This window comes from Phoxinus phoxinus (genome assembly GCF_949152265.1).
Source record: "Phoxinus phoxinus genome assembly, chromosome: 9".
NCBI classification, from domain to species: domain Eukaryota; kingdom Metazoa; phylum Chordata; class Actinopteri; order Cypriniformes; family Leuciscidae; genus Phoxinus; species Phoxinus phoxinus.
The window spans coordinates 35,194,411-35,266,499 of record NC_136884.1 but is presented as its reverse complement, the minus strand read 5'-3'; the positions used below and the strand labels follow the sequence as shown (position 1 = coordinate 35,266,499).

Sequence of the window (72,089 nt, the reverse complement as noted above, 5' to 3'; positions counted from 1 at the left end):
ATTACTATAACTGAATATTCTCATGTAAATGTGTTAAACATGAGAATATTCAACCGTGTGAAGTTTGGGGCAGATTAAACATCCAATGCCTGAGTTACAGCAAATTCCTATTTAATTGCATTAATAGCATGATTTAGCTCCTAGCTAATGTTTGCTAGCATGTTTTAGCATGTTTCTAGTATGTTGTTAACATGTTTAACACTTGCTGGCACTTTTTTGTATGTTATTAGGAGTCCAAAACAGTGTTAAAGATGTCACTTCCTGTTGCCAGCAGGTGGCGCTATGACTGTAACTGAATTTGAGCATGGTCATGTGTTCAGGACGGAACGCTTATCAAACGTGTGAAGTTTGGGGCAGATTGGACATTCAATGCCTGAGTTACAGCAAATTCCTATTTAATTGCATTAATAGCATGATTTAGCACTTAGCTAATGTTTGCTAGCATGTTTTAGCATGTTTCTAGTATGTTGTTAACATGTTAAGCACTTGGTGGCAATTTTTTATATGTTATTAGGAGTCCAAAACAGTGTTAAAGATGTCACTTCCTGTTGCCAGCAGGTGGCGCTATGACTGTAACTGAATTTGAGCATGGTCATGTGTTCAGGACAGAACGCTTATCAAACGTGTGAAGTTTGGGGCAGATTGGACATTGTTTGCCTGAGTTACAGCAACTTCCTGTTTCATGGCGAAACATCAAAATTTGTCAGGCCGCCGAGGACACGCCCTTCGACGAAAACTCTAGATCTTCGCAATTTAACGTCGCAAAGGCCTTAAGATTACACTCACCAAATTTGAAGATGATCAGATTAAAACTGTAGGAGGAGTTCGTTAAAGTACGAGGCCTGAAAATGGCAAAAACTGCACAAAAATCAGAGAGGAAGTTCAAAATGGCTGACTTCCTGTTGTGTTTAAGGCTATGCTCCAAGAGTTTTTTTTGTAGGTATTGGGTCATTACATGTATGTACCGAATTTCGTACACATACGTGACACATAGCGGGAGGCGCACTCCGTTGAACCTTTATAGGTGGCGCTATCGAGCCATTTTACCCCGCCCAATTCTGAAACGCATATCAGATGTCAATTTTCGCCAGTTCTGACGCGTGTGCAAATTTTCGTGAGTTTTCGTGCATGTTTAGGCCCTCAAAAATGCGATTAAATGCGGAAAATAATAATAAAAATATCTGACTTCCTGTTGGTCGGAAGCTAATGACTGTAAATCAGAAAGTTGTCCGGATCGATAAGCACAATATACATACCAAGTTTTGTGACTGTAGGTAAAACTAACCCCCCCACTTTTGTCAAAAGTAACACACTTCCTGCTGCCAGTTGGTGGCGCTATAACTTTGACTCACATTAGTTACATCCATGTGATCGCTCTCTTACAACAAACACGCTACTGAAGTTTCATCAAGATCAATTAATGTATGAAGACGTTATAACACATCGTGTTTCTCTTTTCTCGCCATAATTTCGTTTCCTCGCCACGGCCAAACTGTTCGAGATATCAAAAATCCGTCAGCAATTTAGTATCCTCAATGTGTTGACGTCATGCTGACCGAGTTTGGTTGCGATTGGATGAATTTTCTAGAAAGAGTGTTTCAAATTCCAGGGGCATGCGTTTTCATACCACCCACAATAGCCGACTTCCTGTTGGGCTGGCGTAAAACTTAGAGCACGAAAGTTGTTCGGCCCGATGAGATCTAAATGTGTACCGAGTTTCATATTATTACATGCAAGCATGTTTGATATACGGACAAGTGTTTGAATCCCATTCCAGGGGGCGCTGTCGAGCCCCCCTGCCACGCCCGGGTACCAGCTTCAGCCCGGCCGCGGGTTCTAACCTGTGTGCAAAATTTCAAGAGTTTTCGAGCACGTTAAGGGCCCCAAAAGTGCCCGAGATTTTGCACACAGCAGAGAAAGGGTTAAACTAAACTAGCCCCCCTCCTCACACACACACATACATAGATCCCCCTCCCCTCCCCACCCCACACAGACAGACACACACACAGAATAGCAGAGAGACAGAGAGAGACACAATTCACATTCAAACCACAATATCTGACTTTCTGTTGGTCGGAGCTAATGACTGTAAATTAGAAAGTTGTTCGGCTTGATAAGATCAATATACACGCTGAGTTTTGTAACTGTAGGTAAAACTATAACTAAGTTATAACACACTTTATGCATCCTTTTTTAATCATAAATTCGTTTCCTCGCCACGGCCAAACCGTTCGAGATATCAAAAATCCGTCCGCAATTTAGCATCCTCCATGTCTTGACTTCATGCACACCGAGTTTCGTGGTCATCGGATGAATTCTCTGGGAGAAGTGTTTCAAATGCCAGAACATGCGTTTCCATACAGCCCATAATAGCCGACTTCCTGTTGGACTGGCGTAAAACTTAGAGCACGAAAGTTGTTCGGCCCGATGAGATCTATATGTGTACCGAGTATCATATTATTACATTCAAGCGTGTTTGATATATGGACATGTTTTTGAATCCCATTCCAGGGGGCGCTGCCGAGCCCCCCTACCACGCCCGGGTCCCAGCTTCAGTCGGGCCCTAATGGCCGCGGGTTCTGACATTTGTGCAAAGTTTCAAGAGTTTTTGAGCACGTTAAGGCCCCCAAAAGTGCCCAAAAGGTAGTAAAATAATAATAATAAAGAATAATAATAATAAATATATATATATATATATATATATATATATATAAATAAATATAGCTGCAAGCAGCGATTACGGGCCCAAGCCGGTGGCACCGCCACCCTGGTGCCTTTAGTTACACTAAAGGCACCGGGCTGGCGCTGCCACCGGCTTGGGCCCTCCATCGCTGCTTGCAGCTATATTTATTTATATATATATATATATATATATATATATATATATATATATAAAAAGCCGCCACCCCGTTGCCTTTCGGGTTCCTGTGCACGACGGGCAATAACGTAACCCCGCTTTGACTGTCGAGAAGAAGTCTGCTTTAGAGCTTGTATCAGTGTGAGTCTTTCTGCTCCCCTCCAAACACACACAGAAAAGGGGGGGCTGTCTGTGTGTGTGCCCTCCCTCCCTCCCTCCCCACACACACACACACACACACACACACACACACACACACACACACACACACACACACACACACACACAGAGAGAATGGCAGGGGGAACAAATCAGAGAGAGACAAAACCACATTCAAACCAAAATATCTGACTTCCTGTTGGTCGGAGCTAATGACTGTAAATGAGAAAGTTGTCCGGATCGATAAGCACAATATACAGACCGAGTTTTGTGACTGTAGGTAAAAATAACCCCCCCACTTTAGTCAAAAGTATCTTGAAAGTAACACACTTCCTGCTGCCAGTTGGTGGCGCTATAACTTTGACTCACAATAGTCACATCCATGTGATCGCCCTCTTACAACAAACACACTGCTGAAGTTTCATCAAGATCAATTAATGTATGAAGATGTTATAACACATCGTGTTTCTCTTTTCTCGCCATAATTTTGTTTCCTCGCCACGGCCAAACCGTTCGAGCTATCAAAAATCCGTCCGCAATTTAGCGTCCTCAATGTCTTGACTTCATGCTGACCGAGTTTGGTGGCGATAGGATAATTTTTCTTGGACGAGTATATCAAATTCCAGGGGCATGCATTTTCATACAGCCCATAATAGCCGACTTCCTGTTGGACTGGCGTAAAACTTAGAGCACGAAAGTTGTTCGGCCCGATTAAATCTATATGTGTACCGAGTTTCATATTATTACATGCAAACGTGTTTGATATATGGACCAAGTTTTTCGGACCACGTTCAAGGGGGCGCTGTTGAGCTCCCCTGCCACGCCCGGGTACCAGCTTCAGCCCAGCCCTGATGGCCGCAGGTTCTGACCTGTGTGCAAAGTTTCAAGAGTTTTTGAGCACGTTAAGGGCCCCAAAAGTGCCCGAGAAGTCCCACACAGCAGAGAAAGGGTTAAAATAAAGCCCCTAGTGTTGGGTCCGAGTCCACCTTTGTCGAGTCCGAGTCGAGTCCAAGTCCTTAACAACCGAGTACAAGTCCAAGTCCGAGTCCAAAGAGGGTCGAGTCGGACTTGAGTCCGAGTCCTTAACATCCGAGTCCGAGTCGAGTCCGGCCGAGTCCACAAAGATTTAAATTATTTGAAATTGACCTTTCACAAAGACCCGCCCCTCTTGGTTACTGTTGCTACGTCCGACAAGCCATTCCTCTCTCACTCCACATGTTCTCGGTCGGAGCAAAGAGGACACTAACAATGTGCCAACAGACAAGACAGAGCAGGGTACTTTTGGTTTGAAATAAAGTCTCAGCTTTCAATTTTTTTAATTTTTATGAAATTCAAACGATAAATACTGTTTTGTGGTGCTTTAATGTGTAGGCCTCAGTTCAAGCAGCACGTGAACTGATAATCTCTTCTAGTTATAGCACAAATTTCTAAAAAAGAAATCAATACACACTATTTTTCAAGTTCAAGTCCACTGCCTTTAATCTACTAACTGATTTGGTTTGTTTGTCGAACAAAAATGGCGTGTATCTGCATTATAATTGGTCTGATTACCTGTCAATCAAATCCCGGCGAAAGGTCTCAACACTGAGCTCTTAAATTAATATTTTAAACCTTACAAAATGATTGCAATGTATAGTTACAGTCATACGTTTACCTATTGTACATCTTTTAGAATCTGCAAGGTAATGCTTAATAATGCAACACGATGCATTAAGAGCCAGGGGTAAACTTTTGAGCAAGATGATGATGTTTACATTTTTCTTATTGTGTTGTACATGCTAATATCTTATTTAGCCTCTGAAGGGTTGGACTAAATTAATGAATGCATTTTTAACAAATAAGACCAATTTACACCAATGATCCAGTTCAAAAGTTTACACCTCTTGACTCTTAACGGATGCTTCCTTCTTGTGCATCACTAAATGTTTGCAGGGTTTGTAATAGTTGTGTATGAGTCCCTCAGTTGTCACCAGTGTGAAAGTATGGATCTTACAATCATAGTCACTGCTAGTAAGGAGTCAAATATGCAGAAGATGCTGGAAAAGCAAAGAATGTGCAGGAGCTGGATGATTTTTCTTCAACCATTAAAAAAAAAAAAAAGAAAAAAAAGTTATGGATCATTCAGGTAATGACACAATATTAAAATCGAGCCTATGTAATTTGTCTTTATTTTGTGTTTGTATTTTATTTAGGCTATTAAACATCTGTTATGTGAAAAAGCTTTTTCAGGGCAGTACTAAATAGAAACAATGTGTATGATCCGTCTTATTAAAAAACATATAAAAATAACATTTTGGAGATTCTGCAAGGAGTATGTAAACTTATGACTAAAGTATAAATGCAACAAAAATGATAACATTATTAGACGCCAAAATGTTGCTATGGTTATCACGTTCTTATGTTGCTATGTGTCAAATCATCGCAATTTCATGACTCAAAGGACAAAAATTAAGTGGATTCAATCCCACATTTAAATGCAGTTATCACTATTTATAATTTACAGTGTGAATGTAACCACTGGTCCTCTAGAAGTATGAAAAACAAAACTATTTAGATTGTCAACAGCGCTCCCTTTAAGCCATCACTTACCGCGTTCGGCACTCTCCCTAAAACTCTCGTCATAAACACTGACTGAAGTTGTCCGCACTGCACAGTGAATATCTTATTTATATTGTGTCTAGAGAGACTTTGTTGTTTATGAGGGGATTTGCGAAAGGATAAAGCTTGTGCTGATTCTAAACATACATTTTGAGCGAATTATTGGCATGCGGACTCTAAAACGCCTCTGATTTGCCACTGATTTTATGCACTTAACTGTGATTGGCTACAATGCTCAACGCTGAAACAACGTTGTTTCGTTTCGTTTTTAAATAAAAAAAATTCACAAAATTTCGTTTTGTGTCATCCAGTGCCCGGACTCGACTGGACTCGGACATTTTTCCGAGTCTAAAATGTCCCGAGTCCGTGTCAAGTCCGAGTACAAATTCATTCGAGTGCGTGACAAGTCCGAGTCCATTCAAAATTGGACTCGAGACCGGACTCGAGTCCGAGTCCGAGTTCGAGTACCCCAACTCTAAAAGCCCCCCTCCTCTCTCACACACACAGACACTGAGAGAGACTGGCAAAATTCCCATCAAATCACATTCAAACCAAAATATCTGACTTCCTGTTGGTCGGAGCTAATGACTGTAAATTAGAAAGTTGTCCGGCTCGGGGAGATAAATATAGATACCGATTTTTGTTACTGTAGGTAAAACTAATACCCCATTTTTGACTAAAGGTGGCGCTACTGAGCCCCTCCACCGCGCCCGTTTCTGAAACTTCACACATACCTAGTACCTAATAAATCTGATATGCATGTTGAGTTTCATGCAATTTGAAGCATGTTAAGAGCCTCAAATGCACCCAAAAAGAATATAACAGTTTAAAGCGTTGCCATGGCAACAGTATTTAAGATATCAATAATTCTTTCACAGGTCTACATCTGCCGTGTGTTTACATTATACACATAAAGTTTGAAGCAAATCGGGTAAAAATAAGAGGGTGAATTCAAAGCATTTTGAAAGTGACACACTTCCTGCTGCCAGTTGGTGGCGCTATAACTTTGACTCACAATAGTCACATCCATGTGATCGGCCTCTTACAACGAACACACTGCTGAAGTTTCATCAAGATCAATTAATGTATGAGGATGTTATAACACACTTCCTGTTTCCAATATTCGCCATAAATTCGTTTCCTCGCCACGGCCAAACCGTTCGAGATATCAAAAATCCCCTCGCAATTTTTCATCCTCCATGTCTTGACTTCATGCACACCGAGTTTCGTGGTGATTGGTTGAATCGTCTAGGAGGAGTATTTTAAATTCCATTGCATGTGTTTTTTAAACTACGCCAAATAGCCGACTTCCTGTTGGGCTGGGGTAAAAAGTCAGAGCACGAAGGATATATGAACCGATGAGATCTATAAGTGTACCGAGTTTCATATTATTACACGCAAGCGTGTTTGATTTATGGACCAAGTTTTCGGACCGCGTTCCAGGGGGCGCTGTCGAGCCCCCCTGCCACGCCCGGGTCCCAGCTTCAGTCCGGCTCTAATGGCCGCGGGTTCTGACATTTGTGCAAAGTTTCAAGAGTTTTTGAGCACGTTAAGGCCCCCAAAAGTGCCCAAAAGGTAGTAATATAATAATAATAATAAATAATAAATAATAAATAATAAAGAAGAATAATCCGAAGGAAAACAATAGGGCCTTCGCCTTTTCAAGGCTTGGGCCCTAATTAAAGCTGCAAGCAGCGATTGCGGGCCCAAGCCGGTGGCACCGCCACCCTGGTGCCTTTAGTTCCACTAAAGGCACCGGGTGGCGGTGCCACCGGCTTGGGCCCTCCATCGCTGCTTGCAGCTTTAATTATATATATATATATATATATATATATATATATATATATATATATATATATATATATATATATAAAAAAAAAAAAATATATATATATATATATATATATATATATATATTATGTAAATTCTTTTTTCCCCCTATTTTTAACATATATATTATTATATATAATAATAATAATATATATTATTAACATTTTTGGATGCTAAACTATTCTTTTTATAGGCTTTGTACTTTGTACACTTTGTACACTCACGTTCCAATATAGAAAAATTATCCTCTTCAAATGCGCAAAAATGTGCTTGGAAACATCACAGTGGAGCGGTGCTTACTATGAACGGCACAAACTGTACAAATGACTATTTAAACAGAGCAGTGTAATTTTTATATGTAAGGTTGACTATTTTATTATTATATTTTATTAAGGCTATAATGAACATTCTGCGATGTCAAGATTGCAATGCTGGAATGCTGTGTGTGTGTGTGTGTGTGTGTGTGTGTGTGTGTGTGTTTGTGTTTGTGTTTGTGTGTGTGTGTGTGTGTGTGTGAGAGAGGCTCGATCGAACAATGGAGACATAAAAACATACTCCGTCATTTTGTTCATACAGAACACAACATTGTGCTTTTGTTAAACTATAAACTCTTGTCAAACTGTAACCTACAACTGTCACCCAACCAAAATCACACACACACACACACATCCCCCCTCCCCTCCCCTCACCTCCCCTCCCCTCCCCACACAGACAGACACACACACACACAGAGAATGGCAGAGAGACAGAGAGAGAGAAAATACACATTCAAACCACAATATCTGACTTCCTGTTGGTCAGAGCTAATGACTGTAAATTAGAAAGTTGTCCGGATCGAAGAGAAGAATATACGTACCGAGTTTGGTTACTGTAGGTAAAACTATAACTAAGTTATAACACACTTTATGCATCCTTTTTTAATCATAAATTTGTTTCCTCGCCACGGCCAAACCGTTCGAGATATCAAAAATCCCCTGGCAATTTATCATCCTCCATGTCTTGACTTCATGCTGACCGAGTTTCGTGGTCATCGGATGAAATCTCTAGGAGAAGTGTTTCAAATGCGAGAGCAAGCGTTCTCCAATCAACCCGTAATAGCCGACTTCCTGTTGGGCTGGCGTAAAACTTGACCCAGGGAAAGTTGTTCGGCCCGATTAAATCTATATGTGTACCGAGTTTCATATTAATTCATGCAAGCGTGTTTGATATACGGACAAGTGTTCGAATCCCATTCCAGGGGGCGCTGTCGAGCCCCCCTGCCACGCCCGGGTACCAGCTTCAGCCTGGCCCTGATGGGTTCTGACCTGTGTGCAAAATTTCAAGAGTTTTCGAGCATGTTAAGGCCCTCAAAAGTGCCAGAGATTTTGTACACAGCAGAGAAAGGGTTAAACTAAACTAGCCCCCCTCCTCTCTCACACACACACACACAGAGACGCAGAGGGGCAGAGGGAAAATGCTCCAAACAGTACACATTCAAACCAAAATATCTGACTTCCTGTTGGTCGGAGCTAATGACTGTAAATTAGAAAGTTGTCCGGATCGAAGAGAAGAATATACGTACCGAGTTTGGTTACTGTAGGTAAAACTAATACCCCATTTTTGACTAAAGGTGGCGCTACTGAGCCCCTTACCACGCCCGTTTCTGAAACTTCGCACATGTCTATTAGACAATAAATGTCAAATGCATGTTGAGTTTCATGCAATTTGAAGCATGTTAAGAGCCTCAAATGCATCCAAAAAGAATATAAAAGTTTAAAGCGTTGCCATGGCGACAGTATTAAAGATATCAATAATCCTTTCACAGGTCTACATCTGTCGTGTGTTTACATTATACAGATGAAGTTTGAAGCAAATCGGGTAAAAATAAGAGGGTGATTTCAAAGCATTTTGAAAGTGACACACTTCCTTCTGCCAGTTGGTGGCGCTATAACGTTGACTCACAATAGTCACATCCATGTGATCGGCCTCTTACAGCGAACACACTGCTGAAGTTTCATCAAGATCAGTTAATGTATGAGGATGTTATAACACACTTCCTGTTTCCAATATTCGCCATAAATTAGTTTCCTCGCCACGGCCAAACCGTTCGAGATATCAAAAATCCCCTCGCAACTTTTCATCCTCAATGTCTTGACTTCATGCACACTGAGTTTCGTGGTGATTGTTTGAATCGTCTAGGAGGAGTATTTTAAATTCCATTGCATGTGTTTTTTAAACTACGCCAAATAGCCGACTTCCTGTTGGGCTGGGGTAAAAAGTCAGAGCATGAAGGATATATGAACCGATGAGATCTATAAGTGTACCGAGTTTCATATTATTTCATGCAAGCGTGTTTGATTTATGGACCAAGTTTTCGGACCCCGTTCCAGGGGGCGCTGTCGAGCCCCCCTGCCACGCCCGGGTACCAGCTTCAGTCCGGCTCTAATGGCCGCGGGTTCTGACCAGTGTGCAAAGTTTCAAGAGTTTTTGAGCACGTTAAGGCCCCCAAAAGTGGCAAAAACCTTGAAAAAAAATTTATTATAAAGAAGAAGAAGAATAACAAAATATATATATATATATATATATATATATATATATATATATATATATATATATATATATATATAAATAAATATAGCTGCAAGCAGCGATTACGGGCCCAAGCCGGTGGCACCGCCACCCTGGTGCCTTTAGTTACACTAAAGGCACCTGGCTGGCGCTGCCCCCGGCTTGGGCCCTCCATCGCTGCTTGCAGCTATATTTATTTATATATATATATATATATATATATATATATATATATATATATATATATATATAAAGCCGCCACCCCCGTTGCCTTTCGGGTTCCTGTGCACGACGGGCAATAACGTAACCCGCTTTGACTGTCGAGAGGGCAATATAGCCCTATGTATCACTCGATTTTAATTAACCAAATGTTTTTTTAACAAAATATGTTATTTATCTGATTCATCCAACCCTATACTGCACTCTTTTACTAATACTATATTATATTTCATCGTTTTCATGTCTTGCCCTCAAACATATCTGTTTAATCTGCTTATTTTAAAGTTACACATAATACATTGATTGAAAAAGAAACTCAAACTTTTTGTTTATGGTAATATTATTTGATACAGAAATAAATAAGTGAGACTGTGGGAGTGAGGGGAGGGTAATGACAGCCAAAGGGAGACAGAGACAGATAAGTTTTGAAACTAAAAAAATGACATCCTAACTTTGATAATGTTTAAATATACATAAAAATGCAGCATATCATTAATTGAAATTAGTGTACTTTAAAACACTTGTTTAAAATAAAAAACACATTTATACATAGTATAAAACACTAGATGGCACAATTGTTCATAGTCTTTCTGCTCCCCTCCCCACACACACAGACAGGGGGGCTGTCTATGTGTGTGTGTGTGCCCTCCCTCCCCTCCCCACACAGACACACACAGGGGGGGCTGTCTATGTGTGTGTGTGTGCCCTCCCTCCCCTCCCCACACAGACACACACACACATACACACACACACACACACACACACACACACGCACACACACACACACACACACACACACACACAGAATGGCTGGGGGAACTCTGTCAGAGAGAGGCAGAGAGAGACAAAACCACATTCAAACCAAAATATCTGACTTCCTGTTGGTCGGTGCTAATGACTGTAAACCAGAAAGTTGTCCGGCTCGATGTGCACAATATACATACCAAGTTTTGTGACTGTAGGTAAAACTAACCCCCCCACTTTTGTCAAAAGTAACACACTTCCTGCTGCCAGTTGGTGGCGCTATAACTTTGACTCACATTAGTTACATCCATGTGATCGCTCTCTTACAACAAACACGCAACTGAAGTTTCATCAAGATCAATTAATGTATGAAGACAATATAACACATCGTGTTTCTCTTTTCTCGCCATAATTTTGTTTCCTCGCCACGGCCAAACTGTTCGAGATATCAAAAATCCGTCAGCAATTTAGTATCCTCAATGTCTTGACGTCATGCTGACCGAGTTTGGTTGCGATTGGATGAATTTTCTAGAAAGAGTGTTTCAAATTCCAGGGGCATGCGTTTTCATACCACCCACAATAGCCGACTTCCTGTTGGGCTGGCGTAAAACTTAGAGCACGAAAGTTGTTCGGCCCGATGAGATCTAAATGTGTACCGAGTTTCATATTATTACATGCAAGCATGTTTGATATACGGACAAGTGTTTGAATCCCATTCCAGGGGGCGCTGTCGAGCCCCCCTGCCACGCCCGGGTACCAGCTTCAGCCCGGCCCTGATGGGTTCTGACCTGTGTGCAAAATTTCAAGAGTTTTCGAGCACGTTAAGGGCCTAAAAAGTGCCCGAGATTTTGCACACAGCAGAGAAAGGGTTAAACTAAACTAGCCCCCCTCCTCACACACACTCACACACACACACATACACAGATCCCCCCTCCCCTCCCCACCCCACACAGACAGACACACACACACACAGAATAGCAGAGAGACAGAGAGAGACACAATTCACATTCAAACCACAATATCTGACTTTCTGTTGGTCGGAGCTAATGACTGTAAATTAGAAAGTTGTTCGGCTTGATAATATCAATATACACGCTGAGTTTTGTAACTGTAGGTAAAACTATAACTAAGTTATAACACACTTTATGCATCCTTTTTTAATCATAAATTTGTTTCCTCGCCACGGCCAAACCGTTCGAGATATCAAAAATCCGTCCGCAATTTAGCATCCTCCATGTCTTGACTTCATGCACACCGAGTTTCGTGGTCATCGGATGAATTCTCTGGGAGAAGTGTTTCAAATGCCAGAACATGCGTTTCCATACAGCCCATAATAGCCGACTTCCTGTTGGACTGGCGTAAAACTTAGAGCACGAAAGTTGTTCGGCCCGATGAGATCTATAAGTGTACCGAGTTTCATATTATTCCATGCAAGCGTGTTTGATATATGGACATGTTTTTGAATCCCATTCCAGGGGGCGCTGCCGAGCCCCCCTGCCACGCCCGGGTCCCAGCTTCAGCGCGGCTCTAATGGCCGCGGGTTCTGACATTTGTGCAAAGTTTCAAGAGTTTTTGAGCACGTTAAGGCCCCCAAAAGTGCCCAAAAGGTAGTAAAATAATAATAAATATATATATATATAAATAAATATAGCTGCAAGCAGCGATTACGGGCCCAAGCCGGTGGCACCGCCACCCTGGTGCCTTTAGTTACACTAAAGGCACCGGGCTGGCGCTGCCACCGGCTTGGGCCCTCCATCGCTGCTTGCAGCTATATTTATTTATATATATATATATATATATATATATAAAAAGCCGCCACCCCGTTGCCTTTCGGGTTCCTGTGCACGACAAGCAATAACGTAACCCCGCTTGACTGTCGAGAAGAAGTCTGCTTTAGAGCTTGCATCAGTGTGAGTTAGAGGATGGATACCCGACCCGAGCCCGACGGGACCCGCCGGTACCCGACGGGCCGGGCCGGGTTCGGACAGATATTTAGAAATGATGTTCGGGTTCGGGTCGGGCTCGGTCACATCAGCGCGATAAGGCATTGAACATTTTAAATTTAAAACAGCTTATGTAGGTAGCCGATGTGCCTGATGCTTTCACTTGATGCAAACGTTCGTTTTTGTGATTAAAATACATGTAAAATATTACCATAACATCCGTCTTCCTGTGTGCGGACATTTGTTTATGTAGCCGTGACAACGAAACGCGTGCATAATGTGTGCGCGCCAGGTGTTAAGAGCGCTTGTTGCTCCGCGCGCTGATGCGCTTGTCCTGTTGACATTTCCGATTGCCTTCCTACAGTTGCTTAATAAAAGCGGGCTTTCCACACAAAAAAACGTACAATTGTCATTAGTATGAGAAAAAAATGGGATTTTAACTGTCGGGCTCGGGTCGGGCTCGAACATAAATATCTTTATGCCTGTCGGGCTCGGGTCGGGTTCGGTTACTGCTCTGTCGGACGCGGGCCGGGCTCGGACTGAAAAATTTGGCCCGATCCGCACTCTAGTGTGAGTCTTTCTGCTCCCCTCCAAACACACACAGAAAAGGGGGGGGCTGTCTGTGTGTGTGCCCTCCCTCCCTCCCTCCCTCCCTCCCTCCCCACACACACACACACACACAGAGAATGGCAGGGGGAACTCTGTCAGAGAGAGACAAAACCACATTCAAACCAAAATATCTGACTTCCTGTTGGTCGGTGCTAATGACTGTAAACCAGAAAGTTGTCCGGCTCGATGTGCACAATATACATACCAAGTTTTGTGACTGTAGGTAAAACTAACCCCCCCACTTTTGTCAAAAGTAACACACTTCCTGCTGCCAGTTGGTGGCGCTATAACTTTGACTCACATTAGTTACATCCATGTGATCGCTCTCTTACAACAAACACGCTACTGAAGTTTCATCAAGATCAATTAATGTATGAAGATGTTATAACACATCGTGTTTCTCTTTTCTCGCCATAATTTTGTTTCCTCGCCACGGCCAAACTGTTCGAGATTTCAAAAATCCGTCAGCAATTTAGTATCCTCAATGTCTTGACGTCATGCTGACCGAGTTTGGTTGCGATTGGATGAATTTTCTAGAAAGAGTGTTTCAAATTCCAGGGGCATGCGTTTTCATACCACCCACAATAGCCGATTTCCTGTTGGGCTGGCGTAAAACTTAGAGCACGAAAGTTGTTCGGCCCGATGAGATCTAAATGTGTACCGAGTTTCATTTTATTACATGCAAGCGTGTTTGATATACGGACAAGTGTTTGAATCCCATTCCAGGGGGCGCTGTCGAGCCCCCCTGCCACGCCCGGGTACCAGCTTCAGCCGCGGGTTCTGACCTGTGTGCAAAATTTCAAGAGTTTTCGAGCACGTTAAGGGCCCCAAAAGTGCCCGAGATTTTGCACACAGCAGAGAAAGGGTTAAACTAAACTAGCCCCCCTCCTCACACACACACACATACACAGATCCCCCCCTCCCCTCCCCACCCCACACAGACAGACACACACACACAGAATGCCAGAGAGACAGAGAGAGACACAATTCACATTCAAACCACAATATCTGACTTTCTGTTGGTCGGAGCTAATGACTGTAAATTAGAAAGTTGTTCGGCTTGATAAGATCAAAACACACGCTGAGTTTTGTAACTGTAGGTAAAACTATAACTAAGTTATAACACACTTTATGCATCCTTTTTTAATCATAAATTCGTTTCCTCGCCACGGCCAAACCGTTCGAGATATCAAAAATCCGTCCGCAATTTAGCATCCTCCATGTCTTGACTTCATGCACACCGAGTTTCGTGGTCATCGGATGAATTCTCTGGGAGAAGTGTTTCAAATGCCAGAACATGCGTTTCCATACAGCCCATAATAGCCGACTTCCTGTTGGACTGGCGTAAAACTTAGAGCACGAAAGTTGTTCGGCCCGATGAGATCTATATGTGTACCGAGTTTCATATTATTACATGCAAGCGTGTTTGATATATGGACATGTTTTTGAATCCCATTCCAGGGGGCGCTGCCGAGCCCCCCTGCCACGCCCGGGTCCCAGCTTCAGTCCGGCTCTAATGGCCGCGGGTTCTGACATTTGTGCAAAGTTTCAAGAGTTTTTGAGCACGTTAAGGCCCCCAAAAGTGCCCAAAAGGTAGTAAAATAATAATAATAATAAAGAAGAAGAAGAAGAAGAAGAAGAAGAATAAATAATAATCCTAAGAAAAACAATAGGGCCTTCGCCTTTTCAAGGCTTGGGCCCTAATAAAGAAGAAGAAGAAGAAGAAGAAGAAGAAGAATAAAATATAGCTGCAAGCAGCGATTACGGGCCCAAGCCGGTGGCACCGCCACCCCGGTGCCTTTAGTTGCACTAAAGGCACCAGGGTGGAGGTGCCACCGGCTTGGGCCCTCCATCGCTGCTTGCAGCTATATTTATTTATATATATATATATAAAAAAACGCCACCCCGGTGCCTTTAGGGTTCTTGTGCACAACGGGCAATAACGTATCTCCGCTTTAGAGCTTGCATCAGTGTGGGTTCTGCAAAAGTGCGCATCGAGGGCGTGAGCACCGTTCTGAAAACTAAAATGAAAATTAGACACCCTACAGTTTCATGGACTTAACGGACACATGAAATCAGCAGCCATTGTAAGTACACAAGACCAAAAATTCATATGAAGTGTGGTATATATATATATATTAATTTTTTTAAGGGACAAGACAGATCATTTGACTTGCCTGACCTGATTAGAACAGTGAAAAAATAAAAAAATAAAAAATGGGTTGTGCAAAAAGGCGCATTTTTTGCTAGATTTTTAAAAAAGTTTAAATATATCAAAACAGAAAGATTTTTTTACATTTAAAAGCGTGCAATGAAAAACAGGAATAGGGGAGGGGAATGGCCGACAGAGACAGAGAACTTTTGAAACTAAAAAAATAACATCCTAACTTTGACAGAAAGTAGTCTTTGATAATGTTTAAATATACATAAAAATGCAGCATTGAATTAATTGAAATTAGTGTACTTTAAAACACTTGTTTAAAAGAAAAAACACATTTATACATAGTATAAAACACTAGATGGCACAATATACCTATTTTTAATAGTCTTTCTGCCCCCCTCCCCACACAAACAAACACAGGAGGGGCTTAATAAATCGTGAGCTGAATGAGTCGCAGCAAACATCAGCACAAGGAGTCCAATTTCATTAATCATGGGTGAAAAGCTGACTGAAAAGATTAAGAATAATAGGCTATTGAACACGCAATTCAAGCAATCCCACCCCCGAAATGGCGCTATGTTTAAAATTAAACTAAATGCTCACGGCTGCACGGGCAATAACGCGTTCACGGCGAGGAACGAGCAGAACAGAGTGAATGTGTTTTAGTTCATTCCTACTGGACGTCCAGTACTTACTTTGGCTTTTAAGTTAGCGATTTAAAAGCCCCCGCTTTAATTGCACATCGATTAACCGGTAGGAAAATATTCTAACAGTCACTATTTATATAGATACAATATACAATGGGCCTACCCGATTTTGACCACAAGAGGGCAGTATTGCCCTATGTATGACTTATTTTTTGACTTAAAAAGTGCATTCTGGCTGTTTTTTAACTTATACATAATTCTTAAATTGAAATAAAAGAACAAAATGGGTTTAGTTCTGATATTTGTATACTTTTATATAGAAATAAATGGTGTATAATAAATTTTTTAGAAGATATGAGGCTTTTAGTGTTTCCTTTTTTGGACATTACTTTAATCCCTCGCCATAGCAAAACCATTTGAGATATTTAATATCTGTTCACAATTTAGCATCTTTAATGTATTTTCATCATGTTGAAAAAGTTTGGTGTGAATAAAATAAACCACCGCTAAAAACTCGGAGTCTAAAATACCGTGGCGAGGAAACGAATTTATGGCGAATATTGGAAACAGGAAGTGTGTTATAACATCCTCATACATTAATTGATCTGGATGAAACTTCAGCAGTGTGTTCGCTGTAAGAGGCCGATCACATGGATGTGACTATTGTGAGTCAAAGTTATAGCGCCACCAACTGGCAGCAGGAAGTGTGTCACTTTCAAAATGCTTTAAAATCACCCTCTTATTTTTACCCGATTTGCTTCAAACTTTATGTGTATAATGTAAACACACGGCAGATGTAGACCTGTGAAAGGATTATTGATATCTTAAATACTGTTGCCATGGCAACGCATCAAACTTTAATATTCTTTTTTAAAGTTTTTGAGACTCTTAGCATGCTTGAAATTGCATGAAACTCGACAGACACTTTACATTTATTGCCTAGTACACTTGTGCAAAGTTTCAGAAACGGGCGTGGTAAGGGGCTCAGTAGCGCCACCTTTAGTCAAAAATGGGGTATTAGTTTTACCTACAGTAACAAAAATCGGTATTTATATTTATCTCCCCGAGCCGGACAACTTTCTAATTTACAGTCATTAGCTCCGACCAACAGGAAGTCAGATATTTTGGTTTGAATGTGATTTGATGGGAATTTTGCCAGTCTCTCTCAGTGTCTGTGTGTGAGAGAGGAGGGGGGGCTTTATTTTAACCCTTTCTCTGCTGTGTGGGACTTCTCGGGCACTTTTGGGGCCCTTAACGTGCTCGAAAACTCTTGAAACTTTGCACACAGGTCAGAACCTGCGGCCATCAGGGCCGGCCTGAAGCTGGTACCCGGGCGTGGCAGGGGAGTTCAACAGCGCCCCCTTTAACGGGGTCCGAAAACTTGGTCCATATATCAAACTGAATATTGCATGAATTAGTATGAAACTCGGTACACATATAGATCTCATCGGGCCGAACAACTTTCGTGCTCTAAGTTTTACGCCAGCCCAACAGGAAGTCGGCTATTATGGGTTGTATGAAAACGCACGCCCCTGGATTTTTATATACTCCTCCAAGAAATTTAATTTGATCTTCACCAAACTCGGTCAGCATGAAGTCAAGACATTGAGGACGCTAAATTGCGGATGGCTTTTTGATATCTCGAACGGTTTGGCCGTGGCGAGGAAACAAATTTATGGCGAGAAAAGAGAAACACGATGTGTTATAACGTCTTCATACATTAACTGATCTTGATGAAACTTCAGCAGTGTGTTTGTTGTAAGAGGCCGATCACATGGATGTGACTATTGTGAGTCAAAGTTATTGCGCCACCAACTGGCAGCAGGAAGTGTGTCACTTTCAAAATGCTTTGAATTCACCCTCTTATTTTTACCCGATTTGCTTCAAACTTCATCTGTATAATGTAAACACACGACAGATGTAGACCTGCGAAAGGATTATTGATATCTTTAATACTGTCGCCATGGCAACGCTTTAAACTTGTATATTCTTTTTGGATGCATTTGAGGCTCTTAACATGCTTCAAATTGCATGAAACTCAACATGCATATCACATTTATAGCCTAGTACACTTGTGCGAAGTTTCAGAAACGGGCGTGGTAAGGGGCTCAGTAGCGCCACCTTTAGTCAAAAACGGGGTATTAGTTTTACCTACAGTAACCAAACTCGGTACGTATATTCTTCTCTTCAATCCGGACAACTTTCTAATTTACACTCATTAGCTCCGACCAACAGGAAGTCAGATATTTTTGTTTGAATGTGGACTTGTGGAGGATTTTCTCCCCCCCTCCCTCTGTTAGTGTGTTTGGGGTGTGAGGGATTTGTTAAAATGATAGAGCCAATAAGTGGTATTATACTGCCCCCTGCTGTCTCTTCATCATACTACTCCCTAATATTGTTATATAATTCATATTTAGACTTTATAAAATCAGTATTTTAACATTTACAATGACATTTGATCAAAATTCATCTATTGTTGTATTACTATTGACAATTGTGTCACACTGAGAAATGGGAAGCCTGAAAGCGAAAGTATAACGGTGGCCACGCCCCCCAAGTACAAATTCACTCATAACTCGAAAACGGAAAGTCGTTGCGCGCTCAAATTTTGATGGTAAGGTCCTCTCCAGGCTCTTGATCGAAATATATTGTCGCGGAGCTCGGGAACGCCCCCCCCCCCGGCGATCGCAAAATCACGAGACCTCCGACCTTTGATCGGCTGTAACTCCCGAACCAGACCACCCCGATCCTTGTGGAATAGCTTGTTGGAAAGGGCCTGTCCTCACCTAGCTTCGATTCGATTTTGGTGCGATTTGGCCTGGGCATTCCCGAGATAAAAGCCAAAAAATGTTTGCATTTGAACAGGAATAACTCCCGGCCCCAATCGCCCACCAACACTGGGATGGTCTCATTACACAGGGCACCTCGAGCACTATCTAAGCTCCGAGTTTCAGATTTTTTCGCTCTCTCGTTCCCAAAATATATGTGAGAAACCAAATTTCCATTCATTCATTCACTTCAACTGTAAGATGGAGGCTGTAATAACACTGTCGTCCACTAGAGAGAGCAGCAGGATTATATTTGTAATCTTTTATCAGCTTTCAGCATTGGCTAACAAACAAATGCTTAAAGCTATATATTTGTTATTATGATGGACGTGTAATGTGTGTAAGCATGCATAATGGAGTTAACATGCAAAAACTGGTTTGCTTTGGTGCAAAATACTGGTAAACATCAAGACTTGTAAAATGAAAGTGAGTCAATAAGTGGTCTTCTACTGCCCTCTGCTGGACATTCTACTTATTAATAGTCTTTTCACATGTGCTTTTGCATTCATTTATTTAGACACTAAAAAAATCCCTTATATAACAATTACTATTATAACACAATCATATTTTGTCAGTTTATCACTTCATTTGTTCTGATGCTTCACATAATTAGCAACGTGGTAAATCATGGTTATTAGAGCTAGAAACATGGAAAATCATAGTAAATAAGGTAAATCATGCTATAATCCTGGTAAATCATTCTAGAATGTGGTAAATCAAGGTAAATCATGCTAGAATAGGATGCTAAATTGCGGACGGATTTTTGATATCTCGAACGTTTTGGCCGTGGCGAGGAAACGAATTTATGAAATGATGAATTTACACCGGTACTTAAGAAAAGCTGGTACCGTTACCATTTAATTTTTTTAGTACCGAAATGGTACCGAAGTACCGGGTCTTTTGACAACACTAATATATATCTATATATATATATATAAAAAAAATTCTTATATGTGCCCTCGATGCGCACTTTTGCAAAACCCACACTGATGCAAGCTCTAAAGCACACTTCTTCTCGACAGTCAAAGCAGAGTTACGTTATTGCCCGTTGTGCACAGGAAATCTAAGGCACCGGGGTGGCGGTTTTATATATATATAAGGCACCGGGCTGGCGCTGCCACCGGCTTGGGCCCTCCATCGCTGCTTGCAGCTATATTTATTTATATATATATATATATATATATAAAAAGCCGCCACCCCGTTGCCTTTCGGGTTCCTGTGCACGACGGGCAATAACGTAACCCCGCTTTGACTGTCGAGAAGAAGTCTGCTTTAGAGCTTGTATCAGTGTGAGTCTTTCTGCTCCCCTCCAAACACACACAGAAAAGGGGGGGGACTCACATTAGTTACATCCATGTGATCGCTCTCTTACAACAAACACGCTACTGAAGTTTCATCAAGATCAATAAATGTATTAAGACGTTATAACAGATCGTGTTTCTCTTTTCTCGCCATAATTTAGTTTCCTCGCCACGGCCAAACTGTTCGAGATATCAAAAATCCGTCAGCAATTTAGTATCCTCAATGTCTTGTCGTCAGGCTGACCGAGTTTGGTTGCGATTGGATGAATTTTCTAGAAAGAGTGTTTCAAATTCCAGGGGCATGCGTTTTCATACCACCCACAATAGCCGACTTCCTGTTGGGCTGGCGTAAAACTTAGAGCACGAAAGTTGTTCGGCCCGATGAGATCTAAATGTGTACCGAGTTTCATATTATTACATGCAAGCGTGTTTGATATACGGACAAGTGTTTGAATCCCATTCCAGGGGGCGCTGTCGAGCCCCCCTGCCACGCCCGGTTACCAGCTTCAGCCCGGCCCTGATGGCCGCGGGTTCTGGCCTGTGTGCAAAATTTCAAGAGTTTTCGAGCACGTTAAGGGCCCCAAAAGTGCCCGAGATTTTGCACACAGCAGAGAAAGGGTTAAACTAAACTAGCCCCCATCCTCACACACACACACACACACACTCACACACATACACAGATCCCCCCTCGAGATATCAAAAATCCGTCCGCAATTTAGCATCCTCCATGTCTTGACTTCATGCACACCGAGTTTCGTGGTCATCGGATGAATTCTGTGGGAGAAGTGTTTCAAATGCCAGAACATGCGTTTCCATACAGCCCATAATAGCCGACTTCCTGTTGGACTGGCGTAAAACTTAGAGCACGAAAGTTGTTCGGCCCGATGAGATCTATATGTGTACCGAGTTTCATATTATTACATGCAAGCGTGTTTGATATATGGACATGTTTTTGAATCCCATTCCAGGGGGCGCTGCCGAGCCCCCCTGCCACGCCCGGGTACCAGCTTCAGTCGGGCCCTGATGGCCGCGGGTTCTGACATTTGTGCAAAGTTTCAAGAGTTTTTGAGCACGTTAAGGGCCCCAAAAGTGCCCGAGAAGTCCCACACAGCAGAGAAAGGGTTAAAATAAAGCCCCCCTCCTCTCTCACACACACAGACACTGAGAGAGACTGGCAAAATTCCCATTAAATCACATTCAAACCAAAATATCTGACTTCCTGTTGGTCGGAGCTAATGACTGTCAATTAGAAAGTTGTCCGGATCGGGGAGATAAATATAGATACCGATTTTTGTTACTGTAGGTAAAACTAATACCCCATTTTTGACTAAAGGTGGCGCTACTGAGCCCCTTACCACGCCCGTTTCTGAAACTGTGCACAAGTGTACTAGGCAATAAATGTAAAGTGTCTGTCGAGTTTCATGCAATTTGAAGTATGCTAAGAGTCTCAAAAACTTTAAAAAAGAATATTAAAGTTTGATGCGTTGCCATGGCGACAGTATTAAAGATATCAATAATCCTTTCACAGGTCTACATCTGCCGTGTGTTTACATTATACAGATGAAGTTTGAAGCAAATCGGTAAAAATAAGAGGGTGATTTCAAAGCATTTTGAAAGTGACACACTTCCTGCTGCCAGTTGGTGGCGCTATAACTTTGACTCACAATAGTCACATCCATGTGATCGGCCTCTTACAACAAACACACTGCTGAAGTTTCATCAAGATCAATTAATGTATGAGGATGTTATAACACACTTCCTGTTTCCAATATTCGCCATAAATTTGTTTCCTCGCCACGGCCAAACCGTTCGAGATATCAAAAATCCCCTCGCAATTTAGCATCCTCCATGTCTTGACTTCATGCACACCGAGTTTCGTGGTCATCGGATGAATTCTCTGGGAGAAGTGTTTCAAATGCCAGAACATGCGTTTCCATACAGCCCATAATAGCCGACTTCCTGTTGGACTGGCGTAAAACTTAGAGCACGAAAGTTGTTCGGCCCGATGAGATCTATATTTGTACCGAGTTTCATATTATTACATGCAAGCGTGTTTGATATATGGACATGTTTTTGAATCCCATTCCAGGGGGCGCTGCCGAGCCCCCCTGCCACGCCCGGGTCCCAGCTTCAGCGCGGCCCTAATGGCCGCGGGTTCTGACATTTGTGCAAAGTTTCAAGAGTTTTTGAGCACGTTAAGGCCCCCAAAAGTGCCCAAAAGGTAGTAAAATAATAATAATAATAATAATAAAGAAGAAGAAGAAGAAGAATAATAATCCTTAGAAAAACAATAGGGCCTTCGCCTTTTCAAGGCTTGGGCCCTAATAATAATAATAATAAGAAGAAGAAGAAGAAGAAGAATAATAATCCTTAGAAAAACAATAGGGCCTTCGCCTTTTCAAGGCTTGGGCCCTAATAATAATAAATAATAATCCGAAGGAAAACAATAGGGCCTTCGCCTTTTCAAGGCTTGGGCCCTAATAATAAACAGAGCAATTCCAATAGTGTCCTCGCACCATCGGTGCTCGGGCCCTAAATATAGCTGCAAGCAGCGATTACGGGCCCAAGCCGGTGGGACCGCCACCCTGGTGCCTTTAGTTTACACTAAAGGCACCGGGCTGGCGCTGCCACCGGCTTGGGCCCTCCATCGCTGCTTGCAGCTATATTTATTTATATATATATATATATATATAAAAAGCCGCCACCCCGTTGCCTTTCGGGTTCCTGTGCACGACGGGCAATAACGTAACCCCGCTTTGACTGTCGAGAAGAAGTCTGCTTTAGAGCTTGTATCAGTGTGAGTCTTTCTGCTCCCCTCCAAACACACACAGAAAAGGGGGGGGGGGGCTGTCTGTGTGTGTGCCCGCCCTGCTTTATTCAGTCCTGCTGCCAGTTGGTGGCGCTATAACTTTGACTCACATTAGTTACATCCATGTGATCGGCCTCTTACAAAAAACACACTACTGAAGTTTCATCAAGATCAATAAATGTATGAAGACGTTATAACACATTGTGTTTCTCTTTTCTCGCCATAAATTCGTTTCCTCGCCACGGCCAAACCGTTCGAGATATCAAAAATCCGTCCGCAATTTAGCGTCCTCAATGTCTTGACTTCATGCTGACCGAGTTTGGTGGCGATCGAAATAATTTTCTAGGAGGAGTATATAAAATTCCAGGGGGATTCGTTTTTAAACAACCCATAATAGCCGACTTCCTGTTGGACTGGCGTAAATCTTAGAGCACGAAAGTTGTTTCGGCCCGATGAAATCTATATGTGTACCGAGTTTCATATTATTACATGCAAACGTGTTTGATATATGGACCAAGTTTTCGGACCACGTTCAAGGGGGCGCTGTTGAGCTCCCCTGCCACGCCCGGGTACAGCTTCAGGCCGGCCCTGATGGCCGCAGGTTCTGACCTGTGTGCAAAGTTTCAAGAGTTTTCGAGCACGTTAAGGGCCCCAAAAGTGCCCGAGAAGTCCCACACAGCAGAGAAAGGGTTAAAATAAAGCCCCCCTCCTCTCTCACACACACAGACACTGAGAGAGACTGGCAAAATTCCCATCAAATCACATTCAAACCAAAATATCTGACTTCTTGTTGGTCGGAGCTAATGACTGTCAATTAGAAAGTTGTCCGGCTCGGGGAGATAAATATAAATACCGATTTTTGTTACTGTAGGTAAAACTAATACCCCATTTTTGACTAAAGGTGGCGCTACTGAGCCCCTTACCACGCCCGTTTCTGAAACTTTGCACAAGTGTACTAGGCAATAAATGTAAAGTGTCTGTCGAGTTTCATGCAATTTCAAGCATGCTAAGAGTCTCAAAAACTTTAAAAAAGAATATTAAAGTTTGCTGCGTTGCCATGGCAACAGTATTTAAGATATCAATAATCCTTTCACAGGTCTACATCTGCCGTGTGTTTACATTATACACATAAAGTTTGAAGCAAATCGGGTAAAAATAAGAGGGTGATTTTAAAGCATTTTGAAAGTGACACACTTCCTGCTGCCAGTTGGTGGCGCTATAAATTTGACTCACAATAGTCACATCCATGTGATCGGCCTCTTACAGCGAACACACTGCTGAAGTTTCATCCAGATCTATTAATGTATGAGGATGTTATAACACACTTCCTGTTTCCAATATTCGCCATAAATTCGTTTCCTCGCCACGGCCAAACCGTTCGAGATATCAAAAATCCCCTCGCAATTTATCATCCTCCATGTCTTGACTTCATGCACACCGAGTTTCGTGGTCATCCGATGAATTCTCTAGGACAAGTGTTTCAAATGCCAGAACATGCGTTTCCATACAACCCATAATAACCGACTTCCTGTTGGACTGGCGTAAAACTTAGAGCACGAAAGTTGTTCGGCCCGATGAGATCTATACGTGTACCGAGTTTCATATTATTACATGCAAGCGTGTTTGAGATATGGACATGATTTTGAATCCCATTCCAGGGGGCGCGTCCGGATCGATAAGCACAATATACAGACCGAGTTTTGTGACTGTAGGTAAAAATAACCCCCCCACTTTAGTCAAAAGTATCTTGAAAGTAACACACTTCCTGCTGCCAGTTGGTGGCGCTATAACTTTGACTCACAATAGTCACATCCATGTGATCGCCCTCTTACAACAAACACACTGCTGAAGTTTCATCAAGATCAATAAATGTATGAAGACGTTATAACACATTGTGTTTTTCTTTTCTCGCCATAACTTCGTTTCCTCGCCACGGCCAAACCGTTCGAGATATCAAAAATCCGTCCGCAATTTAGCGTCCTCAATGTCTTTACTTCATGTTGACCGAGTTTGGTGGCGATAGGATAATTTTTCTTGGAGAAGTATATAAAATTCCAGGGGGATTCGTTTTTAAACAACCCATAATAGCCGACTTCCTGTTGGACTGGCGTAAAACTTAGAGCACGAAAGTTGTTCGGCCCGATTAAATCTATATGTGTACCGAGTTTCATATTATTACATGCAAACGTGTTTGATATATGGAGCAAGTTTTCGGACCACGTTCAAGGGGGCGCTGTTGAGCTCCCCTGCCATGCCCGGGTACCAGCTTCAGGCCGGCCCTGATGGCCGCAGGTTCTGACCTGTGTGCAAAGTTTCAAGAGTTTTCGAGCACGTTAAGGGCCCCAAAAGGGCCCGAGAAGTCCCACACAGCAGAGAAAGGGTTCAAATAAAGCCCCCCCCTCCTCTCTCACACACACAGACACTGAGAGAGACTGGCAAAATTCCCATCAAATCACATTCAAACCAAAATATCTGACTTCCTGTTGGTCGGAGCTAATGACTGTAAATTAGAAAGTTGTCCGGCTCGTGGAGATAAATATAGATACCGATTTTTGTTACTGTAGGTAAAACTAATAAAAAACTTTCTTCAGTTAAACAAAGACAAAACTGAAGTCATTGCGTTTGGAAACAAAGATGAAGTTCTCAAGGTGAATGCATACCTCCACTCTAGAGGTCAAACAACTAAAAATCAAGTCAGGAATCTTGGTGTGTCTCTAGAGTCAGACCTTAGCTTCAGTAGTCATGTCAAAGCAATAACTAAATCAGCATACTATCATCTAAAAAATATTGCAAGAATTAGATGCTTTGTCTCCAGTCAAGACTTAGAGAAAATTGTGCATGCTTTCATCACCAGCAGGGTGGATTACTGTAATGGACTCCTCACTGGCCTTCCCAAAAAGACCATAAGACAGTTGCAGCTCGTACAGAACGCTGCCGCCAGGATCCTGAGCAGAACCAGAAAATATGAACATATCACACCAGTCCTCAGGTCTTTACACTGGCTTCCAGTCACATTTAGGATTGATTTTAAAGTATTATTACTGGTATATAAATCATTTAATGGCCTAGGACCTCAATACATTGCAGATATGCTCACTGAATATAAACCCAACAGATCACTGAGATCATTAGGATCACATCAACTAGAAATACCAAGGGTTCACTCAAAGCAAGGAGAGTCCGCTTTTAGCTATTATGCCAGCCGCAGCTGGAACCAGCTTCCAGAAGAGATCAGGTGTGCTCCTACAATAGCCACTTTCAAATCCAGACTCAAAACACTTCTGTTTAACATTGCATTTACTGAATGAGCACTGTGCCGCTGTTCGTCCGACTGTTTGCACTGTATTTTATTTTATTTTTTTAGCTTTGCATTTACTGAATGAGCATTGTGCCACTGTTCGATATTAAAGTTTTAGTCTGAGAAAGAGCTAAGAATGTGAATGCTGGGCTAAGGAAAGTGAAAAGAATGTGCAAGTAAATGAAAGAGAAAAGAAAGTTGATACAGGGAAGTCGTAAGAAGATTGAAAGAGAATAGAAAGTTGATAGATGGTAAGTAAGAAGATTGAAAGAGAAAAGGAAGTTGATAAATGGTCATAAGAAGATTGAAAGAAGATTGAAAGAGAATAGAAAGTTGATACAGGGAAGTCGTAAGAAGATTGAAAGAGAAAAGGAAGTTGATAGATGGCAAGTCGTAAGAAGATTGAAAGAGAATAGAAAGTTGATAGATGGTAAGAAGATTGAAAGTCGTAAGAAGATTGAAAGAGAATAGAAAGTTGATAGATGGTAAGAAGATTGAAAGAGAAAAGAAAGTTGATGCAAGTAAGTAAGAAGATCCTTTTAAAAGAAAGATCTATAATAGCTACCGGTCGATATAAAATACGTCCGACTGTTTGCACTGTATTTTTTTATTTTTTTATTTTTTTATTTATTTTTTTCCAAACTGTGATTCAGGAAGATTTTATTCATTTTTAGGGCTGTCTGATTGGAAGAGATTTTGAAGGGGAACGGGAGAGCTTCACTCCGACGAGGCGAGTGAAGATTAGCTATACTATGGAGAGTATAGAGGTTCGCTGTTTGTTTAAAACAGCAAAAGTGAAACGTGCTCTGTGGGGGCCCAGTGGGGCAATACTGGTGTGGTACACCACCCCAGCAGAGGACGTCCCTGGATTAGGTCCAGTGGCACCGCAAACCTGCTCAATCACTTCCATCTCAGATAGGGGTGATTATTAATTATCAGGGCTGTCTGATTGGAAGAGATTTTGAAGGGGAACGGGAGAGCTTCACTCCGACGAGGCGAGTGAAGATTATCTATACTACGGAGAGTATAGAGGTTCGCTGTTAGTTTAAAACAGCAAAAGTGAAACGTGCTCTGTGGGGGCCCAGTGGGGCAATACTGGTGTGGTACACCACCCCAGCAGAGGACGTCCCTGGATTGTAGGTCCAGTGGCACCGCGAACCTGCTCAATCACTTCCATCTCAGACACGGTTTTAATTATTCTTATTTCTTTTGATTATTTTAATTTCTTCTATGTAAAGCACTTTGAATTACCACTGCTTAGCCTTGCATTTACTGAATGAGCACTGTGCCACTGTTCGTCCGACTGTTTGCACCGTATTTTATTTTCTAAACTGTTTTAATTATTCTTATTTCCTTTATTATCTATGTAATTATTTTTATTTTTATTTCTTCTATGTAAAGCACTTTGAATTACCACTGTGTATGAAATGTGCTATATAAATAAACTTGCCTTGCCTTGCCTTGCCTTGCCTAATACCCCATTTTTGACTAAAGGTGGCGCTACTGAGCCCCTTACCACGCCCGTTTCTGAAACTTTGCACAAGTGTACTAGGCAATAAATGTAAAGTGTCTGTCGAGTTTCATGCAATTTCAAGTATGCTAAGAGTCTCAAAAACTTTAAAAAAGAATATTAAAGTTTGATGCGTTGCCATGGCAACAGTATTTAAGATATTAATAATCCTTTCACAGGTCTACATCTGCCGTGTGTTTACATTATACAGATAAAGTTTGAAGGAAATCGGGTAAAAATAAGAGGGTGATTTTAAAGCATTTTGAAAGTGACACACTTCCTGCTGCCAGTTGGTGGCGCTATAACTTTGACTCACAATAGTCACATCCATGTGATCGGCCTCTTACAGCGAACACACTGCTGAAGTTTCATCAAGATCAGTTAATTTATGAGGATGTTATAACACACTTCCTGTTTCCAATATTCGCCATAAATTTGTTTCCTCACCACGGCCAAACTGTTCGAGATATCAAAAATCCCCTCGCAATTTATCATCCTCCATGTCTTGACTTCATGCACACCGAGTTTCGAGGTCATCCGATGAATTCTCTAGGACAAGTGTTTCAAATGCCAGAACATGCGTTTCCATACAACCCATAATAACCGACTTCCTGTTGGACTGGCGTAAAACTTAGAGCACGAAAGTTGTTCAGCCCGATGAGATCTATACGTGTACCGAGTTTCATATTATTACATGCAAACGTGTTTGAGATATGGACATGTTTTTGAATCTCATTCCAGGGGGCGCTGGCGAGCCCCCCTGCCACGCCCGGGTACCAGCTTCAGTCGGGCCCTGATGGCCGCGGGTTCTGACATTTGTGCAAAGTTTCAAGAGTTTTTGAGCACGTTAAGGCCCCCAAAAGTGCCCAAAAGGTAGTAAAATAATAATAATAATAATAAATATAGCTGCAAGCAGCGATTACGGGCCCAAGCCGGTGGCACCGCCACCCTGGTGCCTTTAGTTACACTAAAGGCACCGGGCTGGCGCTGCCACCGGCTTGGGCCCTCCATCGCTGCTTGCAGCTATATTTATTTATATATATATATATATACCCGAAAGGCAACGGGGTGGCGGCTTTTTATATATATATATATATATATATATATATATATATATATATATAAAAAGCCGCCACCCCGTTGCCTTTCGGGTTCCTGTGCACGACGGGCAATAACGTAACCCCGCTTTGACTGTCGAGAAGAAGTCTGCTTTAGAGCTTGCATCAGTGTGAGTCTTTCTGCTCCCCTCCAAACACACACAGAAAAGGGGGGGGGCTGTCTGTGTGTGTGCCCTCCCTCCCTCCCCACACACACACACACACACACACACACACACACACACACACACACACACACACACACACACACACACAGAGAATGGCAGGGGGAACTCTGTCAGAGAGAGACAAAACCACATTCAAACCAAAATATCTGACTTCCTGTTGGTCGGAGCTAATGACTGTAAATGAGAAAGTTGTCCGGATCGATAAGCACAATTTACATACCGAGTTTTGTGACTGTAGGTAAAAATAACCCACCCACTTTAGTCAAAAGTATCTTGAAAGTAACACACTTCCTGCTGCCAGTTGGTGGCGCTATAACTTTGACTCACAATAGTCACATCCATGTGATCGCCCTCTTACAACAAACACACTGCTGAAGTTTCATCAAGATCAATAAATGTATGAAGACGTTATAACACATTGTGTTTTTCTTTTCTCGCCATAACTTCGTTTCCTCGCCACGGCCAAACCGTTCGAGATATCAAAAATCCGTCCGCAATTTACCGTCCTCAATGTCTTGACTTCATGCTGACCGAGTTTGGTGGCGATAGGATAATTTTACTTGGACGAGTATATCAAATTCCAGGGGCATGCATTTTCATACAGCCCATAATAGCCGACTTCCTGTTGGACTGGCGTAAAACTTAGAGCACGAAAGTTGTTCGGCCCGATTAAATCTATATGTGTACCGAGTTTCATATTATTACATGCAAACGTGTTTGATATATGGACCAAGTTTTTCGGACCACGTTCAAGGGGGCGCTGTTGAGCTCCCCTGCCACGCCCGGGTACCAGCTTCAGCCCAGCCCTGATGGCCGCAGGTTCTGACCTGTGTGCAAAGTTTCAAGAGTTTTCGAGCACGTTAAGGGCCCCAAAAGTGCCCGAGAAGTCCCACACAGAAGAGAAAGGGTTAAAATAAAGCCCCCCTCCTCTCTTACACACACAGACACTGAGAGAGACTGGCAAAATTCCCATCAAATCACATTCAAACCAAAATATCTGACTTCCTGTTGGTCGGAGCTAATGAGTGTAAATTAGAAAGTTGTCCGGCTCGGGGAGATAAATATAGATACCGATTTTTGTTACTGTAGGTAAAACTAATACCCCATTTTTGACTAAAGGTGGCGCTACTGAGCCCCTCCACCGCGCCCGTTTCTGAAACTTCACACATACCTAGTACCTAATAAATCTGATATGCATGTTGAGTTTCATGCAATTTGAAGCATGTTAAGAGCCTCAAATGCACCCAAAAAGAATATAACAGTTTAAAGCGTTGCCATGGCAACAGTATTTAAGATATCAATAATTCTTTCACAGGTCTACATCTGCCGTGTGTTTACATTATACACATAAAGTTTGAAGCAAATCGGGTAAAAATAAGAGGGTGAATTCAAAGCATTTTGAAAGTGACACACTTCCTGCTGCCAGTTGGTGGCGCTATAACTTTGACTCACAATAGTCACATCCATGTGATCGGCCTCTTACAACGAACACACTGCTGAAGTTTCATCAAGATCAATTAATGTATGAGGATGTTATAACACACTTCCTGTTTCCAATATTCGCCATAAATTCGTTTCCTCGCCACGGCCAAACCGTTCGAGATATCAAAAATCCCCTCGCAATTTTTCATCCTCCATGTCTTGACTTCATGCACACCGAGTTTCGTGGTGATTGGTTGAATCGTCTAGGAGGAGTATTTTAAATTCCATTGCATGTGTTTTTTAAACTACGCCAAATAGCCGACTTCCTGTTGGGCTGGGGTAAAAAGTCAGAGCACGAAGGATATATGAACCGATGAGATCTATAAGTGTACCGAGTTTCATATTATTACACGCAAGCGTGTTTGATTTATGGACCAAGTTTTCGGACCGCGTTCCAGGGGGCGCTGTCGAGCCCCACTGCCACGCCCGGGTCCCAGCTTCAGTCCGGCTCTAATGGCCGCGGGTTCTGACATTTGTGCAAAGTTTCAAGAGTTTTTGAGCACGTTAAGGCCCCCAAAAGTGCCCAAAAGGTAGTAATATAATAATAATAAATAAATATATATATAAATATAGCTGCAAGCAGCGATTACGGGCCCAAGCCGGTGGCACCGCCACCCCTGTGCCTTTAGTTGCACTAAAGGCACCGAGGTGGCGGTGCCACCGGCTTGGGCCCTCCATCGCTGCTTGCAGCTATATTTATATATATATATATATATATATATATATATATATATATATATAAACCGCCACCCCGGTGCCTTTAGGGTTCCTGTGCATGACGGGCAATATCGTAACTCCGCTTTGACTGTCGAGAAGAAGTCTGCTTTAGAGCTTGCATCAGTGTGGGTTCTGCAAAAGTGTGCATCGAGGGCACATATCAACCACAAAGTATGCGTGAGCACCCTTCTGAAACCTAAAATGAAAAATTAGACACCCTACAGTCTCATGGACTTAACGGACACATGAAATCAGCAGCCATTGTAAGTACACAACACCGAAAATTCCTATGAAGTGTGGTATATATATTCATTGAAATTACTGTACTTTAAAACACTTGTTTAAAAGAAAAAAACACATATACATAGTATAAAACACTAGATGGCACAATATACCTATTTTTAATAGAGTCTTTATGCCCCCCTCCCCACACACACAGACAGGGGGAGCTGTCTGTGTGTGTGCCCTGCCTCCCCTCCCCACACAGAGAGAGACACACACACACACACACACACACACAAAGAATGGCAGGAGGAACTCTGGCAGAGAGAGACAAAACCACATTCAAACCAAAATATCTGATTTCCTGTTGGTCGGAGCTAATGACTGTAAATTAGAAAGTTGTCCGGCTCGATGTGCACAATATACATACCAAGTTTTGTTACTGTAGGTAAAACTAACCCCCCCCCACTTTTGTCAAAAGTAACACACTTCCTGCTGCCAGTTGGTGGCGCTATAACTTTGACTCACATTAGTTATATCCATGTGATCGGCCTCTTACAACAAACACACTGCTGAAGTTTCATCAAGATCAGTTAATGTATGAAGACGTTATAACACATCGTGTTTCTCTTTTCTCACCATAATTTCGTTTCCTCGCCACGGCCAAACCGTTCGAGATATCAAAAATCCGTCCACAATTTAGTATCCTCAATGTCTTGACTTCATGCTGACCGAGTTTGGTGGCGATAGGATAATTTTTCTAGGAGGAGTATATACAATTCCAGGGACATGCGTTTTCATACAACCCATAATAGCCGACTTCCTGTTGGACTGGCGTAAAACTTAGAGCACAAAAGTTGTTCGGCCCGATGATATCTAAATGTGTACCGAGTTTCATATTATTACATGCAAGCGTTTTTGATATACGGACAAGTGTTCGAATCCCATTCCAGGGGGCGCTGTCGAGCCCCCCTGCCACGCCCGGGTACCAGCTTCAGCCCGGCCGCGGGTTCTAACCTGTGTGCAAAATTTCAAGAGTTTTCGAGCACGTTAAGGGCCCCAAAAGTGCCCGAGATTTTGCACACAGCAGAGAAAGGGTTAAACTAAACTAGCCCCCCTCCTCACACACACACATACACAGATCCCCCCTCCCCTCCCCACCCCACACAGACAGACACACACACACAGAATAGCAGAGAGACAGAGAGAGACACAATTCACATTCAAACCACAATATCTGACTTTCTGTTGGTCGGAGCTAATGACTGTAAATTAGAAAGTTGTTCGGCTTGATAATATCAATATACACGCTGAGTTTTGTAACTGTAGGTAAAACTATAACTAAGTTATAACACACTTTATGCATCCTTTTTTAATCATAAATTAGTTTCCTCGCCACGGCCAAACCGTTCGAGATATCAAAAATCCCCTCGCAATTTAGCATCCTCCATGTCTTGACTTCATGCACACCGAGTTTCGTGGTCATCGGATGAATTCTCTGGGAGAAGTGTTTCAAATGCCAGAACATGCGTTTCCATACAGCCCATAATAGCTGACTTCCTGTTGGACTGGCGTAAAACTTAGAGCACGAAAGTTGTTCGGCCCGATGAGATCTATATGTGTACCGAGTTTCATATTATTACATGCAAGCGTGTTTGATATATGGACATGTTTTTGAATCCCATTCCAGGGGGCGCTGCCGAGCCCCCCTGCCACGCCCGGGTCCCAGCTTCAGTGCGGCCCTAATGGCCGCGGGTTCTGACATTTGTGCAAAGTTTCAAGAGTTTTTGAGCACGTTAAGGCCCCCAAAAGTGCCCAAAAGGTAGTAAAATAATAATAATAATAATAATAATAATAATAAAGAAGAAGAAGAAGAAGAAGAATAATCCTTAGAAAAACAATAGGGCCTTCGCCTTTTCAAGGCTTGGGCCCTAATAAAGAAGAATAATCCGAAGAAAAACAATAGGGCCTTCGCCTTTTCAAGGCTTGGGCCCTAATAAAGAAGAAGAAGAATAATAATCCTTAGAAAAACAATAGGGCCTTCGCCTTTTCAAGGCTTGGGCCCTAATAATAATAAAGAAGAAGAAGAAGAAGAATAATCCTTAGAAAAACAATAGGGCCTTCGCCTTTTCAAGGCTTGGGCCCTAATAAATATAGCTGCAAGCAGCGATTACGGGCCCAAGCCGGTGGCACCGCCACCCCGGTGCCTTTAGTGTAACTAAAGGCACCAGGGTGGCGGTGCCACCGGCTTGGGCCCTCCATCGCTGCTTGCAGCTATATTTATTTATATATATGATATATAAATGCTTGCAGCTATATTTATTTATATATATGGCTGGGGGAACTCTGTCAGAGAGAGACAAAACCACATTCAAACCAAAATATCTGACTTCCTGTTGGTCGGAAGCTAATGACTGTAAATCAGAAAGTTGTCCGGCTCGATGTGCACAATATACATACCAAGTTTTGTGACTGTAGGTAAAACTAACCCCCCCACTTTTGTCAAAAGTAACACACTTCCTGCTGCCAGTTGGTGGCGCTATAACTTTGACTCACATTAGTTACATCCATGTGATCGCTCTCTTACAACAAACACGCTACTGAAGTTTCATCAAGATCAATTAATGTATGAAGACGTTATAACACATCGTGTTTCTCTTTTCTCGACATAATTTCGTTTCCTCGCCACAGCCAAACTGTTCGAGATATCAAAAATCCGTCAGCAATTTAGTATCCTCAATGTCTTGACGTCATGCTGACCGAGTTTGGTTGCGATTGGATGAATTTTCTAGAAAGAGTGTTTCAAATTCCAGGGGCATGCGTTTTCATACCACCCACAATAGCCGACTTCCTGTTGGGCTGGCGTAAAACTTAGAGCACGAAAGTTGTTCGGCCCGATGAGATCTAAATGTGTACCGGGTTTCATATTATTACATGCAAGCGTGTTTGATATACGGACAAGTGTTTGAATCCCATTCCAGGGGGCGCTGTCGAGCCCCCCTGCCACGCCCGGGTACCAGCTTCAGCCCGGCCGCGGGTTCTGACCTGTGTGCAAAATTTCAAGAGTTTTCGAGCACGTTAAGGGCCCCAAAAGTGCCCGAGATTTTGCACACAGCAGAGAAAGGGTTAAACTAAACTAGCCCCCCCCCTCCTCACACACACACATACACAGATCCCCCCCTCCCCTCCCCACCCCACACAGACAGACACACACACACAGAATAGCAGAGAGACAGAGAGAGACACAATTCACATTCAAACCACAATATCTGACTTTCTGTTGGTCGGAGCTAATGACTGTAAATTAGAAAGTTGTTCGGCTTGATAATATCAATATACACGCTGAGTTTTGTAACTGTAGGTAAAACTATAACTAAGTTATAACACACTTTATGCATCCTTTTTTAATCATAAATTCGTTTCCTCGCCACGGCCAAACCGTTCGAGATATCAAAAATCCGTCCGCAATTTAGCATCCTCCATGTCTTGACTTCATGCACACCGAGTTTCGTGGTCATCGGATGAATTCTCTGGGAGAAGTGTTTCAAATGCCAGAACATGCGTTTCCATACAGCCCATAATAGCCGACTTCCTGTTGGACTGGCGTAAAACTTAGAGCACGAAAGTTGTTCGGCCCGATGAGATCTATATGTGTACCGAGTATCATATTATTACATTCAAGCGTGTTTGATATATGGACATGTTTTTGAATCCCATTCCAGGGGGCGCTGCCGAGCCCCCCTACCACGCCCGGGTCCCAGCTTCAGGTTCTGACATTTGTGCAAAGTTTCAAGAGTTTTTGAGCACGTTAAGGCCCCCAAAAGTGCCCAAAAGGTAGTAAAATAATAATAATAAAGAATAATAATAATAATAATAATAATAATAAATAATAATCCGAAGGAAAACAATAGGGCCTTCGCCTTTTCAAGGCTTGGGCCCTAATAATAATCCTTTCGAAAACAATAGGGCCTTCGCCTTTTCAAGGCTTGGGCCCTAAAAATCCTTTCAGGGCTTGGGCCCTAATGACAGTAGTCCGAGCTGTGCGCACTCGGCGCGCGAGAGAGAGAGATCTGGCCGCGCCCGCGCTGCTCGTAGCAGGAGCAGAGGCGGTGTGACACGGGGCAACTGAACAGGTCTTGTCTACTTGTGTTTGTGTGTCATATGAATAATATATATGTGCCCCATACATGGAATAAGAGTGCCTACTGTATGTAAATGGATAATTTCTACAGCAAAAGGCCAACCGTTACATGCATTCGGTTTGTTTCTACCATTTATTAGTAATGATTTACAGTTTGTTTACTACTTACTATTTACCTGAGCATTCAGTATTGTGCAATATAGCATACAGAAGGTGAGGGAAATTTTGGGGGGAAAGAAGTGTTGCATTTTATTATTTAACCATGTGACTTTTCATGAAAATTCTATAATCCATGATTGCCGCCACCATATGACGTCATAATATGCAAATTAGATGGGAAAATGTAATCCCTACATAAACTTTGGGTCATCCTTAATATTTCTCTAATTTACAGAAAGTCTCTATCTTTTATCACTTTTAAGATATAGACTTTTGAAATTAAGATGTCAAAATCGAACGTTTTAGGAAAAAACCTCTGGCGCCTAAAGGGTTAAACCAGGGAAAGACCCATCAGATCCTTCTAGTTACAGACCCATTGCCTTGACTTCCCATTTATGTAAAATTATGGAACGAATGATCAGAGAGAGAATAACGTATTTCTTAGAAAGTAAAGCTCTTTTATCTCCATATCAGAGTGGGTTTCGTAGAGGTCGTAACACAATGGACTCTGTATTATGTCTAGAGTCAGACATTAGGAAAGCACAGACCAATAAAGAAGTAGTTATAGCCGTCTTTGATGTGGAAAAGGCGTATGATATGCTCTGGAAAGAAGGATTATTGATAAAGTTAAAATCATTAGGAATTGGCGGTAGAACATATAATTAGATTATGGACTTTTTATTTGACAGGAAAATACAAGTTAGGGTAGGTAAAGAATATTCCGAAGTATATTCAGCAGAGAATGGAACTCCACAAGGTAGTGTGTGTAGTCCGATATTATTCAACATTATGATTAATGATATTTTCACTCAGGTTGAACATAATGTAGGAAAATCTTTGTATGCAGATGATGGGGCTTTGTGGGTTAGAGGCCGCAATATATCATATGTGAATAAAAAAATACAAGCTGCAATAATAGAGGTGGAAAAATGGACAAATAAATGGGGATTTAAATTATCTGTAACAAAAACACAAGTCATCTGCTTCTCAAGGCGGCATAAAATCATACCTCTTTCTTTAAAACTTTATGGGCAACCTCTGGAGCAGGTAAAAGCTGTTAGGTTTCTTGGGGTTTGGTTTGATGGAAAACTGACATGGAAAGTTCATCTGGATAAAATTAACGACAAAAGTAAAAAGGTCATCAACATACATATTTTTGTCCCGTAAGGGTTTGATTCTGTGATATTTCTGCATCCCAGGTAAGATGCATCTTATAATTTAACGAAATTAGTGAAGTGGCTCAACTTACAGTGTTTGGGATTTGGCCATTATCAGTAGCAACTTGTACATGAGAGCTAAGCAGCCGTCAAAGTGAACACAATACAACAGACTTTTGTTTCCTCCAGTCAGGAGCTTGTAACATACGACTCATAGAGCGTTTTGGACCTTGTATTAGTCTACATCTGACTAGACTGAGCAGAAGTTTGAGATTTGGCATGTTTCTCAGCTTCCACGCCTACATGTCCTGTCATGACCCAGTCAACGCCCACTTTGTTGTTTTTGTGCTTTAAAAGGCAGCTCTGCACACCAAGTAACTGTTCCCAGCACAACCACAGGAATCTGCTTCAGAAACACTTCTCCAGCCTCTCTCTCCTCGAGTCATCATTCAAAATGAGCAAGATCACCGTTTATAGCAGACCGAGCTTCGAGGGCAGATCAGCTGAATTCATGTTTGATGTCACCGACTTAGCAGAGAAGGGCTTCGACAACTCCATCGCCTCCATAAAAGTCATTGGCGAACCATGGGTGGCGTATTATGACAAGAAATTCGCTGGAAAGCAGCGGGTGTTTGAGCAAGGAGAGTACGCCACCCTTGTAGACAAAGACAAGTTTTCTTCCCTCAAGATGGTCACAGCTGACCTGACCGACCCTGAAATCACGCTGTTTGAGCACGTGAACTATCAAGGAAAAAGAGTGACCCTACGCAAAGAAACCAATCTTAAGGACATCGAGTTCAGTAACATAGCTTCTTCCCACAAAGTGACAAGGGGAGTCTGGGTGCTGTACGAGGGCATCAATCGTCAGGGTTCCCAGCTTATTGCTTACCCTGGCGAACAAGTTCCCAACTATGTGCCGCTCTCCTTCAACGATGAGGCCAGCTGTGTGCGCCCCTTGCTGCCGAGGTCATAGACAGCATCATTCAAAGTCCACTTTCTGCAGCCGAATATGAGCCGGATCCCTTCTGGAAAGAGCGAGGCAGGTGGCGGGGAAAGACTGATCTGGACCAGACGCGATGACTGCGACTCCAAGAAGTCTGAAGAAACTTCACGCAATTAGACTCAACCTCATCATTTGATGATATCTGTGTAAAGACATACTGTACATGTTAATTTGGCAAATGTTAGATAACAAGGATGAATTTTATTAGAAAAAGTTTTAAGCTGCTGGTTGTTTGGCTTTTCACCAGTAGCGATCAGTATCAGTAAACATGCAATGAAATACAGTTTTGGATCTGTTACGGATCTGCTACAGATCCTGTTGTATTTGAATGTATTTCCCCAGTTTGATGAGAGTGAAATATTGAAAGGGAGTTTGGATTTATATTATGCTGAGAAAGAGACAACAAATGCTGTTTTAATCTGTCAACTCAGAAAATAAAAGACTCTTAAATATCACAATGCTCCTTGTTTCAATTCTCTCTTTTTTACGTTTACATTTTTCATTTAGCAGATGCTTTTATCCAAAGCGACTGAGGAATTCAAGTGAATTAAGTCGTCCAAAGAGGCAATAAACAGGAGAAGTGCTATTAATACAGAGTTTCAGCCATCGTTCAAGATAGACTAGGGAGGAATTAAGGAAGAGTGAGAATCCCTGAATTTAAGGGAGAGGTGGGATGTCTGGAATAGACCAGTAAGAACTGACAGTGATGAAACGAGACACATTGATAAACTGCTTGTATATTTTCATATAATATATATATGTACCCCTCTACGTCGTTGTGCTCCCCCAAATGTCTCTGCGTTGTGTTAATGTGACGGATGAATGAGGAGGACACCAAGATCATGGTTGTGTCACAGCAGAGAAGCTTTCGCTTTTATTAACCTCTTTATCTGCAAACAGCAACATCTCCACAAACAGCACAAAACTGCAACAGCTTTCCACAAGGAAACAGAACTGTGTTAGGTACCAGTCAACATCACAATAACAATGCATACAAAATTATAAAACTAATAATATAGTTGTGGCTGCAGTTAAATGAACCTTAAATCAGAGGGATCTCAAACTTACTAAAACACTGGAAAAATAACTTGCAGGACAAATAAAGTTAAATGTCAGATGCATCCAAAATACAAACAATAAAACCCCAAAATACCCATATAAACCTCAAACACAATACAATATACAGGAAAATACACCCCACCACTTTTTTACAAAATACCAAATAATATTACAAATCAAAAATAATCACACATATACATTAGTAAACATCAGAGCCATAGAGAGAAAGAGTTGCGACACTCCCATAGACCTCCGTTGTAAAAAATGGCGGCGCTTTTAACCGCCTACTTCCGGGATGTGGAGATCGGATTAGTGCCAAACACTGTCATTTGGGCGCTGAACCCCATTCACTTACATTGCAGCGTGTCGAGTTGTTCCAGAGGTAACTTGCTGAAATATCGACCTCTTTTGAGTTGTCAACTGTCTGTATTGTTTCAGAGGCCCTTTGCGATGCTTATACTGGTCTTCATTTGTATATGCACAGCGTAATAATTTATATTTTATCTGGGTTATTTCAACCAATTTTGCATTGCCAGCGTGACTTCGCCAGCTGTGAAGGTAGCATCTGATTAGTTCGGTAATTCATCGCTACCACCTTTATAGCAACTTTTATATAATAGAATTTTTGGGATATACTAACTTTTCATTTATTGTCTTGAGTGAAGCGGCGTGTGAGAACAATGCTGGACCTCTAGGATTGTTATGGCCATCACCAGTCCTGTCTGTTTCATGGATCACCTGCCCCTGGTTTTTGTTTTTCTTGTTCACACAAGCACACATTTTTGTTGTCTGTCATTGTTTAATAAAAAATATTTTATTTGAAAACCTTCATTTGTATCAGCCATGCGAATTCTGAACGGACCGCCACGGCAGACCGCTTTGCGTGATCACGAAGGTAACGTTAGGCTAATGGCTGAATCGGAATTTATAAGCAAAATCACGGGAATCAATAGCCTAATACAGCCCAGTTGTGCTAAAATAAATATCATGAGACATCCATCATCAGATGAATGATATGGAAAAGTTAAGTTAGAGCCGCTAAAGCCAGTGCTACTACTACCCATGCGAACATGAACACTAAGCTTTTCCCTCCAAAAATATAGCCTAAAACTTATCTAAGTAATATACAGTACCTCGTTGCCCCTCCAAATGCAAAACTGACATGAACAAAATGCAATAACAGCTGAAAAAGTACTTGGGTATGTGTTTTATTTTATATTTACCGTTCAATAATGCAATCGCTGCTGTCTGTCCCATAGAATAACATGACAGCCAGCGTATGTTTTGGAACTATTGGGGCGTACACGAACCACGTGACAGCCATAGCGGCGACATCAAAGAGTGTCGCAACTCTTTCTCTCTATGGCTCTGGTAAACATCTTTAACAGCAATATATTTCTACAAATAACATGAATGGCCAAAATAATCATATAAATAAAATGGATATATCAGAGAACAGTGATAACCCTCCTTACCTTTCCACAAATAAATAATGTGTGTGTGTGTGTGTGTGTGTGTGTGTGTGTGTGTGTGTGTGTGTGTGTGTGTGTGTGTGTGTAACAAACTATATACTACACGTTACTTATTGTTGCATTTTTGATTGTTTTTGAGTTTGTTGCCCTTATGTTTAATTTTATTGACAAACTTAGTTAGCAAAATAATAGTTTTTGATAAAGCTTTTTTTTTTTTATCAAACTCTTTTTTTTTTTCTTACCCAGCAGTGGAATTCAACTTTGAACGACACCTTTATATGTTTTATAATTTGTATGTGGATTTCTATTGACTTCTGAGATTTTAGCGTTTGAACTGGACTTTTATTTTGGTGTGGTGATGTGACGTCATAAGGCTGCGCCGCGCTCCTGCATCTGTTGTGATTCTGCTGAAGAAAGGTTTGTGTTTTAAGCATTTAAAGAGTTTTAAGTTGTTCAATCCGTTTTTTAGTTTTTATAAGCGATGTAAAACATAATAATGATGTATTATTGAATGTAATTTTGTAATACTTTATCATTAATGAACGTTATTTTGTGTGGGTGAAGCGCATCCACACACGAGTAAAAGGAAAGATGCGTCTCATTTCAGTCCCTACTTAGTGAATCAGTTCATTATAAACACGAGTTGATCACTGATAAGTAGTTTTGAGAGAAACTGAGATTTTTGAAACTCCGAGTTAATTAAACCAAATGTTTTGCAAAATGATTAATTTTCAAGGTGCTCGAATCACCTCAAGCACGGACGACTCCTGCTGGTCAAACCGTGTAAATACAACGAGGACAACAAACACAAACAGGTGCAATGACAACTTTTGCTAAGTATAATCCATTAAATGTAATTTAAAAGTTATTAAATACCAACTAAATATGAACTGTCTGTTATAATGCTTTAGTTTAATCAGATAATTTAAGTCCATTAACTCTCTCTGACTGACTTCTCTCACCAGTGAACTGAACTACTGAACTAGATCTGATTGAGACGCACTCAGAGATTTAGTTTTGAGTGTTTTGCTTTGTGTTATTCTTATCTTAAAGATGGCGTTTATTAAAGAGGAGAGTGAAGACGTGAAGATTGAAGAAACATTCAGTGTGAAACATGAAGAAACTGAGGAACAAACAGGTCGGTTTCATTCTCAAAGCTGATCTCAGTCATTTGATCCTCATTGAAATGTCCAGCTCTACAGAAATGAATAGCTGTGTTACCACTGTCGGTTCAGTGTGAGCCAGGGCTTTAAACGGGCCGGTCTGGGCTAAAAGCCTCGGGCTGCAGCACCAAGCCCAAAACCACACTGTGTTTCCACCGTCGGGCCTGAAGCTCCACAGCGCTTCACTAAAACACACCTCTCTGGAACAGCGTCACACAAACCCATCAATTCACCAACAAATTAAGTTTTATCAGAAAATTAATCACAAAGAAATCACTGGAAACTAGCGAGATCGCAAAACGAACATGACAAAAGTGACTGTTTGTTGGCATTTTTGTTGTTTACTTAAAGATTTAAAGCCCAAGCATCGATGCTTTAACACAGTTTTACACTTATACGTGATACATTGACCATAATACATTTATTTATGTCAAGATTGCACTTTGTATTTACCATTATTTAACAAAAGAAAGAGGACACGCGTACTTATTCAGTCGTGTCTGTGTCTGTTTATTTGTAGTCACAGGACAGTATTTCTCTCACATTTAGAAAGAATAATAATTTCCACACATTTTCCACCAAAATACGGCCTGAGGGGTTTTAACACTCTCTCTCCGCATACAGTTATACTTCCAGTCAGAGGAACAGAGGAAGCTCTCGAAAATCCAGAGTAGCTTTATTTTATGATGATCACATGCAGAGCTAAATATGGATATCAGACAGACGACTGACAGATCAAATAAAATCACGATTGTGATCGACTATATGATTGGTCTGATTTCTTCAAGCGGTCGTATTTACCACGTTTACTAACGGTTACATCGCATATAAATAGTAGGGATGCACCGATATTCATTTAGCCTGATATCAATAATTCTTTATATTTGAAAGCTGATAACCGATATATTGGCCGATAAATCTAAATCCAAAAGTGTGTTATACTTTCAGAGCCTGATTACAAAAACAAAAGGCTCACTATTAAAAGCCATGTCCCAAAACTTAAATATAAATCAAACATATCCAGTTACAGCTAGTTTTATTTTATAAATGTTATTTTACACCTAGTTTAAGCCAGTGTAAGAATCCTTGAATTTTACAATTAATTTTACACACCTATGACTGACTTTCTTTTTTAAAAAGAAATTGGTAACACTTTACAATAAGGTTTAATTTGTTAGAATTAATTTGTTAATATGAACTAACAATGAATGAACAATACTTCTACAGGATTTACTAATCTAATGTTAATCTCAACATGACATTTGTTGTATCTGTTAGCATTAGTTAAAGGTACAATATGTAATATTTGTGTATTAAAATATCCCAAAATCACAAGGCCAGTGTTATATATTTTGTTAAGTTGATTACTTACAATATCCCAAATGTTTCCAACTATTTTTAAATCGTGAGAAAATTGTGATTTTTAACCGAGGAAGCGGGGCGTGTGAGCGCGGGTGAGCTGGAGTCGCCAGTCAATGGCGTCATATCCCCGTTAGCCTCGGTTTCCGCTCGCACTGCGCGGAGTCCTGGGGCCTGTTCCAGAAAGGAGGTTAAGTGAAAACTCTGAGTATGTTAACCCTGAAATGAGGGAAACTCTGGGTTTTCCGTTTCAGAATGGGAGGTATATCAAACCCGAGAAAGCAGAGTAAGTCAAGCCCGTTTCTGAAAAGGGGGTAACTTATACTCAGAGTCAGTTACCATGGCAACTTACTCTGTGAACCTAACCTGGTCGGGAGCAGGTTTTCTTTGGTAAACCCAGAGTTTCTTGCGGTCTCCTCCCCTTTTTTAAAGAGGAAGCGGTGTTTAAACACTTCATTCATTCTTTCTGTACATTTATTTATTGCTGTTTTTTCCGCTGTTTTAAAAAAGAAATTAATAAGATGAAGTATATATAACTCCTTAACTGGCAACTGAAAATACAGTTCATTAGAGTTACATCATGTAGTTCTAAACAAATTCTACAGAATTAAACTGTGGCATTTACTGAAAATCACTTGGGGGATAAGAATGTCCGTTTATACTTAGATATAAACTTCGATTCTATTGGCTACGCCACATACAAATGTGAATGTGTAGATTGTCTGATGTGTAGACACATAATATTAACATTACCCTGTAGGCCTCTCTGTGGCGCAGAAACTGTTTCTTCATACCCATCGTCCTGTGAAGATGAGCATTTGTACACTTTATAACACTATTTGTCATAATTTCTGGTGTATTGAGTAGGCAACTTACAACTGTCTGGGGTTCTGTTGGGACAGGAGGCTCCAAAAGACAGATATTAGTCTCTAGATAGATATTAGTCCCAATATCAGAATCTGTTGGGACCAACGAAAAACCCAACCCAAAGTAAAATAAATGGAAATATCAAAAATACCATAAAAAATAACACATAGACCTCTTACATTTTATGAAGGCCCTTGGATCTCCGGGAGTGACCGGCTCTGATGATATACACCCATGATATGCTCAAGCCTTACCTGATTGTATTATGGTTTTATATATTTTTCATTTTCAGCTGCTGCCACATTATTTTAATGCCTGCAGGATTGCACCTAGCCTTCATGAAAACTAAAATTAGGTTGAATAACTGTTCTTCCAGTTTCACCTGATATTATAACAGTTACTCTAAAATAGTTATTAATTACTAACTACAAATGACATCTTCAACAGTGTAATAGGGTATATGTCGAACGTCGCATTACGAAACCGGAAAACAGAACGCATCGCTTCCGGCTCAGGTCTTTTGTATGTGCTTCATGCATTTTTTTACTGTTTTACTCAAGATAACTTAAAAGGAGCGAGCAAAGATGATCATAACCAATGTCCCTCGCATGTGAAGATCGATATTTAAAAGTAAAAAAAAAAAAAAAATCTTCACACTAACATTAAGATATTTAAATAGAATAAAACGTCAATAACAAAGTGAGATAGGTAGGTTAGCTGATTACCTTAAAATTCCATAGATATCGGCGTCAGTTCATACGGCTGTTAACACTTTCTATGACAAGCGGATGCGATGAGACCAGGTTTCCGGTTTCGTCATGCGACGTTCGACATATACCCTATTAGATTAATGTAATAATTACTATCTTTAGAAAGTATTGGTCTACTTATTATTAATTACTAAGTCCCATATCAACCTCAACCACTTGAACAATACAATGAGGAGAGACAAGAAACTGCACTTTTAATGCTTTCAAAATGAACAATATACAATTGCATGAATTATTCTTGAATTGACCAAAGTATGTAGAGGGAGAAGGTTACATTCAAAATATACCTTTTAAAAATGTATGTTAAATCCACTGTTGTTTTATACAGATTTGTTCTATAGTCTATGCAGTAGCCTATTTAATGTAATTACATCATATTTTATTTTAAATTACAGAATAATTAAGAGTAGTCCCTTTAATTAAATTACAATATTTAGATTACATGGTAATTAATTACACCCAACACTGTATAACAGTAATTCCTCTTTGTGTCTGACGCTGTTGGCATGGTTACTCATAATATCTGCGCTCCATTGATAATGGCTTTCTATAGTTGTGGTGCACACGCTCAACTCAGAGTCAGTCAACTTAGAGTTGGTTGAACTAATTAATTTCAGCTGATCTGTAACCGAAAACTCAGAGTTTCCCATCTCAGGGTAAGTCAACTCAGAGTTCAAGTTTTAACTCAGAGTTGGTTGAACCTCCTTATTGAAACAGGCCCCTGGACAAATGCGGAAGTTGTACTTGTAGCGTCTATCAAGCAACAAATGTTAGCTTGTTTCGCGCAGTTGTTATGGAACACAATTATTCTTTACCGATTGCTTCTGGTTCTGTCGACAAAGACAAGTCCCATAAACGCATGGGTCAATGTTATATATTCCAAATGTAGCATTCGGTAATAGTTATGTTTATGTAAGGAAAGTATTATTGCTCTACTGTGCGTTCACACCGGACGCGAATAGCGTGTCAAATTCGCGCCTGCCGCGTCTAGTTATACGCTTGATCACTTTGTGTCCATTCGCGCGTCAAGAGCGAAATTGACGCTCGTAAAAACATACATTTGAAGCGGAATTTACGCGCGTCAGAGGCGAAATTTTCGAAACCCGTTGGCGGCCATCTTTTTACAAGATGTCTGATGTTGATAGATCATTTAAATAGTTGTAAACTAGCAGCACGGTGGCTTGCTAGCGAGTTAGTAGGTCAATAACGTGACACAAAAAATCTTACAACTTACCAGGTTGTACAATCTCCTCACTTATCTTCTTCCAAGCGAGGTTCTTTTTGTTCCTGTCTCTATAAAAGTATGAACTTGAGTCATATAATTCCAGGTGATCACTCACAGCTAAAATTAGTTTCTCCTCCATTTTGAATGAGTTACTGTCTTCGAGCAGGAGTTTGTTATGCTATGTCACTTCATGCCACGAGAAGCAATCAGGCTCCTGATTGGTTAACGCGGCGCGAATTGACGCAGAAGTTCAGATTTTTCAACTCTGGCGGCAGACGAGAATTCGTCAAGCGCGTGAATGCACAAAAAGCACTACATAAATAATTCGCGCTTAACACGCCAGACGCTCAATTCGCGCCATTTGCGCGAACGAGGCATATATGCGTCTACCGCGGCGCACTCTACGCCTCATTCGCGCTGCAGGTATTTTTTACGCGCGTAACGCGTCTTTGCATGGACTTAACATTGAAATCACTCGCGCCTGATGCGCTGTTCGCGTCCGGTGTGAACGCACCATTAGGCTTGTTTAGTTTATTGACATTGTTTATATATTATTTGCATATTGTACCTTTAATGCACTGTGAACTAACATGAACACAAATATTTTAATAACTTACATTTACCGGTAACTAAATGTATTCCTCTCTGTTAGTTCATGCAGTAACAAATGAGACCTTTTTATCTAACAATGAATAAATAAAAATAAATAATGCAAACAACTCATTGGACAACATTACTTGGGCTACATATAAAGAACCAAAATGCATTTGCTACTGATAAATAAAATATTAAAAGAATATGAGAACAATAAAAGTTATTCATAAGGATGCAGGGGTTTTCAAAGTGTGAGGCGCGCGTCCCCAGGGAGGCGTGGCGAGTGGTAAAAATTATAGCCTAATAATTCATTAATTTAAATTAATAAATGTAAAAAGTTAAATTGTTATTATTCTTAAAATAAGTCCTCGTTTACACTGCAGGACTTGATTGGTTACCGTTATCTGATTTTTTTGACCGTCCGAACACGTTCTTTCAATTGTATCCGATTCATGTTACACTTGCCATAGATCTGAAGCATCGCGCATGCCTAAAGGGTTAAATTCTCTTGCACAGATGGACGAACGCAAAATATGCTTGATGCTAGTATATGCTAATTGTCTTCATTTGTCTCCTCTCCACCAGTAAGCTGGTGTGTGGTGGGCGTTCTGGCGCAATATGACTGGCGGGAGCATATTGTGAGTAAATATTGGCTTTAACGAGGAGCAGTGGGTCTGAAATTTTAGGATGAGCAACCTTTGATATGTTGATATGTGTCAACGTTTGTCCACATTCCTCTCCTACGATGTTTCGTCGGGCCATCCGTCCCTGTGCAGAAGCGCGTCGGGTTGCTCTCGTCATTTAACCGCCTCAGAAAATCCGATCTGCCTGTTTTTGCCAGTCGCATTGACACATATCTGATTTATATCTGATTTATTTCCACATATGAATGAGGCCTGAAACCGATCTCGAAATATTCGAATGCATGCGTTTTTTTCCTGTTTGCACGGTCATAGAAGACATCCGATCTGTGTGACATGTGTTGCTGCCCAGCTTAAATAAGGTTTTGACTCTTCAAACTGATGATTCCCACACTTTATTTCAAGGTCCGTCGTCACAGATAAAAGCACCGTCAAACGCTTTACATCACCATGACACGCTGAGAATCAACGTAAGAGCTTGTACAAAAGAAAACAAAACACCAAAATTAATAAACATACACAAAAACCGAATGAGTTAGATTAATGACTTAAAACATACCAAAACATCATACAAAGCAACAACCAACAAGTAAGTTTGGCACAAAGAAAAAATCAAAACAAAATCATACAGATAACAGGAAGTCTAACCATACCTTGTTCTCCATTTAAACCAGGAGCTAAATCCTTTTAAGACTCCTTGCAAAACCGTGGACACCATGCCATCATGACATGCATGTCTGAGTCTCGTTCCATACTGAAATGTTTGGATATGCGCATTATATCCGCTCATGCGAGTGAGCGCCAAAATAAAAGACCTCCGTTACCAAAACACAAATTAAAATAAATAAATACCATACAAAATAAAGCAAACAATATGACAAAGTCATTAACACTCCCACCAAATTATGAGTGCAAATCTCACACCAAATCTACAAGCACGAATAATTTCCCCCTTATTTTTTTTTTTACCCTTTTTTACAATATGACCTCAAACAACATTAAAAATTCTAAACCATGAGTTCAGAAAAAATTAAAATGATACTCTTTGGACCTTTCAAATCTCAATACAAAACTTTCAAATACAAAAACACTAATGTCCCTCCATTAATAAAATTAGTTTCTGCACTAGTCTTTCAATTATGGACGGTTTGTTAATACGCTTGCCCTTTGCATTAAGCTTCGGGTCCCCTAGAAGAATCTGGGCTCTTCTCACAAGCCCATCGTCACTAGAAATGACTTCCTTTATTCTGCCAAGCCTCCATTCGTTCCTAGGCATTCCTTCTTCTTTGACAATAACAAGATCATCAACTTGAAGATTTCTCTTAGACACGTTCCACTTCTGTCGGGCGGTTATATTTGCAAGATATACTGTGCGCCAGCGACTCCAAAATTGCTCCTCCAAATACTGCACATGTCTCCATCTTTTCTGTGCAAATACATCCTCTCTGACGAAATTTCCTGGTGGAGGCAAAGCAGTCGTTGACTTTAACGTCAGCAGATGATTTGGAGTGATAGGCGCTAGACTTTGAGGATCAGTCAGACAATCAACAGTAAGCGGTCTACTATTCACAATGGCCATCGCTTCATACAAAAAAGCCCGCAAAGAAGAATCATTTAACCTTCCTGGATGAAGTGCAAGAGTGGCGTTTAGCACAGATCTTACTGTTCTAATTTGACGTTCCCACACGCCACCGGCATGACTTGCATGTGGTGCATTGAAGGTGAATTCGCACTGCTTCTCTGATAAGAAGGTTTTCACTCTTTCCACATCCATTTCCTTAAGTGCATTTTTCAACTCGTTTTTTGCTCCCACAAAGTTACTTCCTTAAACGGACCTTATCTGCTGCACAGTGCCCCTTATGGCAATAAAACAACGCAGAGCGTTGATGAAAGAATCTGCCGTCATATCAGTAAGCATCTCAATGTGTATAGCACGGGAACTGAAACAAGTAAAAAGAAGACCATACCGTTTATGGATACTTCTGTTCTGCTTGATAGAAAATGAGCCAAAGCAGTCCATACCAGTAAATGTAAATGGAGGTGATGGAACCACTCTCTCCATGGGAAAGTCAGCCATTCTCTGTTCTTCAACAGGTCGCCTGTGATTTCTGCAAACAATACAGCTCCTAATACAGGATGTCACAATTCTATTAATTCCTGGTATCCAAAATCCATTAGATCTTATCTCATTCACAGTGAATCCTTTCCCTTGGTGCGCAACTTTGTTGTGAAAGTGAGTGACAATCATTTTTGTGATCCGATGATTTCTTGGAATTACTATGGGATGTTTCACAGAGTCTGGAAAGGTTGAATGGCAAAGTCTACCTCCCACCCGCATCACACCATCTTCATCCATGAAAGGGTCGAGAGAGTACAATGTACTGCGAGACGAGACACCCTTTCCACTCTTTATCTCTCTCAGATCATCTTCGTAGGAACTGTCTTGCAGACATTTTATTACATGAAGTTCTGCCCTTTGTCGCTCAGACACAGTACTGAGATGGTTAGATTTGTCTTTATTAGCTCTCCTTAAAGGAACACTCCGACTTTTTTGGACTTTAGCCTATTCAACTTATCCCCCAGAGTTAGATAAGTCCATACATACCTTTTTCATCTCCGTGCGTGCTATAAGTCTGTTTGACGCACCCACCGCTAGCCTAGCTTAGCACAAAGACTGGATGTGAATGGTTGCAGCTAGCATACTAATCCAAATAAGTGACCAAATAACGCAAACATTTTCATATTTACATGTTGTGATTTGTATAGTCACAGAGTGTACAAAAAACAAAGTCACATGAGACACAGACATATTTTAACCGTATAAATACTGGGAACTATATTCTCAGAAGGCGGAAGCACTGCTACTTGGGCGCAGCACCTGAGACGCGCTCTGAAAGAACTCTCTGCTCCTCACCACGGCGCTGCGGTTATCACTCCGCCCAAGTAGCAGTGCTTCGCCTTCTGAGAATATAGTTCCCAGTATTTATACGGTTAAAATATGTCTGTGTCTCATGTGACTTTGTTTTTTGTACACTCTGTGACTATACAAATCACAACATGTAAATAGGAAAATGTTTGCGTTATTTTGTCACTTATTTGGATTAGTATGCTAGCTGCAACCATTTACATCCAGTCTTTGTGCTAAGCTAGGCTAGCGGTGGGTGCGTCAAACAGACTTATAGCACGCACGGAGATGAAAAAGGTATGTATGGACTTATCTAACTCTGGGGGATAAGTTGAATAGGCTAAAGTCCAAAAAAGTCGGAGTGTTCCTTTAAAAGACGAGCCACCGCTCTGATTGCTCTTGATCAGGAAGAAAACTTTAAAAGAAGATCTATCAAGCTCGGATTTTTTGTGCAATTAGTCTTCAAAGTATAACATAGTTTTACCTCTGGATCTCCAAGCAGAAGTTCAGGAACATGTTCTTCTAATGCAGATGTTTCTTTGTCCCACAAGAACTTAGGGCCAGTGAACCAGTTTGAGGTGAGTAACTCCTTCGCGGTCAAACCCCTTGATGCATGATCAGCAGGGTTCTCCTCCGTTGGAACATACCTCCACTGCTGGGGAGTTGTACTGAGATGTATTCTTTGTACGCGATTAGCGACAAAAGTATGAAATCTGCGTGCCTCATTACTTATGTATCCCAGTACTACTTTGGAGTCTGTCCAAAACGTCTCCTCAAAAACAGCATAGTCTAATTCTCTCTTGAGCACACTGCTTGTTTTGACGGAAACAACGGCAGCCGTTAACTCTAATCTGGGGATTGTTGTAATTTTAAGAGGTGCAACTCTTGATTTTGCCATCACCAGTGCACAACGAATGTCTCCTTCCTCATTTTTGAGTCTCAAATATGAACATTGACCATATCCATGGGCACTAGCGTCAGAGAAGTGATGCAATTCAACTCGAACAGCTTTTCCGAAACCAGATGGTGCATATGTTTGCGGTACATCTATTCTCTGCAGATGGTTTAACTCTTGTCTCCATCGCTCCCACCTTAGATTAAGTTCATCTGAAAGAAGGTCATCCCATCCGCTGCCACGCTTACACACATCCTGCAGTATTCCTTTTCCACTCAACAGCACAGGTGCAATCAGTCCCAAAGGATCATAAACGGAAGCAACAGTAGACAAGATGCGACGTCGAGTAACAGGTTGATCTTTCAACTGAACTTTGAACTTGAAACAGTCTGATTCTCTTTCCCACTGTATCCCAAGAGTTCTTTCTAAGGGTAGCTCATCAAATGAAAGGTCACAATTTTTCATGTCAGGACTCTTCTCTGAAGTGGGAATGCCTTCCAGCACTATTTTGCTATTTGACACAAATTTGTGGAGCCGTAGACCACCTATAGCACAGAGCTTTCGTGCCTCATCTGCAACTTTAATAGCTTCTTCAGCATTTTCTACACTGATCACTCCGTCATCCACATAGAAATTTCTTATCACAAACTGTGAACCTAGTGGATACAGTTCGCTGTTTTCCGTTGCAAGATGTTTCAAGCCATAATTTGCACACCCGGAGGATGAAATTGCACCAAAGAGATGAACTTTCATGCGGAATTCACTCACGGGGTGGCTAAGATTGCCATCCTTCCACCATAGGAAGCGCAGAAAGTCTCGATCAGATTCGTTGACATGAAACTGATGGTACATTTTCTCTACATCACACATGAGTGCGATGGGGTGTTGACGAAATCGAATTAAGATTCCATTTAAACTGTTTATCAAATCAGGACCTTGAAGTAAGTGATCGTTTAAGGAATAACCTGCATATCTTGCAGAGCAATCGAAGACCACACGCAATTTATCTACCTTCTTCGGATGGAAAACACCGTGATGAGGTAAGTACCATATCTCTCCTTCCTTGCCATCGTGATATACCTCCTCAGCGTCTCCTCTCTGCAAGATTTCACTCATGAATTCATTGTAACGTTTCTTATACAACTCATCCTTCGTCATTTTTCTCTTGAGATGGTCGAGTCTGACCATAACACATTTTTTATTGCTTGGCAAGTTGGGTCTCAGTTTAAAAGGAAGCGGCATTTGATAATGGCCGTGAACATTCCTCCGTATACCTTCCTTTAACTTCTCAAGAAAAAGAACATCATCCTGTGAAATCTTTGCGCTCTCTTCTTCATTATCTTTAAAATCACTCTCAAGGACACGAATGACATCACCTGGTGTGATGGAAGGAAGCTCCTTGACCGCAATGCGGTGACACAATCTACTGACTCCAGGCAGAGCAGAGTATGGTGAAGAACAACCCACTATACTCCATCCTAAGTCCGTCCGAATAGCGTAGGGTTCATCATCTCCTCCTGCTATTACTTCTCTCTGGGTGTCATTGACCTTGAACAATTGTAGCCTATTAAAAGAGCAACATCACAGTCCTGCAATGGGGGTATCTTATCCACAATGACCGCAAGATGATTCCAGTTTTTAGCGACTTCACAAGTAGGAATGTGACTACGATTAACCGGTATGCAGTCTTTGGTGTAAGTAGGTGGTAAATTAATATAATCACCAGACTTGTATGCTCTCACTTGAAGTCCTGATACTCTTTCACTCTGCAGAATAGTATCTTTTCCCAGCATGGTGGTAAGCTTCAGTTTAACTGGAAACGTTGTTGCCTGTAGAGCATCAGTCACTCCTTTGTCAATAAACGTAGTATCACTCTGTGAATCCAACAGCGCATACACCAGTTTCTCACAACTTGGATTTTGTTTCACAGATACCCAGACAGGTACAATCATTGAAGTACACGCATTTCGTTCTTCCCCATTTACACTCAAGGCCACTGCATTCATCGTCCTATCAGGATCGTTTTGAGTCGGAACAGCAGAAGATAAAGTCCTTACCATTTTCACAAAATTGTCATCATGTAGACTAGTTGGATGCTTCCTTTTGCAGGCATTACAAGTGAGACGATAACGACACTCTCTTGCATTGTGACCAGACTTCAAGCATCCATAGCAAAGCCTCTTCTCTTGGATAAACTTTCGTCGCTCCTCTAATGGTTTGCTGAGAAAACTGAAACAGCTGTCAAGTTGGGGGTTGTCTCTCTGGCAAAGTATGCACAGAATTTCATTCACTGGTTTGGCAGCCTCTCGACGTTCGTTTGAGTGGTGAAAACTCTTACTCTGTTTCTCGTGGTCTCTTTCAGATTGGCCTTTCCAGTGACAGGTTCTGCAACATGAAGAGCATAAAACAAGGTAACTGGGTTGCAAGCAACCTCTGCTTCAGTAGACACAAAGGCAGCAAATTCTTTAAAAGTGGGATACTCGTGATTTTCAGAAAGAGATCTGGTGACTTGACGATTCCATCTGCCAATTGCCCAATCAGGTAATTTCAGCACAAGTTTCTGATTTTCTTGGTAATCATTTAAAATTTGAAGGCAGCTTGCCAGCCTTTCTCTGAACGCTTTTTGTATCACAAATGGTTGGCCATAACGATTGTTTAGTCTGCCCCACGCATCTTGATAGGCTTCATCATCGGTTCTGAAGAAAGTTCCTTCTAAAGCTTTTCTAGCAGGACCACTCACATATTTCTTGAGATAAAACATCTTATCAGCAGGAGAAAGAGTTTTCTTGTCAATAAGTGCTGCAAAGGTTTGCTTAAACTCAATGAAATGAATGGGGTCACCATCAAAAACAGGAGGCTCTGGCACTGGCAGCTTGCTCATGGTCAGGCCATCTTGGAATGCTTGAGCAAGAAGAGTAGCTTCAGTCGTTGCTGCTTTAACTCTCTCCCTTTTAAATTTATGATGCACCCCTTGAAAAGTTTCTTGCCTTTTCACATTTGTTTGAGAGAAATCTGATTCGGATTCGCTTGCGCTACTACATTCCTTGGACAAATTAGTCTTTTCTTTATCAATCTCTTGATTGTAGACCTCTAGTTTAGCTTGAGCTGCTTTCAGATGCCTTTGTGCTTGAATTTGCTCTAGTTCCTTCAACTCGACGTCAACAGCCCTTTTATGTTGTTCTTCTAACTGCTTTATCTTTTCCCTTTGCTCTGATTCTTCTAATAGAACATTGTATGCAGCTTGCTTAGCTGCCACTTCTGCTGCAGCGTCTACACGTTTGGCTTCTAAACTTGATACAACAGAGTGATGACTGGAGTAATTACTAGCTTTCTGACTAACTCGTGAAGCAGTTGAACCAAAGATTGAATGGGCATATTGATGGTCTAATAAGGTACGAAGACGACTTCTCTCCCTTTCAACATCAAAATCATCTAAACCCGTTATTCTTTCATAAATGATTTTAGTGATGTCGGCTGTAACTGCTTCACAAGCGTCCATTTTTCTCCTCATTTCAATAGTAGGTGATTCACGCTCTCTAACATCATTGTACGCACTCAAAACTTTGTTTTTGGCCTCTTCCAAAGTGTCAACCAGAATAGCTAGCTGAGTCACTAGCGCATCTGATTTAAGGTGCTCACGTGTACTACGAGCTTCTATTTTCCATTGATTATATAAAGATACAACCTTTTTCTCCTTTTTTTGCAGCCCTTCCTGCTGATACGCTAACATTTTTTCAGTAGGAACAGGCGTGTGCTTTGAACGACGTGCACTCACTTTGAGTTCCTGCATGATGGCTATCAGCTTCCCTCTCTGCCCCTTTTGCCCCTGCATCTGATTCTAACATTTTTCTTATATGTCTGCAGTTCACCAATTACATAACATTATTCACATTTAACATTTCTCTTAAACGTGAGGCTCATTCAATCCACTTTAGTCCATCAGTAGGTGATTTACACGCAACAATGTCCATCAACCTTTTAAATCATGCAAAATGAATGAGAAAAGATATGTCTTTGGAATTAATTTCATTTCTTTGCCTTTGGTACTCACTACTGATGTTAAAACAGCAATAATGTTATTTGAAACGGTAATATTAAAGAGGTTTAAAAAAATATGTATTTTTTTAAACATTGATGCATTATTACAGGGGTTTTCAAAGTCTAAAACAGCGGGCCTCCCTTTGTATACAAAGTTGTTAACTCAACAAAACACATCCTATATAAGATAAATCAGATATTTACACTACAAAGACTTAATATTACGACTTATTTCTGCACAAAATGACGCGAATCCACAAGCGAACTTGCCTGTGCTGGTCAGAATGTGTAACTCCTGTTGTGGATGCGTTTGTTCCCACAATAACGCGCTGAAAAGGCAACTACACCCAGATAATTCACAAGGTTTTATTACAATAGTGTTCTCATTATAATGTTATGACAGTCCCAGTAGTTATTAATGTTGTGCATTGCTGTTTGAGCTAAGAGCACTGAAGCTAAAGACAATGTAGCGCTTTGCTGCATCGTTAATTAACTCAACCAAACACATCCTATATGAGATTAATCAGATATAAATACACAAATTAAACATATTACAACTAACAATGGCTGTGAATGCCCAAGCGAACTTGACTGTGTAACTCCGTAGACGCGCTCTTTCCACAACAATGCGCTGAAACACGGGCAAACAAAGAATTTAGTCAGAAATTTACATTTAGTCATTTAGCAAGACGCTTTTATCCAAAGCAACTTACAACTGAGGATTACAGCAAGCGAGTCATCGTGAAGAGGCAAAAATAACGCAAGAAGTGCTCAAAATACAAAGTTCAGGCATTGCTCAGAGTAGCATAAGCCAAACAAGAGAGGATTAAAGGAAAAGGTATTTAAAAAAAAAATGTTTATGTCAAGTGCTCACGGAAGAGAAAGAAAAGGGTATTTACTATTATTTAACAAAAGAAAGAGGACATGCATACTTATTCAGCCGTGTCTGTTTATTTGTAGTCACAGGGCAGTATTTCTCTCACGTTTAGAAAGAATAATAATTTCTACTAATACAAAAATACGACATTGAGGAGCTCTTTTACAGTCGTGTTCTCATTATAATGTTATGTAACCTTGTATATGACAGACTTGCGCTGCACTTAAAGGATAATTCCGGTATTTAACACCTTGAGTCTATAATGTAGTTTGTTTTGGATGAACAAGAGTGGTGAACAACATTTTTTTGACAATGGTTCCTCTCTCGAGTTTTTGACTATAAAAGAATTGGCCATGGACCCATTTAACATTGGAGTCAATGGGCATGTCCGAAAATGTCATTAAAACAGCCAATAATGTTCGTTTACAAAACTGTGCAACTCACCGAGTTGATTTTTCAGCTGGGGAGCTGATTTTTCTCCAGCTCCCCAGAGCAAGAGAGAGAAGGGGTTTAAATATTACATCTCTCAGTATTTGCATAATTTTGAAGGTAACGTTAAGTCACAACAACATCCATGCTACGTGCTCAAGCTATGCTATCTGGTAACTGTTATGTTATTCAAATTCAAATGCATGTATAAAGCACTGAATAAAACAACACAGTTGACCATAGTGCTGTACAAGCAGTAAAACAGTGAGCAGAGAAAAAACTGCATATCCATATATCTAAATGGGTAATATAAAACTTCATAAAACATTCAAAAACATATATTATAAAAAGGAAATAAATGACACTAGTAGGCTACCCTTCACACTTATCTTGATCGAACGCTATCATAAAAAAATATGTTTTCAGATGGCTTTTAAAGTGTAGGAAGGTCCCTGATATATAAAGGTAAACTGTTCCATAATTTAGGTACTGCGACCGCAAACGCGCAATCCCCTCTGGACTTCATCTTAGACCGAGGAACAAGACGTTTCTGAAATTGTGATCGTAATGATCTCATTGACTTTTGTTCCTGGATTAGATCAGCAATATAAGATGGGGCTTAACCATGTAGAGATTTAACGACAAATAACAGAATTTTAAAATGAATATCTAAAAGTCGAAATCATGCGTTAGTGCATTTTTCCGAACAGTTTGTGTTAGCCATTGTTTTGTTTATGATGTTCGGAGGCTATGTTGTTGACAACCACTCCTACACATGTCATACAGGGAGTAAAGGTATCCGACGTTGGTTCGTTCGTTATCAAGTTAGGCTGTTTTCACACATATTTCTAGACAGGTCTCCCTTGCAAAATAGGTTCTAACCCCAGGGGCTTCTCCTGGTTAAAGGGTATAATATAATAATAATAAATAATTAGTAGCCTAAAAACTTCCGTCTAGTTGTCATGGATACGCAACGCTCCACTCTGTAAAGTGACTGCTTGGGTGCGGTGACAAAAAGCAGATGTGACTATGAATCTCCCCCCGATAGTGGCACGCAGCAATGGTGGTTATTACCACCGACTGCCCTTTGAAAAGTGAATCGTTTTTTTTAATGTTTTAGGTCCATTGCGAACGATTAAACTAATTTAACGCCGGACCACTGATGTAAACAAGACGGCAACCGGAAACGAAGTACCCAATTTCCGTCCTCAAGCCGGAAGTTAGCATTTTTCTCGTGCACAGAGCGAATTAAACAGTTCTTGGTAAAACTGGGTTTTTGATAAGGGGTCTGTCAGCTTGAAAGTATTTGGGATTTGTCCTAAACAAATACAAAAATAATAAATATTGGCAAGAGGTTCTGAGATTACAGGTAACAACTCTTTCAGTTGCTTAGTGGGTGTGGGATTCAGCATGTCTAAAGGTTTTGATGTCTGTTGCGTTGTGTCATTAAACTGGTGTTGACTTGTATTTGTCTCTTTTCTCCTTAGACATGATGCCGCTGAAAGAGGATGGGGAAGTGCTGAATGAAGTGGAGGAGAGGGATCAATATGAGAAACATGATTCCACAACTGGACAAAAACAGTTTAGTTGCTCACAGACTGAGAAATGTTCTTCACAAAAAAGAGTTCAACAGACAGAAACTTTAAGTTATTTCATCTGCCCTCATTGTGGAAAGAGTTTCCCTAAAAAAGGAAGCCTTAAAGCCCACATGAATATTCACACGGGAGAGAAGCCCTACACCTGCCAACAGTGTGGGAAGAGTTTCACTACGAAAGGAATCCTTAAAGGCCACATGAGGGTTCACACCAAAGAGAAGCCTTTCACCTGTCCTCAGTGTGGACACTGTTTCACACAAAAAGGAAGCTTTAACAGACACATGAGGATTCACACTGGAGACAAGCTTTACATCTGCAAACTGTGTGATAGGAGTTACACAACAGAACTAAACTTAAGGTATCACATGAACAGTCACACCGGAGAGAAGCCGTTCACATGTGAACAGTGTGCAAAGAGTTTCAGTCACAAAGTAACTCTTAAAAGGCACCTGAGGACTCACTCAAGAGAAGACTGTTGTATATGTCATCAGTGTGGAATGAGTTTCACAGATGGAAATCTTCTTACGGCGCACATAATAACGCACACCGGAGAGGAGCCTTACATGTGCCATCACTGTGGGAAGACTTTCTCAAACAAAGCAAACCTTGAGGTCCACATGAGAGTTCACACCGGAGAGAAGCCTTACACCTGCCCTCAGTGTGGGAAGAGCTTCAGATTTAAAGGAAACCTTCAGACGCATATAAGAGTTCACACCGGAGAGCGGCCTTACACGTGTCTCCAGTGTGAAGTGTGTTTCACATATCATAGGGACCTGAAGCGTCATTTGCAAACTCATTCTGGAATTGAGTGTTCCTCAATTTAACTCCTCCGCCATTGGCAAAAAATGTCCAGCTTCCGTGTTTTCACTGTTATACTGTAGGGGGCGCTATGACATCTTCTGAACAAGTACTGCATCTCCTGATCAAAACACAGGCGAAGCAGAAGCAGAAACAAGCGATAGGCTGCATCCCAATTCGCCTACTTATACTACACCCTAAAAGTATGTATTCTTTTTGTGAAGAAAAAGTACATGCTTTTGAGTGTGTAGCAAAAGAGTAGGCAAGCTTTGGGACATACTACTTCCTCATCTTTAACGGACAGATCTGTAGTGTGCATCCTGTCACTGTAAACTGCCCTGTCAATCATCTTGTCACAGTTAAAATCCTCCATTCAATCTAATTTAATTTCCTACCGTTTCGGAGAGAAATGTAGTCGCACGTTCATCTGCCAGTCGCGGGTCTGTCATGCGGAGACTCCCCGTGTGTTTGCAATTTGAATGTAATGATGCATTTAAAAGTTAATGGCTAAACGTGTCTTTACAAAAGTTCACAATGCTGCTGGAGATGCAATATAATGTGGACAACATAAAATAAATACATTTTCGTCTGGTTAGATACTGATAATTAATCACTCTAACCCCTTTATCTAAACCTCTCTACATAACGCCGGACTCGCGCGTCCTCCATGTCTGTAGTTTTTAAACACTTTTCACTCGTGTTTGTAGTTATAACCGAATCCTCGTCCAGCGCGCGATGGGTTATGGGCAATATCAGCTGTTGGAGTGCGCATCGATCTGCACTTCGGATTCTGACCGGAAATAGTAGACCATCCGGGTGTCTTTGGACCACTCATTTCAACATACTACGATTTGGGACGTACTAATTTTACTTTCGAATACTATTTAGGACGGATAGTATGCGAATTAGGACGCAGCCATAGTAAATGTCAAGTCAAGTCACCTTTATTTATATAGCGCTTTTTACAATACAGATTGTATCAAAGCAGCTTCACAGTGATAACATGAAAATAATACAAAAAACATTTTCATCATCGTCCACCTTTAAGGCAGATCTATAATATTTTTGAATATTAAATGTCCCCAACTAAGCAAGGCAACAGCGGCAAGGAACCAAAACTCCATCAGGTGACAGAATGGAGAAAAAAACCTTGGGAGAACCCAGGCTCAGTCGGGGGCCAGTTCTCCTCTGGCATATGAGTGAACAGTGTATGATTATGATTCAGGAGCATTACAGGTCAGAAGTCAGAATGAATCAGAGTATTTGTCCAGTTCCGGTTGGTTGAAGTCGGAGTGGAGAGGAGGAGAGACTGGTTGACACTTCAGGTCAGCGGCGTCGTCGTGTCCTGGCGCTGGTCCTTCATCAGATCTGGATACGGCCTGGTTCCGGTGGACAGCAGTAAACCTCGGGATAGACAGAGAGACTAATATTAGCGTAGACGCCATCCTTCTTATGATGTACCAAGTACATCAGGATTTACGGGAAGTGTTCCCGGTCCCGGCTGTTCTAAACTATTCAGCCTAATTATATAAGTCTATAATGTGTTATGTGTATGCTAGGCCGAAGAGATGTGTTTTTAGTCTAGATTTGAACTGACAGAGTGTGTCTGCTTCCCGGACAATGTTAGGAAGACTGTTCCAAAGTTTTGGTGCTAAATAGGAAAAGGATCTACCGCCAGCAGTCGATTTTGATATTCTAGGTATTATTAACTGGCCGGAATTTTGAGATCGCAGTAGACGTGAAGGACTATAATGCGTTAAGAGCTCGCTCAAGTACTGCGGAGCTAAACCATTTAGTGCTTTGTAAGTGATCAGCAATATTTTAAAATGTATACGTTGTTTAATAGGCAGCCAATGCAGTGTTGACAGAACGGGGCTAATATGGTCATACTTCCTGGTTCTGGTAAGAACTCGAGCTGCTGCGTTTTGGACCAGCTGTAGTTTGTTTATTAAGCGTGCAGGGCAACCACCCAGTAGAGCATTACAATAATCTAGCCTTGAGGTCATGAACGCATGAACTAATTGTTCTGCATTATTCATTGAGAGCATATGACGTAATTTAGATATATTTTTAAGATGGAAGAAAGCGGTTTTACAGATACTAGACACATGACTTTCAAATGAAAGATTGGTATCAAAGAGCACACCCAGGTTTCTAACCGACGACGAAGACTTAACAGAGCAGCCATCAAGTGTTAGACAGTATTCTAGGTTATTACGTGTGGAAGTTTTTTGTCCAATAATTAGAATCTCTGTTTTTTCTGAATTTAGTAGTAGGAAATTACTAGTCATCCAATTTTTTATATCAGCTATGCATTCCGTTAATTTTGTGAATTGGTAGGTTTCGTTAGGTTTTGAAGAAATATACAGCTGAGTATCGTCGGCATAACAGTGAAAGCTAATTCCATGTTTCCTAATGATATCTCCTAATGGTAGCATGTACAGAGTGAACAGCAGCGGTCCTAGTACTGAGCCTTGTGGTACGCCATACTGAACTTGTGATTGATAAGACATCTCTTCATTTACTGATTAGCTTTAACAGAGGTCTGAAACAATGGCTGAAGTCAAGGCAAATCTGCACACATGGTGATGCTATAAGAAATTAATATTGATGATGTGTATTGTTTACATTTTTTAAACATTGTACTGTTTTGCACTATGTTTTGTATATTGCATTGTTATGTTTTATGAAATACGTAGCCTCCTATGGACAAGTGTTGCAAATTAGCAGTCTTGCTATAACACTAAAAAAACAATGTATCTGGTGCGTCCAATGCTGTTGTTAATGTCCATATCAAATAAATAAATAAATAAAGAAATACACAAAAAACACTCACAGATAAGTGAAAAAACATGCAGATGTGAGGCTATTTTTGTTTGTGTGGAGTTTTAAATGGCTTGACCATTTAAAATGGCACAAGACAGTTTGTATGTGAGTCAAATAAAGGTTATGTTCACACCTGAGCTTAATGTGGGCCAAATCTGATTTTCTGCTAAACAATAATCAAACTAAAGGTTTGACTGTTAACATGACTTATTAAATGTGTCCCATTTCAGATACTGGTCTGAACAGTTGATGCTCCTACACTCCACCGTGTCATTTATTTGCATCTGTCACGTTGACTTGAGGCTTTTATTTGCTTTTGTCATGTATGTGAGCGCCCATGGCCATACCTGACCATCTCCTTTGCTAAAGTTTCAAATATCCAGCGGTTGTGGGAGACATCCTCTAATGTCTAAGGTTGTTTAGAAGAACCTCTTATATTTAATTCAGTTTAACACCTCAAAATCACAATATTAGATAAACTTGCTGTGAAATAACACAATGTAAATGGCTAAATGAAGAAACATGGTGTGGTTATTATTCCAGTCTGCATTCCTGAAACAGTTCCTGTCAGTGATGCGCGGGTTGATCCAAAATGAGTGGGTGCCTGCGGTCACCCGCGGTTACGAGTCATCCAAAAATATTTTTAATGATATTCGGGTCGCGGTCGGTCGGGTCGTTTGAAATAAAGATGCCAATTAAACCTTTGTAATTTATTTAGTACCAGACACAATTTTCTATGAAATACATAGGCCTACGCTTTATTGGCTGAATAACTGGCGTGAAGATGACGCACAAGCTCAGTCTGCAGATAGAGATGACAGTGGGAAATCCTTATTTACCTTTTGAATGTTGAGCGCGTTAACTTTTGAATAAAAGCTGACGCGGGACAAAATGCCCGATTTCCCAACACGTTGAACTGAGCAATGCCATTGTGCCATTTTAATAGGCTACTTTTAAACGCATACAGCTCAGTAATGTCAGTTTTATTGGGATTTTAGTCGGATTTTTGTTGGGAAAGTCGGGGGAGAGACGCACACTTCGATTAGACTGGATAAACACATGCAGCATCTTAATTGTTAAGAAAATGAAACGAAATAAATGAATAAATCAAGCCTTTATTACATAACACTAGGCTATATCATACAGCATTCAGAAAAATGCGGCCGCACCCCTAGTTCCTCCGTCTATGTCCCAATGACGCTACTTTGAGTATTTACTAGCTACTTTTAAAAAATGCGGGTCGGGTACAATATTTTCTTTCTTTTTTTTGCGGTCCGAGTTGTGGGCGGGTTAGTTGAGAACATCGGTCGGGTGCGGGTTGTTTATACATTGACCCGCGCTTCACTGGTTCCTGTTAAACATACATGTAATTTACCATGTAATCAGAGAAAAACAGTTTGAAGAGACTTGTGTGAAAGTTTGAGTCAGCAGGACTCATCAGTGAAATCTGGTCCCTGTAAAAAACAACTGTGAACATTCTGATATCAGGAGAAACTAGGGCTGCACAACTTAGTGGAAAAATATAATTACAATATTTCTGATTAAAATTGTAATTTGCAATTTATTATTCACAAAAATGATAAAGAACACCAGGTTTGTTGTGGCTACTTGTAGGGCAACACAATTTGGTCTCTTTGGTCATTTTTTTGAGAGAGATGCTAACGGTCTAATCAGAATCAATGATTTATGCTAAGCTATGCTAAAAGTGCTACCGCCAGACCCGGAGATCGGCTGAATGGATTCGAAAACGGTAAAACTGTTTATCTCTAGGGTAACTGGAAAATGAGCCTATTTCCAAAAAAAGTGGAGTGTTCCTTTAAGACTAGGACCACAAATGGGTTATTACTGGCCTGAGTTCCAGCCAATTAATCACCAGTAACTGGCCCTGCACTGGGGCTGAATAGGTCTTAGTATTGGTACATATAATAAAATGATGTACTTAATGGTGATCAAAATAAATTAAATAAAATACCTCACAATAACGTTTAAAGCTTTATTGATCCCCGTGGGGTAATCGATTGGTAATTGAATGCTGTAATGGTGAAATTATCACATAGATTATAATCAGTTAATAATGTTAAAGTGTAGTATTGTTTAAAATTAATCTTTGAATTGACAAGTTTGAACAGATTGAAAAGAACTTTCCTGTCTGTGATAATTTTACCAGTATCATGTTCCAGTAATATTTCACAATATTAGTTTTTTTTCCTGTATTTTTGATCAAATAAATGCAACCTTGATGAGCATATACACTGCTTGCAGAATTATTAGGCACGTTGATTTTGTGATCTTTTCACGCAGTGTGTGTGTGTGTATATATATATATATATATATATATATATATATATATATACACAGTATATACATATACAGTATGCCCTTTTTTTACATTTGAGTCTGTGGAGCCAGATCAGTGTCTTTAATAATTCACGCAAAAAACTTGATTCACACACCTGTAGACAATTTCTCATGCATGAAACCAAATTCACAAAAAACTAATTCACAAAAAGCAATTCACATGCGCAAAATAAAATTATATATTCATAAAATTACTGCCACTCTCAGTAAACTTCTGGCTTCTGAACTTTCGCACTCCGCACTTTCTTTTCTCTCGAGGCATCGACAACACAACACGTGCTAGAAGAGTTTTTGTTTTGTTGTTTTGAAAGACCACGCCGAAAATACACACACACCCACACATATATATACAGACAGACAGTAGTAATGGTCGTTGGATGTTCAGCGACGTAGCTGCTATCAGTTACTCATCAGCTGGCTATCAGCCCTTATTAGCTATCAGCTATTAATGGTCGTAGGCTGTCAGCTAGCCATCAGCTGGCTAACAGCCCTTATTAGACATTCTCTGCTCTCAGCTATGTATCTAACCGATACACGATCCAGCCACTGAAGATTAGTGAGTGAAAGTGTGGAAAAAGAAGAGACCGCACACATGATGGATGATATTACACATGTATTATACGTGTAAATCTTGTGAAGAGGAACAAACACCAAGTGGAATTTAATGAAGTACTATTACTAGTATTATAATTATATATATATATATATATATTATTAGTATTATAATTATAAGTAGTATAATTACTGGACATTTAAAGATTTAAACGACCTATGATCAAGTTGTAAATGTAGACAGTTTCCTGTCAGCTGTTAATTTGTTCTTGTAGCTCAGAGCCCTGTTTCTCTGTCTAATTTCAGCACCCAGCCTGCACATCACACATTTCTTGATGGAGATATATTCTATGAGGCTGGCACGTTCAGGATGGGTGCTGAGGAGGCTATTGAAAGCTCCCAGATTCTCTAGAGTCATCTCCAAATTGTTGGAGTGAGGCCAGAAGGTGTTGATGTTTCTTGTGAACTCCCCCTTCAACAGCTGGATGCACTCAAAATACTCCTCTGACGGCCTCATCAGGTTGGCGGCCGGTGTATATTTTTTGGCCGTCAGGAAAGGTTGCTCGGCGCTCGCAGCATAGCTGTGGTCCTGGTGTCTAGGACCCAACAGCAGGACTTCACAGTGAGGACATGCCCTCACTGTGAAGTCCTGCTGAAGCATCCGGACTACCCAGCCAGCAACATAAAAGAGGCCCCCCTCCAGGATGCAATCACCAACAGTCTAAAAAGTAAGAGAAATACAATGTTACATTGCATATGATAATGTGTCATGTGACTTACAACTGTAGATGTGTCTTTGTGCTGTTTTGTGGCTCATGGTGTAGTGCAGATAACCTTGTCTTCCACAATGTCTGACACCAGGTCAACATCCATTGGTTCTGCTGTGGGTGAAAGAGGCAGGGCCAATGAGGTGGTCGGAGGCATCAGCAGACCTGTGGTTGCTGAGGTCGAGGGAGTCGTCCCATCGGATGAGGTAGTCAGAAGTGTGACTCCATCATCCACCTCACAATTGGATGTGACTGAAGAGAGGGCAGGCAGAATCTTGGACACACTCAGTCCCCTGAGAGCACCTGGGGTTATATTTGTGCCCACCTTTCCCCCGGACCGAAGAGATTCTACCCCAAAACAAAAGGGGGAGAAAGTTAGCTGTTTATGATTTTGATTAGGTTAGGGATTTCCAATGCAACAGTTCACAGGGAGTAGGGAAAGTCTCTCGGAAGTCTTCCAGGAAAAACTACTGTACCAATACATGTATTTTTTTTCTCTCTGATGTAGTCTGTTGCATTTACCTCAATGCAATCTTGATTCAGTTTTGAGGTGCACAAATACTTCATGCCAGCGTCTGTGCACCTCTTCTGGACCATCAAGATGCTCTTGATTGTGAGCCGCATTCCATTCTGGCATGGTCGTGGTTTACACCCAGAGCTGAGAGAGGGGTATAATTTTATATAATATACATGAATTTATATAATATAAGTTTATCAAGAAATGCTATTAACAAATGTCATGTTAGTTTGCGTTTCACCTGTTTGTTTGTTTGTTTGTTTGTTTGTTTGTTTGTTTGTTTGTTTATTTCATTTGCTGAAGCTTGGTTGTTCACTTAGGCTTTTCTTATTGACTGACCTGAACTGCCAGCCTGCCACCCAGCTTATGCAGTCGACAAGGAAGTTCTCCTTCTCCTGGCTTCCTGTACCAAGGGGTCATCTCCAGGTGTTTGAATCCTTGGCAGACCTAATTAAGGAGTAAGGAATATGTTAAGCTCAGAAACTGGGAGACTGCATGTAGGGGTAGTTGTAGATGGGTAGGTATGGCTAGGTGTGTCGTAGTTAGTAGGTAGGTTGTAGTTAGTAGGTTGAAATTAGTAGGTAGGTTGTATGTTTGTGAAGTTAGTATTATATATATACATTTTTTAGAATTACCTGGAGTTCAGGACATCAAAAAGGCAATTTATTCTGGCAATAAATTTGGCAGTGTCTTTTGCTTCTGCCGACAGCCTCTTCAGTGACACCATTGCTGAAATGCCTGGGTCACAACAGATGTGAGAACTTAATAGGCGGTCAGTATTACATTATAATCTTCAAAATCTGCTACTAGTCATTGCAAAGATTAATAATGCACATGGAATTTACCTGCAGAAATAGTGTGGCTAAACACCTGTGTTGCCAAACTAACACGCATTTTTGAAAATGCAGGCAAAGATATGTGCCTCTCGTGAGCTTTGGCGCCATGCGTATAGTGTAGAGCTTGTCGAGCTCATAAAAGTTCGAAATATGTCGCCAAAGAACATCTTTGCCTTGGATCTAAGGATGTAAATAAATATGAGCTGGTATGAGAATCATTGCAATAATGTTGTATCTTAGTCATGCCATTCGTCTTCATGAAACTTGAAAATTTCATTGACAAATCATTACAAATGTGATTGCTGTGTTTACTGTGCTTACCTTTAAGCCATATTTGAAGAGGTTGTTCCTGATGGACTAAAGTAGGTGTGGGACATCGAAGACCAAAGGAACCCTCTGAACACCCACCAGAATGCAATGGGAATCCTCGCCACCCAGAGGGTCCAGGGTGGCCCCAAGTAGGTGCAAAGCCTTGATGTTAGTCGTTGCCTGGTCACATATTACTGCCTGCACCTTGGAAATAGGTTAATACATTGTGTCAATACATGGTTTGATAGTAATTTGATAGTAGATTGTTAATGTTGCTGTTTAAAAGTCTGTCCAGTACATACTGTCAGCCCTATATGTTCTAGGTTCCGAATGGCATCCTTAATGATGCTGGCGATTTATTATTATTATTTATTATTAACCTTTATTTAACCAGGTAAGCACATAGAGGACTCATTCTTATTAAAAACGGCGACCTGGCTAGATAAAGCGTCATGGTGCAGACAACAAAGTTACACATAAAAGACAAGACAGTGTAATACATGTTACAAACTGTTGTTCAGTCAAAGCATTATACAAGATAAATCGAAAATACAAACTAAAACAGTTTTTCTAATGGATCAATAATAAAAACGTACTAGATAAATAAACTGTGTATAAAGTAAAGTGCAGTGTGCATTATTGACAAATAACGTACAGAGAAAGACAATAAAGTAATTGCACTAGTTTGCACGGGAGAAAATGATAATGCTAACATAAACAATGGTGTGACACTAGGTTAGTTATCAGTCTTTTGAAAGTGGATAATGGTAGAATTGATTCAAGCCTTAAATATTTTTGCAGTTTGTTCCAGTCATTAGCGCCAGAAAACTGAAATGATAAGCGGCCGAAGGAAGTACGGACATTGGTAGTAGTTAATGAGATAAACCTACTTGATCGCAGATTACGAGAGGGAGAAGCTACCGAAATTAGGTTTCTCAAGTATGTAGGGCCTTTGCCTAAGATGATTTTATAGATGAAATAGAACCAGTGTCTTTGTCGTCGAATGTGAAGGGAAGGCCAACCAATGAGTGTGTAGAGGTTGCAGTGATGAGTACTAAATGGTGCGTTGGTAGCAAAGCGTATAGCACTGTGATATAATACGTCTAGCTTTCTAAGGAGAGTGTTAGAGGCGGATCTGTAGACCACGTCACCAAAGTCTAAGATGGGAAGGATAGTCGCGTTCACAAGAGCATGTTTAGCGGGGATAGTAAAAGAGGCCCTGTTACGAAAAAGAAAACCAATCCTGGATTTTATTTTTGATTGGAGTTTGCTAATGTGGGTATGGAAAGAGAGTGAAGAATCTAACCAAATACCTAGGTATTTATAAGTGTCAACAATTTCCAATACAAACCCGTCGAGGGTGGAAATTTTTCTATATAGGAAGGTGCAGAATGAGATCAATTAAAGATCATACATTTGGTTTTACTAGAATTTAAATTTAGTTGGAGACCGCGGAATGAATGTTGTATGCTGTTGAAGCTCGCTTGGAGGTTGTCTAAACACAGTATTCATAGAAGGGCCGAAGGTGTAAAGAATAGTATCGTCTGCATATAGATGGATCGAAGAGTCACCTGCGGCCAGGGCCACATCGTTGATGTATACCGAAAATAGTATCGGGCCAACAATTGAACCTTGTGGCACCCCCATAGAGACAGCCAATGGGCTAGATAGCAGGCCCTCTGATTTGACACACTGAAATCTATATGAGAAGTAATTAATAAACCAGGCGAGGCAGTTATTTGAGAGACCCAGACTCTTTAGCCTACCAATAAGGATGGTATGGTTGACGGAGTCGAAAGCCTTTGCCAGGTCTATAAAAACGGCTGCACAATAATGTTTGCGGTCCATAGCAGATATAATATAATTTATGACTCTGAGTGTGGCCGAGGTGCACCCTCGGCCAGCTCGAAATCCCGATTGCATGTCAGCGAGGCTGTGATTTGATTCAAAGTAGTTAGTGATCTGTTTATTGATAAGGCGTTCAAAAACTTTAGAAAGACAGGGCAGGATAGAAATTGGTCTGTAACAATTAGGGTCTAATTTGTCTCCCCCTTTGAAAATAGGGATTACAGCAGCGACCTTCCAGTCATTCGGAAATATAGGTGTCGATAGAGAGATTAAAAATGGCGGTGATAGGTGTAGCAATAATCGGAGCAGCCAATTTTAAAAATAAAGGGTCTAAATTGTCCAGCCCAGCCGATTTGAATGGGACGAGATTTTGCAGTTCCCTCAAAACATCGACTGTCTGGATGTGAGCAAAAGAAAAAAGTGGTAGACTGACTGGGGGCACTGTAGACAGTGATGGGTTTGTAACTGTACCAGAAGGTGCCAAATGGAAAGCATGTTTAGCCCTTACAAAGTGTTTGTTAAGGTTCTCTATAATGGAGGACTTGTTAGTAGTAACAATATTTTCAAATCTTAAAGCGATGGGCAGCTGGACAGGAGTGTTGTTACCTTCCATGGATTTTATTGTGTCACAGAATTTCCACGGCTGCTATAGAACCAGGGGAGAAGAAATAACCCATGGCCTGTTGAAGGACAAAGGTTTAGGTAAATGTTTTTGATATACACTGCAAAAAAAATGTTGGTCTTAAAAAAAAAAAAAAAAAAAAAAAAAAAAAAAAATTGTTATTGTTGGCTTGCCTGTTTCCACTTCCCCAAAATGCCCCTAACCATGATGACCATTGCCTGTTTGGCAGCATGGCCTGAGGGAGAAACGCCATAAATGGCATCATTTCTCTTGTCATAGTCAAATTGCCTCTTGATGGCCATCTCATCTAAAACCAGAGTACACATACTTTCTGCAGGGGTCATGGTGGAGGCGATCACTCCCATTTGGGAAATGATTCCTTGCAGGAAGCCTGGCTGTTGGAACAAGCAAGTTAAATTAACAGTTTTGTGTGCATTTTGAAATTGTTAAACGGGGTAATGTAAAGCAGTCTATATTAAATTGGTATTTACAGAGAAGTATCCCACACGTCCTGTAATGTATCGGCGTATTGTGATTTTGGAGGGTAGAGCAAAAATGCTTCTTAAGTATCTGTAAGCCTTTGGGCTGCTGTGGAGTATCTGCAGCCCCAGGTCTTTCAGATAATTGTTAAACCTCCTACCTCTTCCCTTTTTCGCAGACTTGGAAGTACATTACTCGGGTTGTTTAGGTTTTGTAGATGGCTTCCTTCTTCTTTTCAGTCTTTTCAACCATGCAACCTTTGCCTCTAGTTCTGCAATTCTCTGTGATAACAAAACGGCATCTTTTGTTTTATTTGATTCTGTGAGAATGCTACTCACAATCTTGAAATCGAATAAGCTCTCCTCTTCTCCTCCTTCTCCTCCTGCTCCTTCTCCTCCTGCTCTTTCTCCTCCTGCTCCTTCTCCTGCTCCTTCTCCTCCTTCTCCTCCTGCTCCTTCTCCCCCTGCTCCTTCTCCCCCTGCTCCTCCTGCTCCTTCTCCTCCTGCTCCTTCTCCTCCTGCTCCTTCTCCTCCTGCTCCTTCTCCTCCTGCTCCTTCTCCTCCTGCTCCTTCTCCTCCTGCTCCTTCTCCTCCTGCTCCTTCTCCTGCTCTTTCTCCTCCTGATCCTGCTCCTTCTCCTCCTGCTCCTTCTCCTCCTGATCCTTCTCCTGCTCTTTCTCCTCCTGATCCTGCTCCTTCTCCTCCTGCTCCTTCTCCCCCTGCTCCTTCTCCTGCTCTTTCTCCTCCTGATCCTGCTCCTTCTCCTCCTGCTCCTTCTCCTCCTGCTCCTTCTCCTCCTGCTCCTTCTCCTCCTGCTCCTTCTCCTCCTGATCCTTCTCCTCCTGATCCTTCTCCTCCTGCTCCTTCTCCTCCCGCTTCTTCTCCTCCTGCTTCTTCTCCTTCTGCTCCTTCTCCTCCTGCTCCTTCTCCTCCTGCTCCTTCTCCTCCTTCTGCTACTGCTCCTTCTCCTCCTGCTCCTCCTTCTGCTACTGCTCCTTCTCCTCCTGCTCCTTCTCCTCCTTCTGCTACTGCTCCTTCTCCTCCTGCTCCTCCTGCTCTTTCTCCTTCTCCTTCTCCTCCTGCTCATTCTTCTCTTTCTCCTTCTCCTCCTCCTGCTACTGCTCCTTCTGCTCCTTCTCCCCCTTCTCCTACTGCTCCTTCTCCATCTGCTACTGCTCCTTCTTCCCCTTCTCCTACTGCTCCTTCTCCATCTGCTACTGCTCCTTCTTCCCCTTCTCCTACTGCTCCTTCTCCATCTGCTACTGCTCCTTCTTCCCCTTCTCCTACTGCTCCTTCTCCATCTGCTACTGCTCCTTCTCCCCCTTCTCCTACTGCTCCTTCTCCATCTGCTACTGCTCCTTCTTCCCCTTCTCCTCCTGCTCTTCCTCTTTCTCCTCCTCCTTCTGCTACTGCTCCTTCTGCTACTTCTCCTCCTCCTTCTCCTCCTGCTCCTTCTCCTCTTTATCCTCCTCCTTCTGCTACTCCTCCCTTGTCTGTTATATCCTCTATCCCTTCAGGTTTATCCTCTGTTTTTTTCTCTGTCTCCCCCTCTATCTCTACAATGTCCCTCTCTTCTTCCTGCTCCTCAGAGTGCCTTCTGTCAGCTTTGGAGTATTAAGTCAGTCAGTTAATCTCAATGGATAATTTAATGTTAATTAATTGAATTCAATGTTCCTGCAAATATAATGTCATGGTAATGTTCTTGCAAATGTAATGTTTTGTCTTAATTATTTTTATTTAATGTTGGTCTTGTACTGTTCTTGTCCTCAATTGTCATTCTTACCTTCACTTCTTTTCCGCCTTTTTAGAGGAGGGGAGGCAAGAGGTGGTGTGTTGATGCAATCAACCAATGTAGGGCTGGCATCGCTGGTGAGTGCATTTTTTCCGTTATGCTTTTTAAAAACATGAACACAAAGAAAATGTATCAGTAATTGGATTGTCACTGGATTCCTTCCAACTACAGAACTCACTTTTTCAAGGAAGCATTCCTCAAAATGCAGCTCGAGGGAGATCCAATTTGGTGAAAATCGGATCACCACGGAGTTATCCCAGGGCAGCAGGG

At 41.1% G+C, this 72,089-nt stretch overlaps 2 protein-coding genes across 3 annotated transcripts; both read left to right on the top strand.

The window, feature by feature from the left end:
• Window positions 1-37,436: 37,436 nt before the first annotated feature.
• Window positions 37,437-38,676, top strand: LOC307004579 (epidermal differentiation-specific protein-like). Its single transcript, XM_079623896.1, has one exon. It carries the CDS (start codon window positions 37,537-37,539, stop codon window positions 38,194-38,196), a length of 660 nt encoding a protein of 219 aa, XP_079480022.1. The 5' UTR covers window positions 37,437-37,536; the 3' UTR covers window positions 38,197-38,676.
• Window positions 38,677-41,106: 2,430 nt separating this feature from the next.
• LOC307004121 (uncharacterized protein) lies at window positions 41,107-61,875 on the top strand. Of its 2 annotated transcripts, XM_079623072.1 has the most exons (4): window positions 41,107-41,174; window positions 41,494-41,572; window positions 41,811-41,895; window positions 58,008-61,875. In XM_079623072.1, the coding sequence occupies exons 3-4, from the start codon at window positions 41,811-41,813 to the stop codon at window positions 58,937-58,939; spliced, it is 1,017 nt and encodes a 338-aa protein (XP_079479198.1). In that variant the 5' UTR covers window positions 41,107-41,174; window positions 41,494-41,572; the 3' UTR covers window positions 58,940-61,875. The 2 variants fall into 2 exon arrangements, with proteins under 2 accessions (XP_079479198.1, XP_079479199.1); XM_079623073.1 differs by lacking the exon at window positions 41,494-41,572 and having other exon boundaries at window positions 41,155-41,174; window positions 58,008-61,702.
• The last annotated feature ends 10,214 nt before the right edge of the window (window positions 61,876-72,089 follow it).

Coding starts and splice junctions, on each gene's coding strand:
- LOC307004579 (XM_079623896.1), top strand. CDS start 37,537: ATGACCCAGTCAACGCCCACTTTGTTGTTTTTGTGCTTTAAAAGGCAG.
- LOC307004121 (XM_079623072.1), top strand. CDS start 41,811: ATGGCGTTTATTAAAGAGGAGAGTGAAGACGTGAAGATTGAAGAAACA. Junction 41,896..58,007: donor AGAAACTGAGGAACAAACAG/GTCGGTTTCATT, acceptor TTTTCTCCTTAG/ACATGATGCCGCTGAAAGAG.